General features: G+C 44.9%; 2 long non-coding RNA genes across 2 annotated transcripts; one reads left to right on the plus strand and one right to left on the minus strand.

Moving 5' to 3' along the window:
* Positions 1-40,707: 40,707 nt before the first annotated feature.
* Positions 40,708-42,307, minus strand: LOC307205484. Its single transcript, XR_013834024.1, has 2 exons — positions 42,274-42,307; positions 40,708-41,146 (listed from the first exon to the last, which is right to left on the minus strand). It is a non-coding gene; the product is annotated as an uncharacterized lncRNA (long non-coding RNA).
* Positions 42,308-48,163: 5,856 nt separating this feature from the next.
* LOC307205248 lies at positions 48,164-49,826 on the plus strand. The gene is made up of 2 exons (XR_013833954.1): positions 48,164-48,212; positions 48,827-49,826. It is a non-coding gene; the product is annotated as an uncharacterized lncRNA (long non-coding RNA).
* Positions 49,827-72,089: the final 22,263 nt, after the last annotated feature.

Genomic DNA, 72,089 nt, shown 5'->3' on the forward strand with positions numbered 1-72,089 from the left:
GGGAAGTTTTTTAATTTCTGATGTTTCAGTATGATCTGATATATGCTGTGAGCCACCCAGAGTGGCTGGGGAAACCCAGCCAGATGAGTGGGGTATAAATAATAATAATAATAATAATAATAATAATAATAATAATAGCAATACTCCCCCCCCCCAACAATTTAAAAGGCCATAGATAGCTTAATCAGCCAAAGGCCTTGTTTTGGTCAGCAAAATAACTTCCATCAATAACATGAGGCTGGTGCAGAAAGGGAGGCATTGTGGTGGTAAATTGTTTCTATGATACTGTATCCTTAAAAGGAAGTGAGATGTCGCAGAGAAGATAAGGGGCCAAAAGAAAAAGTGGAAACTGCTGCGGTTGGGGGGCTGTGGTCAAAGCAGGAGGGGCTTAGCCATGCACAGTGGAGCCCATTCCAGCTCTGAAACGGGACAGTGGCAAAGAAGATGGAGTCCCAAACCACTTGGCTAATTCTGTTGCTTTGGGCTATCCAATCTGCAGGTGAGGCAGGACATCTGGCAGGACATCTGCAGCCAAATGGGACCCAGGATGACTCAGGGTCCTCCTTCCATGTGTCCAGAGGCTGATTTCCTTGTTTTGCCTGGGTGATCCTTCCCAGTGTTAACAAGGATACCAATGCCAGATTTTAAGGGTTAAGTGAAGCAAGGGCTGTTTGGGTGAGGAGGCATTTTGTGTGAAAGGGGAACGTAACAACTGAATGCAGAAGACACCGTAGACAAAATTGAATGGGATTTCAAGCTTAAAACTGGTTTGGAACTCTGGTTTGCTGAATCCAGGGGTAGAAAGCTGGAGAGGCCTCATCCAAGATGAGGCTAGAAATGGTCAATGAGACCACACTGAGGATCAAAGATCTGCAGATGGAGGACAGCGGAGCATACAGGGCTCGCGTGAGCTTTGCTACACAACACTTTCAAGATCAAACATTCCTCCTCACTGTGTACGGTAAGTGGTTGTTTTCTCACTTGTGTTTGATGCTTAACCAAGCATGGAAAAGGACCCAGCCCTTCCCACCCCCTGCTGTCTTTTTACTGGGCTGTTATTGACACCTGTCAGTGGCACTGATGGCACAAACTTTCCCTACATTTCCCCACAGAGCCAGTCCCAGAGCCGAAGATTCTCCCCCAAAATGTGTCCAATACTCCATATGGCTGCAATGTGACCTTGCAATGTCAGGTGTCTGGAACGGGAGGATTTAACATCTCCTGGAGAAGAAGGAACCCCCTCAGCAACATAGAAGTTGGATCAGATTGGTTCCAGCTCTCTAACAATGGCAAGGACCTCCACATGTCCTGGTGGCTCAACTCCTCAGAGCCCAATTTTACCTGCCTGGTCACCAGTCCAGACGATCAGAAGAACATCTCCTTCAGTGTGCTCAATATCTGCCAGACTAGGGGTGAGTTGGCTGCAAGCCTGTGAGTGAATCGGAGGGGTTACTGGTTTGTCGTTTTGGTTTAAATATTTACAGTAGTACCTCGGTTTACGAACTTAATCTGTTCCAGAACTCCATTCTTAAACCAAAACTGTTCTTAAACCAAGGTGTGCTTTCCCTAACGAGGCCTCCCGCCACCAGTGCCCTTCCACCGTTCGGATTTGGTTCTTAGACCGAGGTAAAGTTCTCAGACCAAGACACAATTTCCGGTTTTGCGGAGTTTGTAAACCAAATCGTTCTTAAACCGGACTGTTCATAAACCGGCGTACCACTGTGCTTGTGTTTAGGTTTGCCATCTGCCGTGTATAATACAGGATTTCCGTATTTCAGTATAAAATGCTACGTCCTGTATTGATACAGTTTTATCCTGTATTTCAGGTCCTCTCTCTCTCTCTCTCTGCCGAGTTAGGGATCCTCTCCAAATGCATGTGTTTGAAAGGATGTGTGAAAGGTCATGAATTGGTCATGTATTCATGCTCTGGTAGCCAAGCACAGACAGATTTATGAACGTGCGTGTATGTGTGTGACAAATTCCAGAGGGGCCACACTGTTAGGCTGCAATAGATGGTAATGGATTGCTCTGAAGTCATTTCAGCACCAGATGAAAAGAAAAATCGACCCCCAACTGCCCTGCCCCTCCCCAACCCATTCTGTATTTTGTCAGAACAAAGCTGGCAACCCTACTTGTGTTTCATCTTGTGTTTTATTCTGTGAACTGTCCTGAGATATAACAACAACAACAATTTATTATTTATACTCCGCCCATCTGGCTGAGTTTCCCCAGCCATTCTGGGTGGCTCCGAATCGAGTGTTAAAAACAATATTAAAACTTCCCTAAACAAGGCTGCCTTCAGATGTCATTTAAAGAGAAGATATCTCCTGATGAAGGGCGGTATCTAATTTTAATAAATAAAATAATAAATAAACAAACAAATCTCTAACTCAAGTATGTTTTTTAAAGAAGAAAACTGGGCCAGGGAAGTAAAATATTTATTGGGGTTCACCGCCTGCAAATTGCGGAGAGGCATAGCAAAATCTTCTTTTAATGCAGATCTTCCCCCCTGGATTTTCTCTGAGCAGAGTCTCACATTCTGAAATGACAGCCCAGTGCCTGAACATTCACAGGTCTGGGAACTTTGCAAACCAACGAGAGCTCTGCTATCGAAGGTTGCAAGATGTCAGAGCACATTGGGGTCTCTCAGAAGCCACCTGGAGCCCACATTCTCCATCTCAGGACCCTGGAGGAAGGGTGCTTGGCCCCAATGTTTACCACTGGGGTAGCCAGGGTAGGCCCACAATATTAGCCTGACCCAACAGCAGGGCTCTTATATGTTCTTAGGCTCATAGCTTTTTGGAGGAGGTATTGCGAGGCTCTCATCAGGAGTAGGATATCCCCAGATATTTTCTGATGGCTCCCTCCTTCAATGTCTTCTCTTCCCCTACAGGAGAAAATACCCCTATGTCTTGGGTAAGCCTGAGAGTTATCTTCATTCTTCTAGGACTCTTGGTGCAGATCACAATTCTCACCCTGGTGCACATATTTGGAAGAAAAGAATAGCACTGAATCTGCTGAAGTCCTTTGCGGGAGACCCAGGTGAATCCCACAATATTCCCTTTTTAAAATCCATTTGTTTTACATGTTTGATTTGCACTTTTTAGTCCCTACCTGCAGCCTTCAAAATTCTGATGAGAGAACTCTTCTCGTTTCTAAAGGTGTATTTTGGGAATATTTTGTTTGGGAAGGAGGTGGAATAAACAGATTTTGATGGTTTTTCTGCCTTCTGGAGAGACCATCTCATCAGGAGGTCTCTATGGTCCTTTCACGACCTGTTGATGAACTTTTTAGCGAGCCTTTTGAGTGGGGATATTTTTATACCCACCTGAATTTGAAATTGGTTTTATATCTGTTTTTATTGTTGATGTTTCTTATCGTTAAATTGCTTTGGATGTTTCATGGGAAGTGACGCATGAATAAAACAAATCAATAAAATAAAACAGGGTGATCAACTTCACTAAACCAGGGAAGCTAGGAGTTGTAGTCCAACAACAACAGGAGGATGACATTAATAATGCATTTTATTTGGGAAAATTGCTTGCAAAAATGTCAATATTTAAGAAAATTGCATGTCAAGTCATTTTGTTACCAGTTTCAAAACAAAGAACACCACTTACAAAATTTTAAAGCTCAGAACAAAGTAAAAAACAACTGTAAAATCACATATACATGCAAAAAAAAAAAAAGGTAAATTAGAAAAAATGCACTCTAAAATGCTAGTGAATTGTCACAAGGTCTTATAAATAATATAAACTGAAACTGAGAGACTTTATGTGAGAGCCAAGCCAATATTCTTCAGCTTTGAGAAGTAATATCTAAAATGGAAATTCTCGCGCAGCACAAGAGACCAGCAGAAGGTGACAAGATGTGATCAGATATATTTAAAATAAGGCACGAACTTTCTTGGTGTTTCCTGGCCTGCATTTTCACACCTTGTCTCTTTGATGTTCAAAGGAAGATAATTTGGACCCCAGTTGATATTTATAACACAGCTAGATAGACGGCCAACTCCTACTGTTTCTGAGAAGGGGGACAAGAGAGGCACAAAACACTCACCCAGCTCAGTTTCTGACTCGCTCTGCTTTTACGTAGGAGCTTCTTATTTTCCTGAAAGTAGTTACATTCACTGAGAAGTTGAACAAACACTAATAAGGCACAAGGATACAAGGGGACTAAATTCCATTGCAAAGATGCCAAATAAAACCATTGCTTAAGGGTCGCCTTAGGGCATGGGTAGGCAAACTAAGGTCTGGGGTCCGGATCCGGCCCAATTGCCTTCTCAATCTGGCCCGTGGATGGTCCAGGAATCAGTGTGTTTTTACATGAGTAGAATGTGTGCTTTTATTTAAAATGCATCTCTGGGTTATTTTGGGGGCACAGGAATTCGTTCTTCTTCTTTTTTCAAAATATAGTCCAGCTCCCCACAAGGTCTGAGGGATGCTGGACCAGCCCCCCCCCCCCCGCCTTAGGGATTCAAATTTACAAGTAGTGAAGAAACAATTACAGGAAAGAAAGAAAACTAGATACAATTTAAAATTACCTGGATACAATTACAAAAAAAAAAATACTTGGATACAAGTACAAAACTAGAGATAGGGGAAATTCAGGAAATAGGGTAATAGGCAGTGCAGGGAAGAAAGAAAGGGCAAAGGAGACTTTCTCATGCAGAGCTAAGGCCCTTTTTTTTCTTCAGTGGACCATGATAGGGACCCTGAAATGGAGTTTTTAAAAGCGTTGTAGGAAAATGTGTCAAGAAGAAGAAGAAGAAGAAGCGTTTGGATTTGATATCCCGCTTTATCACTACCCTAGGGAGTCTCAAAGCGGCTAACATTCACCTTTCCCTTCTTCCCCCACAACAAACACTCTGTGAGGTGAGTGGGGCTGAGAGAGTTCAGAGAAGTGTGACTGGCCCAAGGTCACCCAGCAGCTGCATGTGGTGGAGCGGGGAAGCGAACCCGGTTCACCAGATTATGAGCCTACTGCTCTTAACCACTACACCACACTGGCTCCACAAGGGGGCACCGCTCTGCTGGAAGGGGGTAAGCATGCTTTTGTGTGTTAGGATCTGCCAGGCCCTCCTAGGCAAGGAAGTAATATTCAAGGACACAATCCAGCCAGGCAAAAACACTCCAGGAAGCGGCAAAGCAGGACCAGTGAGGGGAAGTATCCTTAGTTAATAAATAAATCAGTCACAGAGAGGTATCCAAAGCCCACGCTTCCCAAAAAATTACATTCCATTGCTTTGGGGGAGGGTAGCCAGGCAGATCTCAAGAATATTGCCTATCCTACCTTCCTTCCACTGTTCAAGCAAAGCAAAAACCAGTGTCTTTCCTTCTTTCCAAACCTTTCCAAATGAACAATATTTTCTCCTGCTGCATAAATCAGGGTCTGATCAGGGGACGCCTCTTTGCTTGGCAATTACATCCAGATTCAAAAGTATTCCACTGCTCAGCGTGGTAGCTTGCTGAGGCTGCCCTTGGATCGGGTAATTGACCCAGCGCCCTCACCTTCTCATCTGGGAGGCGGGGATTTCCACCCCCCCCACACACACACACAATAAAAAAGGCATTAATGGATGACCATAGGTTGTGCCCCTTTGATACCCTCAAAGAGTTACAGGGGGCTTGCCCCCACATTTTTGCTGTCTGGGACCCCTCCCTGGCATCTTGGTGTCCGGGAGGTAACATTCCATGTTTGCTGCAAAACAGGAAGTCGCCATCTAGCCATCAGGATAGTGTTGGAGTAACTGGACATGAGAAGGCATTAGTTTCCTTCATGAGCGTAAATCACCCTATGGATTAGCTAATCACAGGTTTAAAGTTAGCCAAGGCGCTGGCAAAACTGACATATAAGCTACAGGACAAGGATAACTGTGACTTTAAGGATGAATGGGAAGCCTTTACAAAGTATCTGAAGATGCAACAAAGCAACTGGACTCCTTGGCTGGTTTTGAATAAACATTCACAAACTTTTTATTGATAAGAATCAGCTAAATAGTTTCAGGATCTATGCAACTTTGTAACATGCAGAAAACAGCATTCTTAGAGAAACCAAAGACTGGAACTGAGGGAAGTCGGGGGGTGGGAGTGGGTGGGTTTTGTGTGGGAGGGTGGGGGGAGGGAGTAAAAATGGGGGGGGGAGAGAAGGATGATACGTTTTTTGGATAATATGTCTTGTTATAATTTTGAATAAAATAAAAATAAACCAATAAATAAAGTCAGCCAAGGCGCTTGCTGTCGTAACAGCCTGGTGCCCCAACTGTATTTGAGATTAATGCATGCCATCTCAGTCGTTTGTCTGTTAGTCTGCAGTTAGTGTTACTTGTCCAGTGCCACATCTTGAATTTCTGGACTTATTTAGAATAATGAAGATGCATTGTGCTTGTCTGTATCTGCATATATCTATATCTGCAAAAGCCTAAAAGTTGTATGCATCTGTGTCCAGAACTGTTTTACTGAGCCTTACTTTCTGAAACAGTAAACCTGTCCCTGCTTCCAGGTGGTGACTGGTACTGGGAGCAACTTCCACTCCTGGGTATCTCACCTGAGATACCTAATACCTACTTGCCCTTGTGCATATGTAGCTAACACATAAACCAATGGTCTGATTCAGCATAAGGAAGTTATCTCTATTCTTCTTTTGCTGGCTCCATCTCTCATCAGCCCCTGTCAGCATAGTCAATGCTCAGAGATGATAGGAATCGTAGCCCAGTAACACCTGGAGGTTGACAGGGTTTTCCAACCCTTCATTAATCTATTTCACAAACTTGGTGGACTCTGTTGGTATTGAATTTTATAACAAGGAAATTAAAAGAGACCAGGAGACAAATATTTCATTGCATAGAGTAGACTTAATTGAGAAACAAGCATGAAGTGAACAGATCAAGACCAATTTTCAAGAAGATACAGTGGTGCCCCGCAAGACGAATGCCTCGCAAGACGGAAAACTCGCTAGACGAAAGAGTTTTCCGTTTTGGAGGTGCTTCGCAAAACGAATTTCCTATGGGCTTGCTTCGCAAGACAAAAATGTCTTGCGACTTCCTGCGGGTTTTTCCCCCTCCCCCCTTTTTCGAAGCCGCTAAGCCGCTTAGCCGCTTATCCGATAAGCCGATAAGCCGCTAAAAGCCACTAAAAGCCGCTAAAAGCCGCTAAACCGCTAATAGCGCTAATCTGCTAAGCCGTCAATGGGCTTGCTTCGCAAGAAGAAAAAACCGCTAGACAAAGAGAATCGCGGGACGGATTCTTTTCGTCTTGCGAGGCACCACTGCACCACGTCAAAAGCAATGAAGAGACATGAGCAGTGGGTGAGCTGAATCTACTATTTGCGCTGGGAATGCAGACATAACTCCTTTGACAGGGAAAACTGACCACAATGTGTCACGCCTCCTTGGCTAAAGAGAGCTATCTTGCAAGCTAGCAAAGGGAATTTTCAAAAACAAAAGAGTGAAAGATCATTGCCGGACTGAGCATGAAAGATGCTGTGCAGACACAGAGCCAACCTCAGCTGGAATTTTGAATGCTCAGCATTTTGGGTACCCAGTACCCAAATCTGAATCTGTACCATAACTATCGATTCCCAACATGATTGGTGTTATGTACTGAGTCAAATAGGATCCAAACTGCAGCAGTCTGATTGGTCCTAGAACAATAGGATCCAAAAGGCAGCAGTCTGATTGGTCCTAGAACAATAGGATTCAGAATGCAGCAGTCTGATTGGTCCTAGAACAATGCAGCAGTATGATTGGTTGGCAGGAACCACCCAGTCATGCTCCAGATTGAAGTGAATCCACAACCTGATTGGCTTACAGTAGAATTCCGGAATTAGCCAATCATGTGCAGCCCATTGTGTAAATAATGTATATAAAGCAGATACTTTGAGGGGACATTCATTCCTCCTCACCACTATGAGCTGAATAAAGAGCATGAAATCACTTTGCAACTCTGAGTATATTTCACTGGCGACGAAGGTGGGATCCCGCTGAGCTGACTGCCACACACAGCACCGCAGCACCGCCACCTGCCGCACCGCTGCCTCGCACCGTGTATCCAGGCTTCAGCTCCGGGACACAAGGAACTCAGAATGGCAACCGACAGCAGCTTCTCGCCGTTCAACCCAGCATCCGGAGACTGGGAAGCGTACGCCTCCCGTTTCACCTTCCTCCTAGAAGCCAAAGGGGTCACCGATGAAGAAGACGCCAAGAAGAGGGCAATATTCTTCAGCGTTTGCGGAGAGGAGACATTTGAAATCGCCCGGGCTCTCCTTGCGCCTGAAGACGTTGCTACTGTTCCATACAAAACAATAATGGAACAGCTGAAGGGGCACTTTTCGCCACAGCCCTCAGTGGTAGCTCGTCGAAATGCCTTCTATGCAAAGCGGCAAGCCCCTGGGGAAACCATAACTGGGTTTGTGACCTCTCTCCGCCAAGCCGCCCGGTTCTGCAACTTCTCAGAGCTGGAGAACATGCTTCGTGACCGCCTCGTCGGTGGCCTGAGGGATGAGAAGCTGCAACGACGCCTCTACGCTAAGAAGAACCTAACGTTCCAGGTCGCTCTGGAGGAGGCCCTGGCAACGGAAGCTGCCGAGAGGTCGACGCAAGAGGCACGGCCGAGCCAGCCATCCCAACCGAGGGTCCACCACGAAGGCCTCACCGACGACTCAGGATCTGACAGGGAGGAGGTGCACCGAGTACAGCAGCGCACTCAAGCAGCCCACATACCACAGCTGCCTCGACGAGAAGGAGGGAACTGCGCAAGCTGTGGAGAAAGTCACGAGAGGAGGACCTGCCGTTTCCGCAACGCAGAGTGCAGGCAGTGCAGAAAAGTGGGACACATCGCCCGGGTGTGTCGGGCTCGGCCCACCCGATGCCAGGCATCAGATGACCAATCCAAGAACCCCAGGTCCCGGGGCCCAACGCACCAAGGCAACTCGACGGAGCTCACGGACTTCCAGGTATACCAGTTGCCCCACCCCAACGTAGAAAAAATTTATGTAGAGGTACAGATAGAGGGGGCCCCATGCCGCATGGAGCTTGACACGGGTTCAACTCTATCCATAATCTCGGCAAGGACCTTAAGGAAACTGTGTCCTACTGGGGGTCCCAAACTCAGGCCGGCCCCATTCACCCTCCGGGACTTCCAGAAACGTAAGGTCCCCACAATGGGGGTGGGGACCTTCAGGGTGCAATACCGAGGGCGGACGCGGCAACTGGACTTACTTGTGGTCAAGGGCCCCTACATTAGCCTACTGGGATTGTCATGGTTTGGACCACTGGGGCTAGCTGTCACCGGGGTGAACCACACTAGCTTACAAGTGGACGTGGACGCCATATGCAAGGAATTTCCGGGGGTTTTCGATGGGAAATTGGGACAGTATACGGGCCCCCCCATTGCTCTACAGCTTGACCCCGCAGTACGACCGGTCAGGCTCAAAGCCCGCCGGGTCCCGTTCGCCCTGAAACCCCGTATAGATGAGGAATTGGACCGGCTCATGGAGCAAGGAGTGCTGGAACCGGTGCCTAATGCCCCCTGGGAAACCCCAATCGTCACACCTGTCAAGCCTAATGGTTCAGTCCGCATCTGCGCAGACTACAAATGTACTATAAACAAGGCCCTCACGGCCCATGCATACCCAGTGCCAGTGGTCAGCCATGTCCTTGCCACCCTGGCTGGGTCGAAAATTTTTGGCAAGCTGGACTTGGCCCAAGCATATCAACAGCTGCCAGTAGATGAGGCCACAGCAGAGGCACAGACGATTGTGACGCACAGAGGAGCATTCAGGGTAAAGCGGCTGCAATTCGGTGTCAGCGTGGCACCAGGCATATTCCAGAATCTAATGGACTCTCTCCTTAAAGGGATTCCTGGCGTCACCCCCTTCTTCGATGATGTGTTGATTGCCGGGCCCACACCAGAGGAGTTTGAGGACCGCCTCCGCACCGTTCTGCACCGTTTCCAGACAGCAGGTCTCAAGGTGAAGCGGGAAAAATGTCTACTAGGAGTGCCCCAGGTGGACTTTCTGGGATTTATGGTGGACGCAGAAGGGGTCCACCCGACTGGGGACAAGGTACGGGCCATTTGTGATGCCCCAGCGCCCAAGAACAAGACTGAACTTCAGGCCTTCTTGGGACTATTGAACTTTTACCATTCCTTCCTTCCCCACAAGGCGGCGGTAGCGGAGCCCCTACACAGACTCCTGGACAAGCGGGCCCCTTGGGTGTGGGGCCAGCGCCAGGAGGCCGCATTCCAGGCAGTCAAGGACTTGCTTGTCTCAAACTCGGTCTTGGCACACTTCGACGAGAGGCTGCCGGTGGTGCTAGCATGCGACGCCTCACCCTATGGCATTGGCGCTGTCCTGGGACACCAACTCCCAGATGGAAGAGAGGTACCGGTGGCATACTTTTCCCAGACACTCAACGCAACTGAGCGGAACTACTCACAAATTGACAAGGAGGGTCTGGCAATCGTGAAGGGAGTTAAAAAATTCCATGATTTCTTGTACGGGCGGCCCTTCACCGTGGTGACTGACCACAAACCGTTGCTTGGCTTGTTTGCCCCCGAAAAGCAGACCCCCCAAGTGCTGTCTCCTCGCGTCCTCAGGTGGTCAATTTTCCTTACCAGCTACCAGTATGCACTGATTCACCGCCCTGGGAAGGCGATGGGCCATGCGGACGCCCTCAGCAGGCTGCCACTACCGGAAACAGGCCCTGACCCAGCACCTGCACAAGAGGTTATGAGCCTGGAGCTGCTTCCTGACCGCCCCATTCAGGCACAAGAAGTTGCACACCATTCCAAGAAAGATAGGGTCATCTCCCGGGTCCTGGACTGGGTGTGGAGGGGATGGCCCAGCAGCAGCCCCGGGCCAGAATTCGCCGGCTACACAACCCGCAAACATGAACTGTCGGCCCACAAGGGGTGCCTGTTATGGGGAAGCAGGGTCGTTGTTCCCCAGCCCCTCCGAAAAAGGGTCCTCACAGCCCTACACGAGACACACCCTGGGGTAGTAAGAATGAAGGCCCTTGCCAGGAGTTATGTGTGGTGGCCGGGGATTGACGGAGAGATAGAGGCCTGGGTCAAACACTGCCAGGCCTGCCAAGAATCCCGTATACTGTCCCAATTTCCCATCGAAAACCCCCGGACCTTCGAGGCCCAGGACCCAGTGTACGCAAAGAATTTTGGGGCAGGCCCTGCATGGGTACCCGCCACAGTCACCAGGGTCACTGGCCCCGTGTCGTACGAGGTGCTAACAGATGGGGGGCAATGCTGGCGCCGCCACTGCGACCAGATACGCCGACGATTCCCGGGAGAAAACCAGGAGGAGGAGGACAGGTCAGAGGAGTCCCAAGGGAACAGTGGGGCAGTGAGGCCCATAGAGCAGCAGGGGCCAGCAGGAGAGGCAGAATCAGTAAATACAGAGAGGACCCGTGAGGCTGAAAGGACACCGGAACCAGAACCACGACTGAGCGAGCCGGTTGCGCCAGACCAAACAGCCCCATCACAGCCAGCATCCTTGGAACACGAGCCAGAACCTGAACCCCGGACCAGGGAACACCCCAGGCCGCAACGCACACGTAGGCCGCCAGCGTACCTTGAGGACTATGAATGCGACCTCCCGGGCAGGACTGGAACTTAGAGGGGAGGGGTGTTATGTACTGAGTCAAATAGGATCCAAACTGCAGCAGTCTGATTGGTCCTAGAACAATAGGATCCAAAAGGCAGCAGTCTGATTGGTCCTAGAACAATAGGATTCAGAATGCAGCAGTCTGATTGGTCCTAGAACAATGCAGCAGTATGATTGGTTGGCAGGAACCACCCAGTCATGCTCCAGATTGAAGTGAATCCACAACCTGATTGGCTTACAGTAGAATTCCGGAATTAGCCAATCATGTGCAGCCCATTGTGTAAATAATGTATATAAAGCAGATACTTTGAGGGGACATTCATTCCTCCTCACCACTATGAGCTGAATAAAGAGCATGAAATCACTTTGCAACTCTGAGTATATTTCAATTGCACACCACCGGAGTGGTTTCTTGGTGTTTTAGCAAGGAGAACGACAGGGATTGCAAATACTAATTGGGATGCAGGAAGGCTGGCAGCTGCTAGCTGGATAGATGGGTCCACAAGGAATGGCACAGGATGGAGAACAGGAAGGCTGGCAGCTGCTAATTGGACAGATGGGCCCACTCGGAATGACACAGGATGGAGAACACGATGGCTGGCAGCTGCTAACTGAATAGATGGGACCACAAGGAATGGTACAGGATGGAGAACAGGAAGGCTGGGCACACAGTGGAGCAATGGGTCCACATGGAATAGAGCAGGTTTGGACAGCAGAGGGTTGGCAGCTGCTAACTGGATAGATGGGACCACAAGGAATGGCACAGGATGGAGAACACGAAGGCTGGCAGCTGCTTACTGGATAGATGGGACCACAAGGAATGGCACAGGATGGAGAACACGACGGCTGGCAGCTGCTTACTGGATAGATGGGACCACAAGGAATGGCACAGGATGGGGAACATGAAGGCTGGCAGCTGCTAATTGGATATATGGGACCACAAGGAATGGTACAGGATGGAGAACACGAAGGCTGGGCACACAGTGGAGCGATGGGTCCACGTGGAAATGAGCAGGTTTGGACAGCAGAGGGTTGGCATCTGCTAACTGGATAGATGGGTCCACATGGAATGGCACATGATGGGAGGCAACAGAACATCATGTTGGAGAAGATGGAGGTTAGCCTGGAACAATATATGAAGAACGAGAATGAATACACAAGTATCTGCAAATAGAACTCTTCCTATATACACATAAAGATCTAGGAGTGTCAACAAACTTTGCAATTCTTTTGGCCACCAGTACCTGGCACTGCAAAGCACAGCATGATGACAACCTTACTGGCCAGGCAGGCAGGCAGGCAGTGGAGACCAACAGATAGGAGAGTGATGGCTGGATAGCTGAGGTCAGTGAGGGAACATCTGGATGGGCAGCAGAATCCAGCAAGGGAGTGTCTGGTGGAGGCCACAGCACCCACTGACAGAGCAGCAGGATGGGCATTGGAGGTCAGCAAGAGAAGGGTGGAACAGGAGACCTCCAATGCCTAACCACTCTCTGAAGGAAAGGAGAAGAAAACTCCCTCAACACCCTTCCAACTTCTTCAAACCTTAGGGGAGAGTGGGTGGTGGGTGAGTTGGAAGGGTGAAAGGGTTTGGATGGGGGTGGTAGGAGCTGTGGGGTATGTGGATCTGCGGGAGGTGGCTGGGGAGGAAAGAGCTGTGGAAGGTTGGGTAGATCTGCGCCTAGTGTGGGATGAAGATGAAGAATACATTGATGGATACACTAACTTTCTGGCCAACTTAAACTCAAGAAGTAGAGATCTATTGGCCAGGGGACCAGTTGTTTTTGTTCTTTTTAAGGAAAAGAAGGGGGGGGGGAATTGACCATGAAAACAAACATAGGGTTGCATCCAAAGTTCATCCTGCTCAGAGTAGACCCATTGAATGTTATGAGCATGATTCATTTTGATGCATTAATTTCAATGATTCTACCCTGAATAGAACTTGATGTGATAGAGTCCATTCTGTTTCAGGAAACAAGAGAACAAGTTGCATATATAAATTCTTTACTAAACATAACTTCACATTAACTAGGTCAGATTCATAAGATCATAGTATTGTAAAGTTCGAAGGGACCATCAGGATCATCTAGTCCAACTTCCTGCAACACAGGTATCACCAAAGGTGTTGTTTCACCCTAGCTCCCATGAGCCCAGTCAACCATGATGACCAATGGTCAGGTCAAGACTGGTAGGAGTCCATCAACAGCATCTGGAGAGCCAGTGTTCATCACATTTACACTCATTCAATCTCCCAGTTTAAATACTTTGGATCAATGTTAATCAAATGTTCTTGCCTACTAACCCCTACTCAGAGAAGATCCATTGAAATAAATAGCCATCATTAACTCAAGACCATGTATTTCAATAGGACTACTCTGAGCAAGACGTAATTGGGTACATGTCTCCTTGGAAGGCAAGTAAGAACAGCTACGAAACCAGCTACGACCTTTTCTAACTACTAAGTTAGACCCAAAACCTGATAGTTTGGGTCAATTGTGGAGGTAGTGGTGGTTGGTTGTCCTCAGAAAATGATGTCCATTTTGAGAAGTGTAAGAGCAAGTAACAAATTTAAATTACTTTACGAACACCATCCCACCAGATTCAACTAAAGTTGAGTTAAATCCAACTTACCTGTGACAGCTGATGAAAAGAAGTCAGGAGGAGGCGACAGAAGCAGTTGGAAGTGTAGGACAATGTTGAGAGCTTTTATACAAGTTCTTTAGGAGCCAGAAGACAGCCACTAACGCTATCATTTGCTGCCTGCCTCAAGTCAAAGGGCTCCGATCACAGGTTTCTTCTGGTTTATTATCACCCACCCCTTCCTAATCCTGGGATTTGGGGTGTGTTCATCCTGTCCTGCTTTCTCCGTTCAATAAAGACTATTACAAGTCTAAGCGGCACACAGCTGGTTAGTTTTCTGGAAGCAGACCACTAATTTTACAGGTCGGTCACAATGGCTATTTTCTTCAGGACAATTTGAGCACCAACTGCACAGTATGCTGACACCTTGTCCTTCAGATTATTGGGGCTTAATTTGGAAGTAGGGATGCAGGAGAAAATTGACCAGGTACACATTTAAAACCAAATCTATCAAATCCACACTTTCTGAAACAATATGAAAACTGAATCACAGCCATTCTTGGAAATTCTGAATTTTGTGATATAGTTCTCCCACCCAAAAGTGTTTATAGCTTTGCATATTTTACGGAAATTAGAAGTTATTGGTGTCCAGACTAGGGATATTACATCAGTAGGATTATTTATGTACTGGCTGTGAGTTGGAATAGAAACCTTTTCAAGTTCTCCCCACCTCTATGAGTTATATCTTACCCAGAGCAGACCCATTGAAATCAATGGGAATGACCATTCCATTGAGTTCACTGAGTCGGCTCTTAGTACAACCCAATGATTCTGAGATCACCGGCCTGCTATCAAAGGAGGGAGGGAGTTTGCCACATGCTTTGGGAAGGTGTATGAGGAGCACACATAGAACCGTGCTCCAGCCTGGGAGAAGGGCTTAGGGAAGCCTGGACAAACATGTCCCTGCAACATCCCTGCCTCTTCATTGGCCCATTTTGCAGCAGTTGTGGCTTTTGACATTGCAGGACCCATTTCAACCCTTCCTCAAAGGCTTCACGAATGGGAATTACATTTCTCCACCTGATCTGTTCTGTTCAAGCCGAGAGTTTTCCACCACATCCGTAAATTACAACATGTAATGGCAGTTAAAGGAGAAAGTGGGGACTTAGTGGTCATATGAGACCACCCACAGTGACTCCCTCAAAGATGTCAGTGATCAGCAATAAGAGTATCATGTTCCCAAGTTTTCAGAAGATCTTGTAAATTAATACAAGAACCTTAAACCTGCCCTAGTGGTGTATGGGCAGGTAGTACAAGCTTTTGACCACCATAATTCTGTGCTGGTAATAGTCTGTCACCACCAACAGTGCAGCCTGAGCCACTACCATCTGGAGCCTCCAGACCAGGCCCAAGAGTGGCCCAAGAGGTAGCATATTGCAATAATCTGGTATTCAAGTTACCAATGGATGGATCACCATTGCCAGACTATCCCTTTGCAAGAAAGGCCATAGGTGACATACCAGATGTAGATGGTAGAAGATACTCCTAGCTGCTGCAGCTACCTGAACCTCCAGCTACAAAGACAGATAGGAAGCACCAGAAACCTTCCCTCTTGCTCAGAGGGGGCTCCTTGCTCTGTTGAAATTAGGCTTGTAAGAAATAGTGTTACTGTACATGCCACCCCCAATCTCTGCCGAGCAGTGACAAGAGAATAATACCAGTGTGAGCCAGTGTGGTGTAGTGGTTAAGAGCGGTAGTCTCATAATCTGGGGAACCGGGTTCGCGTCTCTGCTCCTCCACCTGCAGCTGCTGGGTGACCTTGGGCTAGTCACACTTCTTTGAGGTCTCTCAGATCCACTCACCTCACAGAGTGTTTGTTGTGGGGGAGGAAGGGAAAGGAGAATGTTAGCCACTTTGAGACTCCTTAAAGGGAGTGAAAGGCGGGATATCAAATCCAAACTCTTCTTCTTCTTCTTCTACTAAAAATAATTTATTATTTATACCCCGCCCATCTGGCTGGGTTTCCCCAGCCGCTCTGGGCTTACCTTGCATTTCCTTTTGGACAACTAGATATAGCAGTGTCTTTGTGAAATATGTCTGTTGTCTTTGTCCATGGAGTTTTCTTGGCAGGGATACTGGAGTGGCTTGCCGGTTCCTGCTCCAGGTGGATCACGTTTGGTCAAAACTCTCCACTATGACCTGTCCATCTTGGGTGGCCCTGCATGGCATAGCTCATAGCTTCTCTGTGTTATTCAAGCCCTTTCGACATGGTAAGGTTTATTTGCCTGCACCTAGATGGAGACAGTTCCTGGCATCCACATCATAAAAGAGCCCCTTTTTTGTTCTAAGAGCAGCAAACCTGAATCTACAAACAGAGAAATTAACCATGCTGCCCATGCCTCATTGTTATGGCTTGTCCTCCTCATCATTGATAGCCAGTGTGGTGTAGTGTTTAAGAATCATAGAATCATAGAGTTGGAAGAGACCACAAGGGCCATCAAGTCCAACCCCCTGCCAAGCAGGAAACACCATCAGAGCACTCCTGACATATGGTTGTCAAGCCTCTGCTTAAAGACTTCCAAAGAAGGAGACTCCACCACACTCCTTGGCAGCAAATCCCACTGTCATACAGCTCTTACTGTCAGGAAGTTCTTCCTAATGTTTAGGTGGAATCTTCTTTCTTGTAGTTTGGATCCATTGCTCCGTGTCCGCTTCTCTGGAGCAGCAGAAAACAACCTTTCTCCCTCCTCTGTATGACATCCTTTTATATATTTGAACATGGCTATCATATCACCCCTTAACCTCCTAAAGTGTGGTAGTCTCGTAATCTGGGGAACCGGGTTCGCGTCTCCGCTCCTCCACCTGCAGCTGCTGGGTGACCTTGGGCCAGTCACACTTCTTTGGAGTCTCTCAGCCCCACTCACCTCACAGAGTGTTTGTTGTGGGAGAGGAAGGGAAAGGAGGATGTTAGCCACTTTGAGACTCCTTAAAGGGAGTGAAAGGCAGGATATCAAATCCAAACTCTTCTTCTCTTCTTCATCTTGTATTGAGTAATACTATTGGCTCATCTTGCACAGTATTGTTTTACTCCAAGGGTAACCAGTGAGATGATTTCTAGATATTGTGGGACCGGAACTCCCATCTTCTCCTGCTAGCATGAATAATGGATAGGGATTATGGAACACACCTTCTTGATCATTTTTGGTCTTTATTATTTGGCAGTTGCTTGCTAGGGTTGCCATATTTCAAAAAGTGAAAATTCGGACACATGAGGTGGCTTTTTGGGTGAAATTTGAGCTATTTTAAGGAAATTCGCTTTCATCTACACTGCCAACATGGCTTGACATATGTCCAGATTTGCCCAGATGTTCCAGCAATTCCAGACAGCAGAAACCCAGCTATGTCTTGGAAATTCTGGACATAGGGAAACCCTAGCAGCAGCTCACCAGTGTTTCAACTAGGAGTCTTCTCTCTCTCTCTCTCTCTTTAAATATTTTTTATTAATTTTCCAATATAAAATTATAGAAAGAATAACATCCACTTTATCACCAACATCATCTTTTTTGACTTCCCTCAGCTCGTCTGATAATTCTCCGTCTTATTCACTTCTTTCACATTCCCTAATTTATATTGCACTATAATAATAACTTAACCTTTCTTATTCTTTTTTTTTACAATATTTCTACTATTAATTCTCACAGCGCTTCTTGAAAACTTACAAATGTTGCCTGATCATTACATATACTTTCCATATAATCTGTAAATTTAGTCCAGTCCTCAGTGAATTTCTGGTCTCGTCAGTTCCGGATCCTTCCTGTTAGTTTATCAAGTTCTGCGTAGTCCGTTAATTTCATCCTCCATTCTTCAATCATAGGTAATTCTTCTTGTTTCCATTTTGGGGCCAACTAGGACTCTTTTCTCAGTCCTGCCTGGAGATGCCAGTGGTTGCAAAGGGGACGATTTGCATGCAAAACATGCTATGCCACTGACCTGCAGCCCTTCCTGGGCCTAAAAAGTTGGGTAAGCTCACCATGGCAAAATAATATATATGCTGGCGATTTGATACATGATTTGTGAAGGTAGAATGGGCCTAGCTGGGAAAGGTCACCCAGTCCTGGTCAAAGCCCCAGACAGACATGCCTGAAAGAAGTAGGATTGGTTTGATGCTAAATAGCACCCAACCTATTATTTGGATGTCTGCTGTTGCGAGACCTGAGGCTAGCCAAGGTTGTCAGAGCAAGAGCACCTGCTGTTTTTCATTTAACTTCAGCTTTAATGAGTGATGTGTCCATAAATCTGATAATTTTTTCTCCTTCATTCCTTTTTTTTTAATTGCATGTGGCTACCATCTCATATGAAAGAGATCAAAGCAACTGTTCAAACGACTAAGCAGCTCAGGCAGCTTATGTATAAGCATTTGAATTTAATTCTATGCCTCTATCAAATCAAAGGGAGGGGAGGTGCTAAATAAGGTTCAGTCATATACCAGGCAGTGATGCTTGATCATAGTTGGCTTTGTTTTGTTTTTGTTTTTTTTATAAATATTTATTAAGGATTTTTAGTTACAATATGAGAAAATAAAACACAATAGAACATATCATAAACACATTTTCTTATCATCCTTGGACTTCCTCACGTCTCCCACTCCTGCATTCTTGGTTATAAAGTTTAAATCCAGCAAATTATCACCCTATATCCAATTCTTAATGCCTAATCTCCCAAAATTATATTATACATTTTAAATAAATTTGTTTGATGCTTTAAAATGTTAAATTTAGTCTGAACATTGTCAAGTTAATTTAACTTATTTTCATAATTCTCCTCGTCTGTTTTAATGGTGCCAAAGTTTTTTATAATCTGGCGTCCTGCCTAACATTCATACATTTTACAATATTTTTGCAAATAAATCTTGAATTTCTTCCAGTCTTCTTCCACCGTCTCCTCTTCCAGGTCTCGGATTCTGCCAGTCATTTCGGCCAGTTCCATATAGTCTATCAGTTGCATCTGCCATTCTTCCAGCGTGGGTAAATCTTGGGTTTTCCAATGCTTGGCAACGAGTATCCTTGCTGCTGTTGTTGCATACATAAAAAATGTTCGGTCCTTCTTTAACACCTTCTGGTCGACAATACCCAGGAGGAAGGCCTCTGGTTTCTTAGTGAAGGTATACTTAAATACCTTTTTCAACTCATTATATATCATTTCCCAGAAAGCCTTCACTCTCGGGCATGTCCACCAGAGGTGAAAGAATGTTCCTTCACCTTCTTTACACTTCCAGCATTTGTTATCAGACAAATGGTATATTTTTGCAAGTTTGACTGGGGTCATGTACCATCTATATATCATTTTCATAACATTTTCTTTCAAAGCATTACATGCAGTGAAATTCAACCCAATGGTCCATAACCTTTCCCAGTCCTCAAACATAATATTATACCCAATGTCTTGTGCCCACTTTATCATAGCTGATTTTATCGTTTCATCTTGTGTATTCCATTTTAACAGCAAGTTATACATTCTTGAAAGTATCTTAGTCTTAGGCTCTAACAGTTCCATTTCCAACTTCGATTTTTCCATCTGAAATCCTAGCTTTTTGTCCAGTTTAAAAACTTCTTTAATCTGAGCATAACGTAACCAATCTCGCACTTTATCTTTCATTTTCTCCAAACTCTGCAATTTCCAATTATCTCCATCTTTTTCTAATATTTCCCAATACTTCGGCCATTTGGCCTCCATATTGAGTCTTTTTCGGGCCTTAGCTTCCAATGGTGATATCCACCTTGGAGTTTTGTTTTCCAATAAGTCTTTGTATTTTATCCAGACATTAAACACTGCTTTTCTGACAATATGGTTTTTGAAAGCCTTATGAATTTTGACCTTATCGTACCATAAATATGCATGCCAACCAAAAGCATTGACAAAACCTTCCAAATCCAATACGTCAGTGTTTTCCAGAAGCAGCCAATCCTTTAGCCAGCAGAAAGCTGCTGATTCATAATACAACCTTAAGTCTGGCAGGGCAAAGCCCCCTCTTTCTTTCGCATCAGTTAATATTTTAAACTTAATTCTGGGCTTTTTGCCCTGCCAGACAAATTTGGAAATATCTCCCTGCCACTTCCGGAAACACTCCATTTTGTCCACAATCTGTAATGTTTGAAACAAAAACAGCATTTTTGGCAATACATTCATCTTTATAGCAGCAATACGGCCTAACAAAGAAAGTTTCAATCTTGTCCAGCTTTCTAAGTCTCTCTTAATTTCTGACCAGCATTTCTCATAATTGTCCTTGAATAAACTCAGATTCTTTGCTGTTATGTTTACCCCTAGGTATTTAACTTTTGTAACCACATTTAACTCTGTCTCTTTCTGAAACCGCTCTGACTCTGTAGCTGTCAAATTTTTTCCCAATACCTTGGTTTTCTGCTCGTTTAATTTAAATCCCGCCACCCGACCAAACTCTTGAATCAATTGTAATACTCTTTTCGTACTAGGTTCTGGCTCCTGCAGAATCAAAACTAGGTCATCTGCAAAAGCTTTTAATTTATATTGTTTAGCTCCGACCTGAATTCCTTCAACCAACCGGTCCCCTCTAATCATGTTCAAGAGCACCTCCAGAACCGAAATAAATAACAATGGGGAAATAGGACAGCCTTGTCGTGTTCCTTTTTCAATTTTAAACTCTTCTGTTACCACATTGTTAACTATCAGTTTAGTCTTTTGTTCTGAATAAATTGCATCAATCCCATTTTCAAAACCCCGTCCCACTCCCATCCCTTCTAGATTTTTCTTCATAAATTTCCAAGAAATATTAGCGAAGGCCTTCTCTGCATCTATAAAAATTAACACTGCTTTTGTATTGATATTTGTTTGCAGGAGTTCCAGAATATCAATAATGTTCCTTGTGTTGGCAAACAAATGTCTGCCTGGGAGAAAGCCTGCCTGGTCCTTGTGAATTACCTCATTTAAAACTCTTTTAAATCTGCTTGCCAAAATGTCAGCAAAAATTTTGTAATCCACATTTAAAAGGGAGATGGGGTGGTAGTTCTTCAGTTGTGTCTTTTCAGTTTCCAATTTTGGTATCAATGTGATAAATGCTTCTTTCCACGATTCCGGCGCCTTCTTCCCCTCCAAAATTTCATTGCTGACCTCCATCAGTGGTTGTATCAAATAGTCTTTCAGTATCTTATAATACTTGGAGGTAAGCCCATCTGGCCCCTTCATGGATCACTGCCTTGCCGTGGCGAAGGGGCTTGAAGAACTCAGAGAAGCTATGAACTATGCCGAGCAGGGCACCCAAGATGAACAGGTCATAGTGGAGAGTTTTGACCAAACGTGATCCACCTGGAGGAGGAACCGGCAAGCCACTCCAGTATCCCTGCCAAGAAAACTCCATGGACAAAGACAACAAGCATATAAAAGTTATGACGCTGGAAGATGAGCCCCTCAGGTCAGAAGGCGTCCAACATGCTACTGGGGAAGAGCGGAGGACAAGTACAAGTAGATCCAGAGCTGATGAAGCGGCTGGGCTGAAGCCGAAAGGACGTTCAGTTGCGGATATGCCTGGAAGCGAAAGGAAAGTCCAATGCTGTAAAGAAAAATATTGCATAGGAACCTGGAATGTAAGAACCATGAACCTGGGTAAGTTGGATGTGGTCAAAAATGAGATGGCAAGAATAAATATTGACATCCTGGGCATCAGTGAGCTAAAATGGACGGGAATGGGCGAATTTAGTTCGGATGACCATCATATCTACTACTGTGGGCAAGAAACCCGCAAAAGAAATGGAGTGGCCCTCATAGTCAACAAAAGAGTTGCGAAAGCAGTACTGGGTTGCAATCTCAAAAATGATAGAATGATCTCGATACGAATCCAAGGCAGACCTTTTAACATAACAGTAATCCAAGTTTATGCACCAACTACTGGTGCGGAAGAAACTGAAATTGACCAATTCTATGAAGACTTACAACACCTTATAGAAGTGACACCAAAGAAGGATGTTCTTCTCATTATAGGAGATTGGAATGCTAAAGTAGGGAACCAAGAGATAAAAGGAACAACTGGCAAGTTTGGCCTTGGAGAGCAAAATGAAGCAGGGCAAAGGCTAATAGAGTTCTGTCAAGAGAACAAGCTGGTCATCACAAACACACTTTTCCAACAACACAAGAGACGACTCTACATGTGGACATCACCAGATGGGCAGCATCGAAATCAGATTGATTATATTCTCTGCAGCCAAAGATGGAGAAGCTCGATACAGTCAGCAAAAACAAGACCTGGAGCTGACTGTGGCTCAGATCATCAGCTTCTTATAGCAAAATTCAAGCTTAAACTGAAGAAAGTAGGAAAAACCACTGGGCCGGTAAGATACAATCTAAATCAAATCCCTTATGAATACACAGTGGAAGTGAGGAACAGGTTTAAGGATTTAGATCTGCTGGACAGAGTGCCTGAAGAACTATGGATGGAGGCTCGCAACATTATACAGGAGGCAGCAACGAAAACCATCCCAATGAAAAGGAAATGCAAGAAAGCAAAGTGGCTGTCCAACGAGGCCTTACAAATAGCGGGGGAGAGAAAGCAAGCAAAATGCGAGGGAGATAGAGAAAGATACAGGAAATTGAATGCAGATTTCCAAAAAATAGCAAGGAGAGATAAGAAGGCCTTCTTAAATGAGCAATGCAAAGAAATAGAGGAAAACAACAGAATGGGAAGAACCAGAGATCTGTTCAAGAAAATTGGAGATATGAAAGGAACATTTCATTCAAAGATTACCATAATAAAGGACAAAAGTGGTAAGGACCTAACAGAAGCAGAAGACATCAAGAAGAGGTGGCAAGAATACACAGAGGAATTATACCAGAAAGATATGGATGTCTCGTACACCCCAGGTAGTGGGGTTGCTGACCTTGAGCCAGACATCCTGGAGAGTGAAGTTAAATGGGCCTTAGAAAGCACTGCAAATAACAAGGCCAGTGGAAGTGATGGTATTCCAGCTGAACTATTTAAAATTTTAAAAGATGATGCTGTTAAGGTGCTACACTCAATATGCCAGCAAGTTTGGAAAACTCAGCAGTGGCCAGAGGATTGGAGAAGATCAGTCTACATCCCAATCCCAAAGAAGGGCAGTGCCAAAGAATGCTCCAACTACCGCACAATTTCACTCATTTCACACGCTAGCAAGGTTATGCTTAAAATTCTACAAGGAAGGCTCAAGCAGTATGTGGACCGAGAACTCCCAGAAGTGCAAGCTGGATTTAGAAGAGGCAGAGGAACCAGAGACCAAATTGCAAACATGCGCTGGATTATGGAGAAAGCTAGAGAGTTCCAGAAAGACATCTACTTCTGCTTCATTGACTATGCAAAAGCCTTTGACTGTGTCGACCACAGCAAACTATGGCAAGCTCTTAAAGAAATGGGAGTGCCTGATCACCTCATCTGTCTCCTGAGAAATCTCTATGTGGGACAAGAAGCTACAGTTAGAACTGGATATGGAACAACTGATTGGTTCAAAATTGGGAAAGGAGTACAACAAGGCTGTATATTGTCTCCCTGCTTATTTAACTTATATGCAGAATTCATCATGCGAAAGGCTGGGCTGGATGAATCCGAAGCCGGAATTAAGATTGCCGGAAGAAATATCAACAACCTCAGATATGCAGATGACACAACCTTGATGGCAGAAAGTGAGCAGGAATTAAAGAAGCTTTTATTGAGGGTGAAAGAGGAGAGCGCAAAATATGGTCTGAAGCTCAACATCAAAAAAACGAAGATCATGGCCACTGGTCCCATCACCTCCTGGCAAATAGAAGGAGAAGAAATGGAGGCAGTGAGAGATTTTACTTTCTTGGGCTCCATGATCACTGCAGATGGTGACAGCAGCCACGAAATTAAGAGACACCTGCTTCTTGGGAGGAAAGCAATGACAAACCTAGACAGCATCTTAAAAAGTAGAGACATCACCTTGCCAACAAAGGTCCGTATAGTAAAAGCTATGGTTTTCCCAGTAGTGATGTATGGAAGCGAGAGCTGGACCATAAAGAAGGCAGATCGCCGAAGAATTGATTCCTTTGAATTATGGTGCTGGAGGAGACTCTTGAGAGTCCCATGGACTGCAAGAAGAACAAACCGATCCATTCTGAAGGAAATCAGCCCTGAGTGCTCACTGGAAGGACAGATCGTGAAGCTGAGGCTCCAATACTTTGGCCACCTCATGAGAAGAGAAGACTCCCTGGAAAAGACCCTGATGTTGGGAAAGATGGAGGGCACAAGGAGAAGGGGACGACAGAGGACGAGATGGTTGGATAGTGTCTTCGAAGCTACAAACATGAGTCTGACCAAACTGCGGGAGGCAGTGGAAGACAGGAGGGCCTGGCGTGCTCTGGTCCGTGGGGTCACGAAGAGTCGGACATGACTAAACGACTAAACAACAACAACAACAAGCCCATCTGGCCCTGGAGATTTGCCCAGTTGCATATTCTGAATGGCTTGTTCAATCTCTTGTTGTGTTATTTTACAATTCAGGATTGATCTGTTTTCTTGTGACAATTTTGATAGTCCATTCTTTTTCAAAAATTGTTTTATCTCATCCTCCTTTTGCGGCCCTTGAGTGTATAATTTTTTAAAATATCTCTGGAAGCACTTTTTGATCTCCACAGGAATACTGTGGAATACTGTGCTTGATAGAGTTTAATTTCTCTCAGAATCGGCTGTGATTTTGGGTTTAATCTTAACTTCTTCTCTAATTCTTTAATTTTCTCCAAAATCTTATCTTTCTTCTCATTTTGTATCCTTTTCTTTACAGCATTCTGTTGTATCAAAAACCCCCTCATCACGGCCTTACTTGCATCCCAGATAATTCTTTTTTCCACCATAGTATTCAGATTTATCTCAAAATAATCCTTCAAAGCTTTTTGGGCCTTCTTAATGATCTCCTGATCTCTAAACAAATTGTCATTCATCTTCCATCTAAAGGAGCCGGTTGGTAGTAGTGTCATATCCATCTTTACTGCATTATGGTCGGAGCAAGTCTTTGGGCAGATTTCCACCTTTCTAGTCTTAGGTGCCAGACCTCTAGATATCCATATTTGGTCGATTCTTGTCCATGTCAGTTGGGCTTCAGAAAAGAATGTTCCCTCTCTTCCCAGGGGGTTCTTTGTCCTCCAAATGTCAATCAAATCCATATTGTCAGTCAGTTCAAAGAAAGTCTTAGGTAGTCTGCCGTCTTTTGTCACGCTTTGACTTTGTGACTTATCCATGTTGGTTGATACGACCCCATTCATATCTCCCATCATAATGATGTTGTCATAGTCCAGATAATCCAGCATATTCTCATGCAACTTCTTGTAAAATTCCGATTTTCCCTCATTCGGTGCATAGATTCCTAATATCAAAAACTTCTCTCCTTGGTGTTGTATCTCAATTGCCAAAATTCTTCCTTGCTCATCTTTAAATAAGAGTTTAGGTGACAGGCTCTCCTTTGCATAAATCACCACTCCTCTCTTCTTCACTCTGTCCGAAGAAATAAATTCCTGGCCTAATCTTTTATTTATTAACACTTTTTTGTGGAGCCTAGTCACGTGTGTTTCTTGCGATCATAGTTGGCTTTGAGAATGAGCTTAAAGGTGGGGGAATCACACTTCCCCTGTTGTGTTTAATTAAGTTACTTTAATTTTCTGTGGCATTTTGTTTTTAAAAATTGTTTCCAGCTTCCATGATGATCTGTCTGTATCTACCTATCTTTCTACTCATTACATAAATATATGCAGAGTATCATGCAGAGTATCAAAATAATACAGTGGTACCTCAGTTTTCAAACGTCTCCGTCAATGGACATTTTGGTTTACAAATGCTGTAAACTCAGAAGTAAATGCTTCGGTTTTCAAACACGCCTCGGAAGTCAAACATGCCACACGGCTTCCGCTGAGTGCAAGATCCTGAGAACTAGCTGTTGGCTGTTGAGTCCTCGATTTTTGAATGTTTCAGAACCAAGCTACCACTGTACCAAGAGATTGTGTGATACACTGGTTGGTGTGTTGGGCTAGGGCCCAGGAGATGAAACTTCTGCCATGAAACCTCCTGGGGAACCTGGGCTAATCAACATTCCACAGTCCAGTCAAGTTGCAGGGTTGTTGTGATGATTAAATAAGAGAGGTGGGATCATGTATACCCCACCTTCTGCTCATTGGAAGAGCAAAACAGAGGTAAAAATATTCAAAGAAGTATCGTGTACTGGATAACACAAGATGTTACACAGTATGGGGAGAGACTTGGGGGAATGTATGGATCTATCTGTTTTCAATCTATCTCACTCTAGCACAGTGGTTCTCAACCTTGGGTCCCCAGATGTTTTTGGCCTACAACTCCCATGATCCCTATTTCACAGGACCAGTGGTCAGGGGTGATGGGAGTTGTAGGCCAAAAACATCTGGGGACCCAAGGTTGAGAAAGGCTGCTCTAGCATGTGCTCCTTTCATCCTGGCTTCCCATTAATCTGTGAGCAGTTGATTATTATTATTATTATTATTTTAAAAGAGTCCAAAATAACCTATTTTTTAAAAAGGCATTTTCTCACAAAATAACACATTGGAAGCAGTTCTGAACATAGTGAGAATAGACCACCGACCAGGTAGCTGACACTAGATGGGACACACGTTGGGATACAGCAGACTCTGACAGGATGTGATGTAGCCACAAGACATCTTGGAGGGATGTAGCTGGGTCTGAAAACTCCTTTATAAACTCCTTTATAAAGATGTTGAACATCAACGGGCCCAGGATAGAACCCAGCGGCACCCCACTTGCCCCTTGAGTTGAATTTGGTAGACTTGGTTTAAAGTGAACATCTGTAGGAATTTTAAGGGAAATGAAAAGGGACTTCTGTAAAATAAAGGAAACTGTCGCAGAATGGGAGGGTGGAGTTTACAAACACCTCTAGGATACAGTTCACTGGGAGTTCGCAGCCTTGGCATGTGTATGAAAAGGAGGAAAATAACATTTTTTTAAAGTGCACTAAATAATCACAGGTATTAACAGCTAGATGATGAAAGAGGATTGGCAGTGTACAATTTGAAAATAATAAACACAGGTCAGGTAAGGAAAGGCTACATAAAAGCAGGTTGGATTAATTAGTAGGCACTTTGTTAGGCAGAACACCTGTAGATGTTTTGGGCTTCAAGGGAGGGACTTGCTCTCCTTGCACCATATAAAAGGACCTTTGAGTCGCGATTCTTCCATCAGCTCCTCTCAGCTCCACCTGAATATTTCACTGAGAACTTGGTAAGTGAGAGAATTTCACATCTTTTATTGCCTCTTCCATACGAACTGCATGCTCTTCATCTCCTTCTTTGAACCTAGACCTGCTTCTGCTTTCTGATCATGTTCAGCATCTTGCACTCAACTTTAGAGAGTTAGATTTTGAGGAAGATGTATTTTCCATGGGGTCAAGTTCACAATTGTCTACACCATGGCTAGGGAACAACTTTGGTTCTTCAGGAGCTGCTGGTCTACAGCACCCATCAGCCTTTGCCCTTGGCCCTGCCATCCAGAGCTGATGGATGTTGGAGTTCATCAGCATCTGGAAGGTCTCAGAAGTTACTTCATTCCTGGTCTACACAGACTGGTTGTAGCTCTCCAGGGCTTTGAACAGGGCTCTTTTCCTGACTTACCTTGAGAGACCAAGGAGTGAACCAGGGGAAATGAGGTAGAAAGGAACGTGATCTACTCATTCTTTCTATGTTTCTCAGAGTTAGGTGCTTCCAACAACCATGTAAGTTAGGTGAGTGTCATCATCCCAATATTGTACATTGGCAGCAGTAGTTGTGAGGGAGGGCTAATGGTGAAAAGGGAGAAAAACCAGAAACGTAGCTAAAGTCTAAAAAATAATCACATGCACCCAAGTAATAATTTCAGGATTTCCTGGAACAGATTTCTCAGACACCAAATGCCTGGGCAGACAGGAATGGTTTTAGATCCTTCCTCAAAGTTAATAATAAGGCAGGCAGGCAGAGCTCAGTGGGGCTGGCATTCCAGAAATGGAAGCTGCCCTTCAAGGTCACTTCATTTGCCACCCCAGTGACACCACAACTAAGAAGGATGCCACTGTTCCAGTATTGCTGGTTTGGATTCATTGATGATAAGTTTTTAATTGAATTGCTTATTATGTCTTAATATTTTCATCTTTGCACTATATATCTCCCAGACCCTGCTGGTGTTGGTGATCATTATTTATTGGTTTTTCTTAAAATAAATGATAAACTGTTGATTGTAAGAGGGTGGGGGGGGACTGAAAGAGGTTTACAAAGCAGGTGCTGCTGCTGATACAATTTCTCAAAACTGAATGAATGAATCATGAATGAAGAGGGTGAATGTTTTAACCATCCTCAAAACCTCAACCTATCCTTTCAGACCCAGCTCCATCCCTCCACGATGTCTTGTGGCTTCGTCTCATCCTGCCAGCCCTGCTGCGCCCCATCCTGCGTCAGCTACCCGGTCGGGGGTCTGGGCTCACTGTGCTCCCCCTGCAGTGGTGGCATCTCAGGGGGCTTGGCGTCCTATGGTGGAGGAGTGTCATCGAGTAGCCTTGGCCTGACCTCTGGGGGCAACGTTGGCTGCCTCAATCAGCTGCCACCATCTGAAATACTCATCCAGCCATCTCCCGTTAATGTGATCATCCCAGGAGCAATTCTTGCCGCCTCCGGTCAGCCACTTCGAGTGGGAGGAAGCACTGCCTGTGGTGGGGGGTCCTCTCTTGGTGGAAGTGTCCGCTCTAAATATTGTTGCTATTAATAGGAGAGCCCAGGCAAGGCGCCGCCTCCTTTCATTAAAGCTTAGCTTCAGCATGGAACCAGTTCTCTGTGAGTTTCTGTTGTGTTCCTCCCACACTTCAACACCACCACCCCACATTTCAATTTCCAGCACTAATCGAGACCCCTAAAATGCATAACACCTTTTTTGTGTGTGTATGGGCATGGGAGCAATTTTACTATGCTAAGCTAAATACTAAACAAAGGAAAGTGTCAGGGGTTTTTGTTTAATAATAGTAATAATAATAATAATAATAATAATAATAATAATAATAATAATAATAATTTTTTATTTATACCCTCCCCTGCCCAGCCAAGGTTGGGCTCAGGGCGGCTAACAAGCAGGGGATCTGATCTTCCCTTTTAATACAGAGAGGTTGGAATCCCTAGATGCCCTGAAACATCTTCTCTTTCAGATTTCAGAATGCGTGAACATTCGGTGCCTGTACCATGTGAAACATCAGGTTGATGGCTAGATGGCACCCCAACCTATGGTGGCCTGCATTTTCATTATTTATTTCTTGCTTTAGAGGCAAGATGGAATTGCTGTCACATTCAGGGAGGCCAGCAAAAGGTAGGAGCAGAGTCTGCTTCATGCTGCTGGAAGGACTCTGTGTGGAAGCGTTTGGTTTTGCTTGGTTTAATTGGCAGCTAGTCTGGGAAAGAAGGGACAGGTTAAGAGTGGTGGGTTAATCAAATGAGGCAGCATTGCATTGAGGGCACACTTTGTCGATTATGATGAGATCAAAGACCACTTTCAGAGTTGCTTGCATTATCGACAACTACATGAAACATATAAAGAAGACTGTAAGAAAGGATTTAGTTATACTAGATCTAGGTTTCAAACGGAAGTGATTGAAGGGAAAGTGAAACAACTGAAGGCTGCATATAGCAGACTATTAGAATGGGAGACGAAAGATGAAGAGGTAAAATCAGTTATGATTAAATGGGCACAAGATGGAGGTCACAGCATTATGATGGAGGATTGGGTTAAATTATGGAAAACTGACTTAAAATTTACAGGTTTTTTTTAACTGATAATTATTAGCTAAACAGTTGGAGGATCTATACAACTCTGTAACATGCAGAAAATAGCATTATTGGAGAAACCAAAGACTGGACCTGGGGTGGGGGGGTGGGTTTTGTGGGGGGAGGAAAAATGGGGAGGGAATAAGAATATGTTTTTTGGAAAATATGCTTTGTTATAACTTTGAATATATATATATATATTTTTAAGGGCACTCTTTGTCGCCCTCCTTGGCTTTGCAGGGGTTTTTTGGGGCTGCCCTTTCATCTGGCATGCATATTGGGTTGAATGCTGAGCCAGCAGAGCCACAGGGAATAATAATAATAATAATAATAATAATAATAATAATAATAATAATAATTTTATTTATACCCTGCCCACCTGGCTGGGTTTCCCCAGCCACTCTGGGCGGCTTACAACAAAAGATTAAAAATACATTAAAACATCAGTCATTAAAAACTTCCCTCAACAGGGCTGCCTTCAGATGTCTTCTAAAAGTCTGGTAGTTGTTTATTCCCTTGACATCTGAAGGGAGGGTGTAACACAGGGCAGGTGCCACTGTCGAGAAGGTCCTCTGCCTGGTTCCCTGTAACCTCACTTCTCGCAATGAGGAAACCATCAGAAGGCCCTCAGAACTGGACCTCAGTGTCCGGGCTGAATGATGAGAGACCCTCCCTTCAGGTCTACTGGACCAAGGCCATTTAGGGCTTTAAAGGTCAGCACCAACACTTTGAATTGTGCCCGGAAACATACTGGGAGCCAATGTAGGTCTTTCAGGACCAATGCTATATGGTCTTGGGAGCCTAACTTGTTCTTGCAAATCCTCAAAGTTGTGATATTTCAATAAATAAAGCCTTCCTCCAAAGTTTGCTTCCTGAGCCTTTTTGTAGCATCTGACACTCAAGTGCACACTGATTTGATAGAATCACCTTTATATGCAAGCCAAACTGAATTCACTCCTGAAACATTACCCTATTTGGACAACTTCAGAAATTTAATGGCACGTGAATTTCTGATGGTCTACAATAGGCTTGAACCATTCACAAATACACTTCTCACAATGGTAACCATTGCAGAGTTCTTGTTGTACAATAGGTTGTGCATATTCTAAGCACAATTGAACTGGGACAAGGTACTTGTGAAGAAATATCTCTCCCACACTTTTTAAACAGCTCAAGGGCACAGAATATTATGGTTATGAATCAGCCGAAGATCAGAGGTGCTTTATTTAATCCTTTAGCTTCTAGTCAGTTAATTGATTCATTAAACTATTAAAGGCAGCTGTGTTTTCATATTGCTCAATATAGAAATCTTCTTCATTGTGATACAAGAGGAATAAAGCTTACCTGAGGTGGTAGGTGGCAAAGGGTCTAAAGCAACTGCAGACTGACTGACTGACTGACTGACTGATTATATACTGATTAAATATATCTAAGTGGTGTACAGAAAACTGAAGAAACAACAGACTACTTAAACAAAATATTACAATAACACAGTTTCATAGAAAAATAACACACTAATACAAAGTTATTGATATGTATAAATCAGTTCATTTTCCTTCTGACACATCCTCCCTCTCAGCTTCCAGGTTCTCACCCAGGGCTCAAACAAACTCTCATCTCATCTACAAAAGTCACACAGTGAGAAGAGTTCCTGGAAGCAGCAGCCATTGTCCTAGTCTCTCGCTCCAGACTTGCTTTTAAGGGCAGACCCAAGGTGGATGGTAGTTCCTCAGGCTCTTCACGCCGGCATCAGAATCATGGCTTCACTTGTGCCTCTACCGCCGTTTGCGCCAGCCTCTGAATCATGGGACTCCTACCTCGCTCGGTTCGACTGCTACCTCCAAGTCAACGAGCTGACGCAAGTATCACAGGAGCGTAAGCAGGGCCTATTCCTCAGCCTCTGTGGGCCTGAGGTGTTTGAGACGGCCCAAGCATTGGTTGCGCCTGAAGCAGTCCAGGCAACACCGTGGGACACGATCCAAGAGAAGCTCCGCAACCACTAAGCACCAAAGCCGTCCAAGATTGCTGCCCGCCATGCGTTCTATCACCGGAACCAGACAGAGGGGGAGTCAATCAACAACTACACCACCACCCTGCGACAGGCTGCAATGCACTGCGAGTTCCGAGACTTAGACGATGCCCTGATGGATCGAATCGTCTGTGAGGTCCAGGACATCCGTCTGCAACGGCGTCTCCTCGCCAAGCCAGACCTCACGCTACAGAAAGCCACTGAGGAGGCTGTGGCCTCAGAAGCTGCTGAACGCTCCGCCCAGGAGATCCGCAAGTCCAGCAGCCCGTGTCTTGCTAGGAAGCCAGTTCCGGTGCATCATGAAGAGGCCAGCAGTGATGAGGCATCCTCCAGTGAAGACGATGACGTGCACCAGACAAAGCGGGAGCGCAGGAAGTTCCAACAGAAGTCCAAGGGCCAACCGGAATGTGCCGGCTGCGGAGGCAACCATTCCCGTGCCAAGTGTCGATTCAGAGACGCCTTGGGGCAATATACAGGTACGCCCATCTCCTTTAGCCTTGATCCACAAGTCGCCCCCATCAAGCTAAAGCCACGCTGGGTTCCCTTTGCTCTCAAGGCTAAGGTGGACGAACAACTGGACAAACTGATCGCCCAAGGAGTTTTGGAGCCGGTTGACCACGCCAAGTGGGAAACCCCCATCGTCACACCTGTCAAGCCAGACGGGTCGGTGAGAATCTGCGCTGACTACAAGTGCACAATTAACAAGGCACTTCAGCAGCACGCTTATCCGGTTCCTGTTGTCCAACACCTGCTGCATTCCCTGGGTGAGGGTAAGGTCTTTGTTAAGCTGGACCTTGCCCAAGCCTATCAACAACTGCCCATCAATGATGCCACTGCTGAAGCCCAGACGATTGTCACCCACCAAGGGGCGTTCCGTTGCCACCGGTTGCAGTTCGGGGTGAGTGTGGCTCCTGGCATCTTCCAAAGCCTTATGGAGCGTCTCCTGCAAGGGCTTCCGGGTGTGGTACCATATTTTGATGACATCTTGGTGTCCACAGACTCACACCAGCAGCTGTTTGAGCGCCTCCGTGCCGTGCTGACCAGGTTCCAAGAGGCCGGGCTCAAGATAAAGAGGGAGAAGTGCCAGATCGTCGTTCCACAGGTAGAGTTCCTGGGCTATCTTATCGACGCCTCCGGCCTTCACCCGACCACATCCAAGATCCGCGCTATTCAGCAGGCCCCCACCCCAAAGAACAAGACGGAGTTGCAGGCGTTCCTGGGGCTGCTGAACTTTTATAACATGTTCCTGCCCCACAAAGCCACGGTGGCTGAGCCTCTTCACCGACTCCTCAGCACAAAGACACCTTGGTCCTGGGGGCATCAAGAGACGGCCGCCTTCAACGCGGTCAAGGCTCTCCTTTCATCGGACCGTGTGCTGGTACAGTACAGTGAAGCCAGGCCGCTGGTCCTTGCCTGCAACGCCTCACCTTTTGGCATCGGCGCTGTCCTTAGTCACCGTTTTCCAGATGGAAGAGAAGCACCGCTCGCCTACTTTTCCAGTACGCTATCTCTGACGGAACGGAATTACAGCCAGCTCGACAAGGAGGCACTGGCACTTGTGGCTGGAGTGAAGAGGTTCCATGAATACCTCTATGGCAGGGCTTTTGACCTCATCACTGACCACAAGCCACTCCTGGGCCTCCTCGCCAGTGATCGTCAACTCCACCAGTCCTCTCACCACGCATGCTGCAATGGACTGTTTTCCTGGTTGCCTACCACTACCGGCTCGTCCATCGCCCGGGGAAATCGATGGGCCATGCCGATGCCCTCAGCCGTTGCCCTCTTCTAGCATTTGTGGAAGACCCAGCTCCAGCTTCATCGCTCCTCCTGATTGAGGATCTTCCGGCAGTGCCTGTATCGGCTGCCACTGTGGCCTCCGCATCTGTCCAGGATCGCACCATCAGCCGGGTGCTCAACTGGGTGTGGAGGGGGTGGCCACAAGGGCCTTTTGCATCAGAGTTCCAGCCCTTCGCAACCAGACAACATGAACTCTCGGCTCATCGCAGCTGTCTGCTGTGGGGAGACCGCGTCGTGATTCCCCAGGGACTCCGTCAGCGCGTCCTGGAGGCTCTGCACTTTGGCCACCCGGGAATTGTCAACATGAAGGTGTTGGCTCGGTGTTATGTCTGCCATCACTGCCTGGGTGTCTGCCTGTCAAGCGTGCCAAGAGTCGAGACCTGCACCACCGGCAAGTAAGGGACACACCTGGGAGACGCCAAAGACACCCTGGTCGAGGGTGCACATCGATCTGGCTGGCCCCTTTCACGGCCAGACCTTTATGGTAGTGGTGGACGCCTATTCCAAATGGCTGGAGGTGGCCCTGATGCCCTCCACCACTACCGAGGCTGTCATCCAGGTGCTGCGAGGCCTGTTTGCAACGCATGGGTGTCCTGATGTCCTTGTCTCTGACAACGGACCGCAGTTCACGTCAGGCATGTTTGAGCGGTATATTTTGGGACTGGGCATCCGCCATTCCCTAACGGCACCCTTTCATCCATCCAGCAACGGGCAAGCGGAGAGAATGGTGCGCTCGGCAAAAAAGGCATTGGCGTGCCTGGACCGGGGAGACGGGCACAAGCGGGTCGCCGAATACTTGTTCGTGCAACACATCACCCCTCATGCGGCCACAGGGCGGAGTCCTGCTGAACTGCTTATGGGCCGCCGCCTCAGGTCACCGCTCGACCGGCTGCACCCGGACTTTGCTGTGGCCGAACCCCCAGGCTGTGCCAACGCGCCAAGGTCATTTGTCCCAGGAAACCAGGTCTTTGCCCAGAACTATGTGGGGGACATTCCTTGGATGCCAGCCACAGTTGTGGGAGTCACTGGACCTCGCTCGTACCAGGTGGCACTCGAAGATGGACGCTTGTGGCGCCGGCACATAGACCAGCTTAGGCGCAGGGTTGGGGACTTGGACACTACCGTGGTGCCCCCAACTGCGCTTGTGGCTCCAGAAGAGACACTTACAGATGGCGAGGCTCCACCTACACCTCCCTCGCAAACTGCCAGCGTGGAGCCGAACCAAGCCACTTCAGAGGGTCTGCCAGACTTACCACAGACTCAGACCACTCCACTTGCGGAGGCTCCATCCACAGCAGCGGATGCAGGGGATTTGGTTTCAACGCCACCTAGGGTCGCACCACAGCCTCAGCAAGAACTGTGTGGCCCTCCGGACTTGGCTACCAGTCCCTGGCGGTCTGGCAGAGTTTCCAAGCGCCCAACTTATTTAAAGGACTATGTTGTTGGACATGTATCACTGTTGGTCTAAGTATGGGAAATGTAACTGATATGCTTTTGTGCCTAATTGAACCATTAAGCGTAGTGCTGTATATAAGGAAACCATTACGATTGTAACTAACGCCTTATCTCGGTGGGGAGGGGTGTTATGTAGTGAAGTTTCACCCTGGGCCAGTAGGGGGATACTGTAGATAGTTTTCACTCAGGTCTGTAGATAGTATTCACTCAGGTCCACGTCAGTTATTTTACGCAGGAAACTCTGGGTTGTTGTTGCTACAATGTTGACAGCCGGCTGCCTATAAAAGCAGGCCGGCTGAGCTGTTTGCTGTTGAGTTCTGCCAGCGTACAAATAAAGAGCTGCTCTGGAGAAATTGCTGTGTCGTCTGCTATGTTCGCCCACAACATAACAATAGGGATGGGGATTTTTAGGCCCTGGGGCCAAATGTGACCTTCCAGATCTCTATATTTGGTTCTTGTGACTCTTCGTGAGAGCCAGTGTGGTGTAGTGGTTAGGAGTGGTGGACTCGTAATCTGGTGAACCGGGTTCGCATCTCCGCTCCTCCACATGCAACTGCTGGGTGACCTTGGGCTAGTCACACTTCTTGAAGTCTCTCAGCCCCGCTCACCTCCCAGAGTGTTTATTGTGGGGGAGGAACGGAAAGGAGAATGTTAGCTGCTTTGAGACTCCTTCGGGTAGTGATAAAGCAGGATATCAAATCCAAACTATTCTTCTTCTTCTCTCCAGGCCACATCTTCCTGGATTGCTTTTGCCTGGCCAGAAAATGTACCTCTTGATTGTCTGCAGGCTGCTTGCATAGTGAAACCCATTCCATGTGCCCCAGCTTTTTCTAAACAAAATCTGGGACAACATCCCTCCCATGTCTCCCTGTTGTATGCCAGAAAATAGCTTATCTCTTCAGTTTAAGCCAATAAAACTCAAAAATGTGAGGAGTTAGGAGTCCAGCGTTGTTTATTGCAAAACAGTAGGTTACAGATGGATCATTCCGCAAAACTGCAACCCTGCCCCGTGGTCCAGGCAGTGGTATTTATAAAATTTCAAACAAAGCATTTCAATTTTCACCAATCAGGTACATCATCACCTCATTTCATGTTTAATACACATGCGAAATAAGCATGTGTTTTATAAATTTTAGAGATCTGGAAGGTCACATTTGGCCCCAGGCCCTAAAAATCCCCATCCCTATGCTGGAGGAGGAAGAGGAGAGGATAGAGGGTGGAGAAAGACCTGTGAGTGGAGGAGGCCCCCCTTTTCCATCCGTTGGACCCCCGGGAAACTCAACAAACCTGCTGTAACCTTTCCAGAATGGCTGGCTAAACTCAGCCAAATGGGTAGGGTATAAATATTATTATTAGGTGTGGGGCAGGGCTGCCAACTTGAATAAAACATTGTGGCACCCCAGGTAAGCATAATCAATTGCATGATGCAGTGCACACACACCATTTGAATGGGAATGCCCATCAACTTTGTGGGGGTCCAGACCCCTCAAATGTTTTATTGTGGGGGCCGGAGCCCCCATGGCCCCTAGGAGTTGGCTTCTATGGTGTGGAGGGTGCAGCTGAATGGGACACAGCTGCCAAGAGCCTGAGGAACTACCATCCACCTTGGGTCTGCCCTTAAAAGCAAGTCTGGAGCGAGAGACTAGGACAATGGCTGCTGCTTCCAGGAACTCTTCTCACTGTGTGACTTTTGTAGATGAGATGAGAGTTTGTTTGAGCCCTGGGTGAGAACCTGGAAGCTGAGAGGGAGGATGTGTCAGAAGGAAAATGAACTGATTTATACATATCAATAACTTTGTATTAGTGTGTTATTTTTCTATGAAACTGTGTTATTGTAATATTTTGTTTAAGTAGTCTGTTGTTTCTTCAGTTTTCTGTACACCACTTAGATATATTTAATCAGTATATAATCAGTCAGTCAGTCAGTCAGTCAGTCTGCAGTTGCTTTAGACCCTTTGCCACCTACCACCTCAGGTAAGCTTTATTCCTCTTGTATCACAATGAAGAAGATTTCTATATTGAGCAATATGAAAACACAGCTGCCTTTAATAGTTTAATGAATCAATTAACTGACTAGAAGCTAAAGGATTAAATAAAGCACCTCTGATCTTCGGCTGATTCATAACCATAATATTCTGTGCCCTTGAGCTGTTTAAAAAGTGTGGGAGAGATATTTCTTCACAAGTACCTTGTCCCAGTTCAATTGTGCTTAGAATATGCACAACCTATTGTACAACAAGAACTCTGCAATGATTACCATTGTGAAAAGTGTATTTGTGAATGGTTCAAGCCTATTGTAGACCATCAGAAATTCACGTGCCATTAAATTTCTGAAGTTGTCCAAATAGGGTAATGTTTCAGGAGTGAATTCAGTTTGGCTTGCATATAAAGGTGATTCTATCAAATCAGTGTGCACTTGAGTGTCAGATGCTACAAAAAGGCTCAGGAAGCAAACTTTGGAGGAAGGCTTTATTTATTGAAATATCACAACTTTGAGGATTTGCAAGAACAAGTTAGGCTCCCGAGACCATATAGCATTGGTCCTGAAAGACCTACATTGGCTCCCAGTATGTTTCCGGGCACAATTCAAAGTGTTGGTGCTGACCTTTAAAGCCCTAAATGGCCTTGGTCCAGTAGACCTGAAGGGAGGGTCTCTCATCATTCAGCCCAGACACTGAGGTCCAGTTCTGAGGGCCTTCTGATGGTTTCCTCATTGCGAGAAGTGAGGTTACAGGGAACCAGGCAGAGGACCTTCTCGACAGTAGCACCTGCCCTATGTTACACCCTCCCTTCAGATGTCAAGGGAATAAACAACTACCAGACTTTTAGAAGACATCTGAAGGCAGCCCTGTTGAGGGAAGTTTTTAATGACTGATGTTTTAATGTATTTTTAATCTTTTGTTGTAAGCCGCCCAGAGTGGCTGGGGAAACCCAGCCAGGTGGGCAGGGTATAAATAAATTTATTATTATTATTATTATTATTATTATTATTATTATTATTAGCCTGATTTACCAACTATATCTACATAATCTGGGCATGGAAGCTTCTGAAGGTGGAGGCTTCAATTCCCTTCCTACTCATGGACAAGTTTGCAGGCATCATAGAAAGGGATTGAAAGGAAACCTTTTTCCTTGGCTGCTCTGAGTACCTTCAGTATATGAACTCAGCCAGCCTCATCTTGGAGGTCCCAGGCCACAAGGAGGTCAGGCTGGCCTCAGCCAGAGCCAGGGCTTTTTCGGCTGTGGCTCCGATCTGGTGGAACGCTCTGTCCCAAGAGACTAGGGCCCTGCGGGACTTGACCTCTTTCCACAGGGCCTGCAAGACAGAGCTGTTCCACCAGGCCTTTGGCCAAGGCGCAGCCTGACCCCCTCCTTTGGCAATCCTCACAGAACTCTAGCCCATGGTTGCCGTTAATTTGATTTGAACTGATTTTATAATGAATTGATTTTAGAATGCTGTATTATTTTACTGTTGTTAGCCACTCTGAGCCCAGCTTTGGCTGGGGAGGGGGGATATAAATTATATTATTACTATTATTATTATTATTATTATTATTATTATTATTATTCCCTGTGGCTCTGCTGGCTCAGCATTCAACCCAATGTGCATGCCAGATGAAAGGGCAGCCCCCCAAACCCCCTGCAAAGCCAAGAAGGGCGACAAAGAGTGCCCTTAAAAAAAAAAATCAAAGTTATAACAAAACATATTTTCCAAAAACATATCCTTATTCCCTCCCCCCTCCCCCCACAAAACCCATCCCCCCACCCCACCCCCTGACTTCCCTCAGTTCCAGTCTTTGGTTTCTCCAGTAATGCTATTTTCTGCATGTTACAGAGTTGTATAGATCCTCCAACTGTTTAGCTAATAATTATCAGTAAAAAATAATAATAATTGTGGATGTTTATTCAAAACCCGCCAAGGAGTCCAGTTCGCTTTGTTGCATCTTCAAATACTTTGTGAAAGGTTCCCATTCATCCTTAAAGTCACAGTTATCCTTGTCCTGTAGCTTATGAGTCAATTTTGCCAGTTCTGCATAGTCCATCAATTTTTCTTGCCATAATTCTTTAGTTGGGGTTTCTTCAGTCTTCCATCCTCGTGCTACCAGATCTCTCGCAACCATTGTCGCATACATGAAGATGTTTTTCAACTTTTTTGGCAGGTCTTTCCCCATGATCCCCAACAAAAATGCCTCTGGTTTTTTAACAACTGTTAAATGGAACATTTTCTTCAGTTCATTGTATATCATTTCCCTTTTTTAAAAAAATTACTTTACAATCCCAACACATATGATAAAATGTCCCCTCCTTTTCCTTACACTTCCAACATATGTTTGAACTAGTTTTGTACATTTTCCCTAACTGCACTGGTGTTGTGTACCATCTGTACATCATCTTCATGTAATTCTCCTTCAATAGGCAACAATCTGTAAATTTTAAGTCAGTTTTCCATAATTTAACCCAATCCTCCATCATAATGCTGTGACCTCCATCTTGTGCCCATTTAATCATTACTGATTTTACCTCTTCATCTTTCGTCTCCCATTCTAATAGTCTGCTATATGCGGCCTTCAGTTGTTTCACTTTCCCTTCAATCACTTCCGTTTGAAACCTAGATCTAGTATAACTAAATCCTTTTTTACAGTCTTCTTTATATGTTTCATGTAGTTGTCGATAATGCAAGCAACTCTGAAAGTGGTCTTTGATCTCATCATAATCGACAAAGTGTGCCCTCAATGCAATACTGCCTCATTTGATTAACCCACCACTCTTAACCTGTCCCTTCCTTCCCAGACTAGCTGCCAATTAAACCAAGCAAAACCAAACGCTTCCACACAGAGTCCTTCCAGCAGCATGAAGCAGACTCTGCTCCTACCTATTGCTGGCCTCCCTGAATGTGACAGCAATTCCATCTTGCCTCTAAAGCAAGAAATAAATAAGGAAAATGCAGGCCGCCATAGGTTGGGGTGCCATCTAGCCATCAACCTGATGTTTCACATGGTACAGGCACCGAATGTTCACGCATTCTGAAATCTGAAAGAGAAGATGTTTCAGGGCATCTAGGGATTCCAACCTCTCTGTATTAAAAGGGAAGATCAGATCCCCTGCTTGTTAGCCGCCCTGAGCCCAACCTTGGCTGGGGAGGGTAGGGTATAAATAAAAATTATTATTATTATTATTATTATTATTATTATTATTATTATTATTATTATTATTAAACAAAAACCCCTGACACTTTCCTTTGTTTAGTATTTAGCTTAGCATAGTAAAATTGCTCCCATGCCCATACACACACAAAAAAGGTGTTATGCATTTTAGGGGTCTCGATTAGTGCTGGAAATTGAAATGTGGGGTGGTGGTGTTGAAGTGTGGGAGGAACACAACAGAAACTCACAGAGAACAGGTTCCATGCTGAAGCTAAGCTTTAATGAAAGGAGGCGGCACCTTGCCTGGGCTCTCCTATTAATAGCAACAATATTTAGAGCGGACACTTCCACCAAGAGAGGACCCCCCACCACAGGCAGTGCTTCCTCCCACTCGAAGTGGCTCACAGGCGGCGGCAAGGACTGCTCCTGGGATGACCACAGTACAGGGAGATGGCTGGATGAGTATTTCAGATGGTGGCAGCTGATTGAGGCAGCCAACGTTGCCCCCAGAGGTCAGGCCAAGGCTACTCGATGACACTCCTCCACCATAGGACGCCAAGCCCCCTGAGATGCCACCACCGCAAGGGGAGCACAGTGAGCCCAGACCCCCGACCGGGTAGCTGACGCAGGATGGGGCGCAGCAGGGCTGGCAGGATGAGACGAAGCCACAAGACATCGTGGAGGGATGGAGCTGGGTCTGAAAGGATAGGTTGAGGTTTTGAGGATGGTTAAAACATTCACCCTCTTCATTCATGATTCATTCATTCAGTTTTGAGAAATTGTATCAGCAGCAGCACCTGCTTTGTAAACCTCTTTCAGTCCCCCCCCCCAACCCTCTTACAATCAACAGTTTATCATTTATTTTAAGAAAAACCAATAAATAATGATCACCAACACCAGCAGGGTCTGGGAGATATATAGTGCAAAGATGAAAATATTAAGACATAATAAGCAATTCAATTAAAAACCTATCATCAATGAATCCAAACCAGCAATACTGGAACAGTGGCATCCTTCTTAGTTGTGGTGTCACTGGGGTGGCAAATGAAGTGACCTTGAAGGGCAGCTTCCATTTCTGGAATGCCAGCCCCACTGAGCTCTGCCTGCCTTATTATTAACTTTGAGGAAGGATCTAAAACCATTCCTGTCTGCCCAGGCATTTGGTGTCTGAGAAATCTGTTCCAGGAAATCCTGAAATTATTACTTGGGTGCATGTGATTATTTTTTAGACTTTAGCTACGTTTCTGGTTCTTCTCCCTTTTCACCATTAGCCCTCCCTCACAACTACTGCTGCCAATGTACAATATTGGGATGATGACACTCACCTAACTTACATGGTTGTTGGAAGCACCTAACTCTGAGAAACATAGAAAGAATGAGTAGATCACGTGCCTTTCTACCTCATTTCCCCTGGTTCACTCCTTGGTCTCTCAAGGTAAGTCAGGAAAAGAGCCCTGTTCAAAGCCCTGGAGAGCTACAACCAGTCTGTGTAGACCAGGAATGAAGTAACTTCTGAGACCTTCCAGATGCTGATGAACTCCAACATCCATCAGCTCTGGATGGCAGGGCCAAGGGCAAAGGCTGATGGGTGCTGTAGACCAGCAGCTCCTGAAGAACCAAAGATGTTCCCTACCCATGGCGTAGACAATTGTGAACTTGACCCCATGGAAAATACATCTTCCTCAAAATCTAACTCTCTAAAGTTGAGTGCAAGATGCTGAACATGATCAGAAAGCAGAAGCAGGTCTAGGTTCAAAGAAGGAGATGGAGAGCATGCAGTTCGTATGGAAGAGGCAATAAAAGATGTGAAATTCTCTCACTTACCAAGTTCTCAGTGAAATATTCAGGTGGAGCTGAGAGGAGCTGATGGAAGAATCGCGACTCAAAGGTCCTTTTATACGGTGCAAGGAGAGCAAGTCCCTCCCTTGAAGCCCAAAACGTCTACAGGTGTTCTGCCTAACAAAGTGCCTACTAATTAATCCAACCTGCTTTTATGTAGCCTTTCCTTACCTGACCTGTGTTTATTATTTTCAAATTGTACACTGCCAATCCTCTTTCATCATCTAGCTGTTAATACCTGTGATTATTTAGTGCACTTTAAAAAATTGTTATTTTCCTCCTTTTCATAGACACAGGATTTTTTTCCAGCTGGAATCTGCCAGAACTCAGTTCTGGCAACCCTCTGGTGGACCCCATTGCCAATATAAGGTAAAAGGTAAAGGACCTTTGGATAGTTAAGTACTGTCAAAGGAGACTATGGGATTGTGGCGCTCATCTCGCTTTCAGGCCAAGGGATCCGTCGTTTGTCCGCAGACAGTTTTCTGGGTCATGTGGCCAGCAGGACTACTAAATTGCTACTGGCGCACGGAGGACCATGATGAGTGCCAGAGCGCACAGATACGCCGTTTACCTTCCCGCCGGAGCGGTACCTATTTATCTACTTGCGCTAGTGTGCTTTAGAACTGCTAGGTTGGCAGGAGCTGGGACAGAGCAATGGAAGCTCACCCCGTCATGGGGATTTGAACCACCAACCTTCTGATCAGCAAGCCCAAGAGGCTCAGTGGTTTAGACCACAGTGCCACCCGAGCCCCTTGCCAATATAGGAGAACTTGGGAGGCATTTGTGGTGAGTACCAGCACCTCTTTTTCTGGGAAAATAGCACTGCATACACCTGTCAAGACTGCAAGCCCCCTTCCGCTGCATCCTCAAGATGTTTGTACACTCCATTTTCTCATTCTGGGACAGTTTCCTCTGTTTTACAGAATTCCTTTTAAACTTTCTTCAAAATTCCTACAGATGTCAACATTAAACAACGCCTTCCACATTCAGTTCAAAGGACAAACATGGTGCTGCAGGGTTCTGTCCTGGGCCCATTGTTTTTCAGTGTCTTTGTAAGTGACTGGGATGATGGAATTTGCAGATGACACCAAACTGGGAGGGAAACTAATGCTGCAGAAGATGGAACTGAGATTCAAGATGACTTTAACAGATAGGAGAACCTAGTGGATCACAAGCTTAACACCATGGGTAGGCAAACTAAGGCCTGGGGGCCGCATCCGGCCCAATCGCCTTCTCAATCTGGCCCATGGACTGTCCGGGAATCAGCGTGTTTTTACATGAGTAGAATGTGTCCTTTTATTTGAAATGCATCTCTGGGTTATTTGTGGGGCCTGCCTGGTGTTTTTACATGAGCAGAATGTGTGCTTTTATTTAAAATACTACTCTGGGTTATTTGTGAGGCACAGGAATTCGTTCATATATTTTTTTCCAAAATATAATCCGGCCCCCCACAAGGTCTGAGGGACAGTGGACTGGCCCCCTGCTAAAAAAGTTTGCTGACCCCAGCACACAAATCAGTGGTGTTATACATTAGCAAAAACAGCTATTGCTATCAACTGAAGTATAGTGACCAGATCAAGGGAAATAATAGTCCCAGTCTATTCTGGTCTTGGTTAGACCCTACCTGGAATACAGTGTCCCACAGAATACTGGGTGCCACAATTTAAGAAGGATATTGACAAGCTGGGAAGTGTGCAGAGGAGGGCAAACAAGATGGTCAAGGTCTGGAAACTAAGCCTCATGAGGAATGTTTTGAGGGAGTTGGGTATGTTTATCCTGGAAAACAGACTAAGAGGGACCCCTGACCATTAGCTCCAGTCATCACCGACTCTGAGGTTGCGGCGCTCATCTCACTTTATTGGCCGAGGGGGCCGGCATACAGCTTCCTTCTGATCGGCAAGTCCTAGGCTCTGTGGTTTAGCCCACAGCGCCACCCGCGTCCCTAGTAGATATGGTAGCCATCTTCCAATATCTCGAGGGCTGTCACATGGAAGATGGAGCAAGCTTGTCTTCTCCTGTTCCAGAGGGTGGGGCTTGAACCAATGGGTTCAAGCTCCAAGAAAGGAGATTCCAACCGAACATTAGGAAGAACTTTCTTTATTGAAGATTTTATTGGAAGATCTTTCTGATGGAAAGAGCTGTTCAACTGTGGACCAGTCTCCTTTGGGAGGCTGTAGTCCCCTCTTCCTTGGAGGTTTTTCAGCAGAGCTTAAAAGCATTGTTATAGGTGCTTCAGCTGAGATTCCTGCATCACAAGGGATTGGACCACACGACCTTTGGACCTTCCAATTCTAGGATTCTTCGATTCTAGGATTTATGGTCATGGAAGCTTGCAGCAACTTTTGAAAAGAAAAAGAAAATAACAGGGGAAGAGAGATTCTGCCAAACTCTAGATTCATTCTCTAAATCAACGATGATGAAGGCCTGGAGCATGAATGAAGCTTCTTTAGCACCTCCCCTCTCTTTGATTTGGTGAAGCCATAGAATTAAATCTAAATACTCAGGCATGAGCCATCTGAGTTGCTAAAATGTCCAGTCACTAGTATTTGCTTTCTTTAATATTAGAGGGTTGGAGTGTTCAATTTTGGGAAGAGCTGCTCAGATCTTTATGGCTCCTATTAGATCCTGGCTCCCATGGGAGTCATTAAAGCTGAAGTTATTAAATGAAAAACAGCAGGTGTTCTTACTCAGGCAGCCTCAGGCAGCACCTTTTGGTATAAACACCACAACACACTTCCAAATAATAGTCAGGTTGGGTGCTAATTTGTGTCAAACCAACACTACCACTTTGTGATTTAAGAATATGTTTGTGTAAGGTTTTGATGAGGAATGGGTGGTCTTTCACAAGCCATTTGCAGATCTCCTAGCATATGCATCACAGTGGCAGCTTGGTTCTAAACTTAATCCATTCCGGAAGTCCGTTCCAAAACCAAAGCATTTCAAAACCAAGGTGTGCTTTCCCATAGAAAGCAATTCAAAATGGATTAATGTGTTCCAGACTTTTAAAACAGCAATACAACAAGAATTTTACTATCTAACAAGACTACTGATCCATAAAATGAAAGCAATAATCAATGTAAAAAAATAGGTAAAGAGACCCCCGACCATTAGGTCCAGTCGCAGACGACTCTGGGGTTGCGGTGCTCATTTCACTTTACTGGCTGAGGGAGCCGGCGTTTGTCCGCAGACAGTTTTTCCGGGTCATGTGTTCAGCATGACTAAGCCATTTCTGGCAAGCCATAGCAGTGCACGGAAATGCCATTTACCTTCCCACTGGAGCGATACCTATTTATCTACTTGCACTTGACGTGCTTTCGAACTGCTAGGTTGGCAGGAGCAGGGACTGAGCAACGGGAGCTCACCCTGTCACAGGGATTCGAACCACCGACCTTCTGATTGGCAAGCCCTAGGCTCTGTGGTTTAGACCACAGCGCCACCCGCGTCTCTTAATAATCAATGTACTGTACAATAAAATAAATAAGACAGTATTGTAGATGATAAAAATTAAAATTACTTTTTTTCTTACCTGCACGGATGATACTCATTGTTTGGATGGGGGGTATCCATTTCTGCAGTCACACAATCAATCAATCTATCAGTAGCTGAACTGGGTTCCACACAGTCACAAAAACAAATTAACCAAAAAAGCCTCAAAAACAAAAATACAAAATAAATAGCAAAAGCAACAGCACCAAACCTAATCCGTTCCAGAAGTCCGTTTGACTTCTGAAATGTTGAAAAACCAAGGCTCAGCTTCTGATTGGTGCAGGTACCCCAGAAACAATAGCTGACAACAGCACCAGATGTTTGACTTCTGAAAAACGTTCAAAAACCAGAACAATTCATTCCAGGTTTTCCGCGTTTGAGAACCAAGGCATTTGAGAACCAAGGTACCACTGTATTTTGCCCTTGCGAGGTTCACCAACTTTTTAGATTGGGGGCATATTTGCAAACTGGGGAAACCATCATGGGCATCACAAACACTGCAACCTCACGTGCATCACAACTTACTCTATTGCTTAAAGTTGTGGGTCTGTCACCACTTCCATTTGTTCAGTGCTTTCTTACAATTTACATCAGATCAGTAATTCTTGTCCAAAATTCTTTTCATTCATATCGTGGCACAAAAATGTGAAAAATCGCTTTTTACTGCTGTATAGGAACAAACAAAAAACTTCTTAAAACTGGTTCTCTACCTCACACTAATATTTTCCAGTGCTCTCTCTTTTTGCACTCATAAAGGCATTGGGTTCAAGCGCATATATCTGAGCAAAAGCAGTTTCCCTTTCCAGTGCCAATGTGTGTTGGCTGTGCGAACCCAATGTAAAAGTTGGTAATGAATGGGGAATGTACACCATTAAAATTGCCCCCGCTTCCATGGCTGTTAAGGAGGTTAGGGTCTTGTGCTGCCAGCACAAATCCTCTACATTAGGGACTATGTGGATAGCATTGCTTTAATGTCAGTTAAAGTAAGGCCAGTTTTTCAACTTGCGCTTGTTGGACTCTCTGTTGGGGATTCTGGAGAAACAACAACATGATATTGTGTGCTTGTGCAAAGAAACACAGACCCTCCAAGTGTCTCTAATTTCCAGGGATGTCCCTGATTTAGAGAAACTGTACAGTGGTACCTCTGCATGCGAACAGGATCCGTTCCGGAGCCCCGTTCGCATCCTGAGTAGACCATAACATGCGACTGCGCGACTGCACATGCACAGGTCGCGTTTCGCTGCTTCTGCGCATACGCGTGATGTCATTTTGAGCGTCTGCGAATGCGCGAGCGGTGAAACCTGGAAGTAACGCATTCCACTACTTCCAGGTCACCGCGGAGCGTAACCTGAAAACGCTCAACCTGAAACATGTTTAACCCGAGGTATGACTGTACTGGCTTCTGATTTGATCCTGGAATGTCCCACTTTTACTTAGGCTGTCCCTATTTTGATAAGAGAAATGTTGGAGGGTATGACGTTATTCCACCCTTGAGCTCTCTGAAGGCAATCATTCTTTAGTGGGAGAACTGCACCACAAAATTCAGCTAAGCATACATTTCAAGGGACGTGGGTGGCACTTTGGGTTAAATCACAGAGCCTAGGACTTGCCAAGCAGAAGGTCGGTGGTTCGAATCCCCATGACGGGGTGAGCTCCCGTTGATCGGTCCCTGCTCCTGCCAACCTAGCAGTTCAAAAGCACGTCCAAGTGCAAGTAGATAAACAGGTACCGCTCCAGCGGGAAGGTAAACAGCGTTTCCGTGCACTGCTCTGGTTTCGCCAGAAGCGGCTTAGTCATGCTGGCCACATGACCGGAAGCTGTACATTGGCTCCCTCGGCCAGTAAAGCAAGATGAGCGCCGCAACCCCGGAGCTGGTCACGACTGGACCTAATGGTCAGGCGTTCCTTTACCTTTACCTTTTATACATTTCAAAGAATGGCTAAGTTTCAATTTTCATATTGTTTTGGAAAGTGTAGATTTGTTAGATTCAGTTTTAAATGCATACCAGATCAATTTTCTCCAAACGAAGCCCCAGAAATCTCAAAGACAAGACACAGAAGCCATACTGTTGACCTTGTTGCCCAAATGGTCCTGAAAATAACTATTGTGACCTACCTTTAAAATTAATGGTCTGCTTCCAGGAAACTAACCTGCTATGTGGTGCTTAGACTTGTAATATTCTTCAATGAAAGGAGAAATTAGGGTGGAATAAGCACACCCAAACTTCCAGGATTAAGAAGGGGCAAGTGATCACAAACCAAAACAGGGCTGTTATTGGAGCAGCTTGACTTATGAGGAATACAGTAAATGATAGTCCTTGTGACCAAAGATGCCTTCTGGCTTCTTTGAAAACTGTATAAAAGCTCTCAGCATTGCTCGACACATCCAACAGCTTCTATCGCCTCCTCTTGACTTCTCCTCTTCATCAGCTCTCACCGGTAGGTTGGATTTAACTCAACTTTCTTTACAGCTTGTGGGATGTGAGGTGCTTCTTTGCGGTGGTGTTTGTAAAACAAGTTTACTTGCTCTTGCACTTCTCAAAATGACCATCATTTTATGAGGTCCCTCTACCTTCCATAAATGATCAACACCTGCAGGTTCATGGACCAAGGAAGCACCAGCTCTTGGGTCCAGTTTGTGCTAGGACAATGTCTCAGCTTTTTCCGTAGATGTACAGTGGTACCTCAGGTTACATACGCTTCAGGTTACAGACTCCGCTAACCCAGAAATAGTACCATGGGTTAAGAACTTTGCTTCAGGATGCAGCGGCAGCAGGAGGCCCCATTAGCTAAAGTGGTGCTTCAGGTTAAGAACAGTTTCAGGTTAAGAATGGACCTTCGGAACAAATTAAGTACTTAACCTGAGGTACCACTGTACTTTCCTGTCTTCCAAGGTGGGGATCTGGGACTTCATCCAACTAATCCTACTCAACATAGACCTGTTGAAATGAATGGACTTAAGTTCAATATGGCCCTTGGTTCCAAGGGGTCAATTCTGAGTAAGTCTCACATGCATTGGCGTATTCATTTTTGCTCTTCACATCTCGTTCCAGGCTAACCTTCAACTTCTCCAACATGGTGTCCTGTTGTCGCCCATCCTGCACCATTCCCTGTGGACCCATCTACCCAGTTAGCAGCTGCCAACCCTGCTGTTCTCCATCCTGCGTCATTCCTTGTGGACCCATCTACCCAGTTAGCAGCTGCCATCAACCCTGCCATCAACCCTGCTCCTATCCATGTGGACCCATCGCTCCACTGTGTATCCAACCTTCCTGCCAGTCTTCCTGTTCTCCATCCTGCGTCATTCCCTGTGGACCCATCTACCCAGTTAGCAGCTGCCATCAACCCTGCCATCAACCCTGCTCCTATCCATGTGGACCCATCGCTCCACTGTGTATCCAACCTTCCTGCCAGTCTTCCTGTTCTCCATCCTGCGTCATTCCCTGTGGTCCCATCTACCCAGTTAGCAGCTGCCAGCCTTCCTGTATCTCCTCGTGCCTGCCATCCTGCGTCATTCCAAGTGGGCCTATCTATCCAGCTAGTAGCTGCCATTCTTCCTGCATCCCAATCAGTATCTGCAATCCCTGTGGTTCTCCTTGCTAAAGTGTCAAGGGACAACCCCCCTGCTACACAATCCTGTTGGGAATTGGGAAAAAATATGGTACGGATTCATGGCTAAGCTTATGGGTATACGGTACAGGTGCCGAAAATGCTAAGCTTTCACAGTTCTAGCTGAGGTTGGTTCTGTGCCTGCACAGCATCTTTGAGGCTCAGTCCCTGCATTGATGTTCTTTCACCCTTTATTTTCTGGAAAAAACCCTTTGCTAGCTTTAAAGTTGGCTCTCTTTAACCAGGGAAGTGTGACACATTGTGGTTGGTTTTCCCTGCCAAAGGAGTTCTGTCTGCATTCCCATTGCAAGTAGTAGATTCAGTTCACCCACTGCTCCCGTCTCTTCATTGTTTTCTATGTGGTATCTTCTTGAAAACTGCAAATGGTCTTGGTCTGTTCACTTCATGCTTGTTTCTCAATAAAGTCTACTCTATGCAAGGAAAGATTTGTCTCCTGGACTCTTTTAATTCCTTTGTTAAAAAAACTCAGCAACAACAGAGTCTACCAAGTCTGAGAAATAGTTAATGCAGAGGTGTTACTGTACCACAGTTGCATCATCTCTGACTATTGACCATGATGTCTGGGGCTGATGGGAGATGGAGCCCAGCAATACAGGAATAGAGATAACTGCCTAATGCTGAATCAGACCTTGGTCCATGTGACCATGTGACTTGGTCCATCTGACTGCAGCTCTCCAGAAATTCAGTCTCTCCAAGCTCTGTCTGGAGACCCCAATAATTCAATGTGACATTTTCTGCATACCTGAATAATAATAATAATTAACAACAACAATAATAATAATAATAATACCCTGCCCATCTGCCTGGGTTTCCCAAGCCACTCTGGGCGGTTCCCAACAGAATTAAAAGCACAATAGGACATCAAATATTAAAAACGATACGATATGATATCTTTATTGTCATTGTCCCTTGCAGAACAATGAAATTGAAAAACTACATAAAACTACATAAAAACTACTTAAAACTACCACAAAACTACATAAAACTACATAAAACTACATAAAACATTCAAAACCCCCTAAAAAACTCTAAAACCCCATTTTAAAATACACTATACTACACTATACTACTATACTTCCCTAAACATGCTCTATCATTGAGCTTCCTCAAAAGGAAGCCTCCCATAGAGCTTTATTTACACTCACATTTTTATTTATATATATAAAAGAATTAAAATAAAATAATCTCAATTACACCATCAGGAATAGGTGGACTTTTCCTGCATAAATGGCACATATTTGAAAATGTTGATTTAATATTCTGTTTCCTTTGAAGGCAAGCGTGGTTTCAACCTGCCAGATTGTAGGCAGATACTTTTTCTTTCATTCCACCCACCCCAGAACTGGACCGTGAAGGCACGGTCACGTCTTTTAAAAGGAATGGAGACTGCTTATTTTCAGAATGATTGCAGCAATGGATACAGTAAGGGAACATACTTTGTAGGGTTGAGGTGGGGAAAAGTGTCATGGCTGGAAAACGTCATCCACCAATAACAACCCTGTTTCCCCTAAGGATTCTGGTCCTCTGCATGGCTAAAATGGGAAATCTCCATTCATTTTCATAGGGAATGGTATAGCTGAGGCATGTCCAACTCACAAGAGAATGTGATCTACTCCCAGTATATATATAAAAAAACCTGCCAGTGATCAACCCATTGTCACTGGAGAGAGGAGGAGCGTGTGTTTTTTAGGGGGGAGTGCCCAGAGTTCTTGAGTCATGATCCCGCGATCTACCCACGATCTATGAGGATCACCCCAGTGATTTACCTGTTGATCGCAGCCAACCAGTTGGACAGGTAGATAAATCCCTTTAATTTAATGGGATAAATCCTTCCCCCAAATCCCAGCAGTTTTGTAGGGCCAGGGGGAAATACTCCACGTTGATTAAAAGTCAGACCAGTGCAATATCACCTGCGGGATTTGCAGTCTTTCTACTAGACCCTTGCTAGGCTTAAACGCTCAAAAGCAGAACTCAGCCAGAAAAGTCTCCTGGAGAGGAAGATAGATGAAGGTGCCTCAGCTAAGTGGAGGTCCCAGGTTTGGTCCATGGAAGGCCTAAGTAGGGCTGGCAGAGAACTCCACCTGGAACTCTGGAGAGCCTCCACCAGTTAGCGTAGATTAGTTATTTACGTATTTATTTATCACCTACCTTTCACCATAAGGTCCCAGTGTTGGTTACATCATTAAAAGGCACCATTAGAAACAATTGTTGAATGATACTGAGCTAGAAAAACCAAGATGGACTAAGGATCTGGCTCACTGTAAGGCAGCTGACAGTTTTCCTACCAACTCTTCAGTCTGTATCGATGCTGCACAGAGTACCAAGGCAAACAAAGCTGAAAAATGTGTACTCCCTCCATCTAATAGTAAACATCATCATCATCATCATCATCATCATCATCATCATCATACATTCTTATTTACATCCCACCCATCTGGCTGGGTTTTAGAAACATTCTATATGATGATGATGATGATGATGATGTCAGCACTGTTAACGAAGGGACGCGGGTGGTGCTGTGGTCTAAACCATAGAGCCTAGGACTTGCCGATCAGAAAGTCGGTGGTTCGAATCCCCGTGATGGGGTGAGCTCCCGTTGTTCGGTCTCTGCTCCTGCCAACCTAGCAGTTCGAAAGCACGTCAAAGTGCAAGTAGATAAATAGGTACTGCTGGGGCGGGAAGGTAAACGGCGTTTCCATGCGCTGCTCTGGTTCGCCAGAAGCGGCTTAGTCATGCTGGCTACGTGACCCAGAAAAACTGTCTGCAGACAAACACCGGCTCCCTTGGTCAACAAAGCGAGATGAGCGCCGCAACCCCAGAGTCGTCCACAACTGGACCTAACAGTCAGGGGTCCCTTTACCCTCTACCAACAAAGGCGCATACATCTGTATGTGTATTAGATTTTGTTTAATGAATAAATATGCTAAATATATTAATGGTGTATTTAACTGCATAATTATTTACATACGCACACACACACCATATATATATTAATGCTGTTTATTCAATAACACTAACCTTAATTTACAATATGGAAATTTATTACAGTGTTAAAGGACTACTGTGTCCCACTTGGCCTGTAAAGTGCTGATTCCTGGGGGCTGAACCCCTCTGAGCCCCCCAGTATTTGTTAGTGGGGTCTGTGCCCCCTCAATGCTCATCTGGGCACGATGCCCAGATGTGTTGCTGTTGCGTATGATGCCTGGACACGGCACGATTGTTTGCAACATCTGGTCTTTGCATAGTCGCATGAGCTGGGTATGTGGTGGCTCCTTCTCCTCCCTCTGCTGCTGCTGTGGAGAGGAAGCAGCCCCTGGACCATGGCTGTGGCAGGAGAAGGAGGAGGTGGAGGATCCACCGCCCATGGAAGCCAAGCTGCCACGTGACACCTGGATGTCACGTACGACAGTGTTGCATGACATCGTAACACCACGTGTGATGCCAGGACACAACGTTCTGATGTCAAGATGTCACGCACAACGTCACCCCCCCCCCAGTATCTTTCCGGAGTCAGTGTGTCTGGTTAGACCTCCCTGTCCTAAGTGCTAGAGGTGGTGGTCTGGGCCACATTCCTGGATTGATGGGTGACACCTGGCTTGAGAGCAGTACATGTGAAAAGGATCTAGGAGTCTTGGTTGACCACAAACTTGACATGAGCCAACAGTGTGACGCGGCAGCTAAAAAAGCCAATGCAATTCTGGGCTGCATCAATAGGAGTATAGCATCTAGATCAAGGGAAGTAATAGTGCCACTGTATTCTGCTCTGGTCAGACCTCACCTGGAGTACTGTGTCCAGTTCTGGGCACCACAGTTCAAGAAGGACACTGACAAACTGGAACGTGTCCAGAGGAGGGCAACCAAAATGGTCAAAGGCCTGGAAACGATGCCTTATGAGGAACGGCTAAGGGAGCTGGGCATGTTTAGCCTGGAGAAGAGGAGGTTAAGGGGTGATATGATAGCCATGTTCAAATATATAAAAGGATGTCACATAGAGGAGGGAGAAAGGTTGTTTTCTGCTGCTCCAGAGAAGCAGACACGGAGCAATGGCTCCAAACTACAAGAAAGAAGATTCCACCTAAACATTAGGAAGAACTTCCTGACAGTAAGAGCTGTTTGACAGTGGAATTTGCTGCCAAGGAGTGTGGTGGAGTCTCCTTCTTTGGAGGTCTTTAAGCAGAGGCTTGACAACCATATGTCAGGAGTGCTCTGATGGTGTTTCCTGCTTGGCAGGGGGTTGGACTCGATGGCCCTTGTGGTCTCTCCCCACTCTATGATTCTATGATTCTATGGCCAACCTCCCCAGAAGAGGCATGCTGGAGCCACAGTTGATAAGTGCTCACAAGACAAGGGGGGTGGGTGCAGTAGGTGCAGTCTGCCCCGGGTGTCCCCACTGAAGGGGGTGACAAAATGGTGAGCGGCGCCAACTGCGGGGCCTGCCGTGTGCCCAAACCATGTGTCTCTGGTGCCTGCAGACTCCACACTGTCCGCCCACTGCCTCTCCCCCAACTGTAGGGCAGCTGAAGCCCCATGGCACGCCCTGTCCCTATGGGTGTGATGCGCCCCATCCCGTCCTTATGGGCACTGCCCGTCCCGTTCCTATGGGTGCCATGCACCCTGTCCTGCCTCTATGGGTGGTTTGCCCTGCCCCAGGTGGCCAAGAGGCTTCCTCTGCCACTGCTACTAGTCAGGTTAAATAGAAGGAGGCAACGTTTTGTGGTTCGCCTCAGTTGTCAACATGTCTCAGGCTTTCTAAAATATTTTCTAAAATTGGGACTGAAAACAAAATGGCAACCAATGCAGCAGAGTAGTCAAAATGGTTCCTTTCGGATAACTCCGGAATCAGGGGCATAAGGCCTCTGCATACCAGTTGCTAAAGATCACAAACAGGAGAGTGATTCAGCTTCTGCTTGTGGGTTTCCCAGAGTTGTCTTGTGTGCATGAGAAGGTGGCACCACTGTGGGCTAAACCACTGAGCCTCTTGGGCTTGCTGATCAGAATGTTGGCGGTTCGAATCCCCATGATGGGGTGAACTTTGGTTTCCGTCACAGTGTCCCGTTGCACCAGAAGCGGTTTAGTCCTGCTGGCCACATGACCCAGAAAATTGTCTGTGGACAAATGCCAGCTCCCTTGGCCTGAAAGCAGAGATGAGCGCTGCACCCCATAGTTGAATTTGACTTGACTTAACCATCCAGGGGTCCTTTGCCTTTACCACAATGAGAACAGAATGCTGGACTAGATCAGCTTATGGTCTGATCCTGCAGGGCTCGTCTTATGTGTCTGAGAAAGAGAAACCCCATAACTTGTTTAAGACAGCCACTTGGGTTAGCAGATGTGTGCACATGATTAACATTTTTTTTTTTTTTTTTAGTACAGACCCTCTGTATATTTTTAGGATGTTAAGATCTGCAACACTTTGGATGCTGCCGTGACCATTGTTGAACTCATGCTATCCACCTTTTGCTGGTTTTATGTTGTATTAGCTTTTTAGAACCTGATCTCAGTATTTGGTATGTTATGAGCTGCCCAGAAAACATTCATAATTGGGTGACACAGAAGCCTTGAGAAAGAAGGAGAAGGTGAAATCTGCTATGATTAAATGGGCACAAGATGTTGGACATAACATTATGATGGCTGACTGGGAACAGTTATGGACCACAGGTATGAAGTTTACGGCATGTAATGCCTTAAGAGAGAATATAATGAAAATGATCTACACGTGGTACATGACGCCAATGAAGCTTGCAAAAATTTATCATTTGCCCGATAATAAATGTTGGAAGTGTAAAGAGATTGAAGGTACATTCTTTTACCTTTAGTGGACATGCCCAAGGATTAAGACTTTCTGGGAGATGATTTATAATGAAATGAAAAAGGTATTTAAATATACCTTTCAGAAGAAACCAGAGGCCTTTCTCCTGGGCATGGTCGGCCAATTGGTGTCAAAGAAGGATAGAACTTTCTTTATGTATGCCACAACAGCAACAAGAATACTTATTGCAAAGTACTGGAAGACACAAGATTTACCCACCCGGGAAGAATGGCAGATGAAGGTGATGGACTATATGGAACTGGCGGAAATGACTGGCAGAATCCGAGACCAAGGAGAAGAGTTGGTGGAAGAAGATTGAAAGAAATTTAAAGTTTATCTACAGAAACATTGTAAAATTAAGGAATGTTAGAAGGATGTTGGAATGAAGTAATGTGGTTTTAGCAGAAATGATATAAAGGATTAAGTAAAAATGGATTGTTAACTGGTGAAAGAACAGAATGTAAAATTATAGTATATTAAGATAAATCATTAGGATAAAAATAAAGATGGAAAGGATTTGCTGAAATATCTAATTGAATTAGAATACGAAAAAGGGAGGTGTGAGGAGGTCAAGTAAATAAGCAAAGGAAAGAAAGTTATGTAAAGGATTGATTTGTGTTTTTTTTAATTATCTGCATCTTTTGTGTGTGTTTTTTTCTTTGTTCTTGTATTGTTCTGTATTTTTATTTTTTATTTTTATTTTCTCTGTTTAAATATGTTCTTTATTTTTTTCTTTTTGTAACCTTTAAAATCTCAATAAAAATCTATTGGGGGAAAAAAGAGAAAGAAGGAGAAGAAGGAGGAAGAGAATCAAGGTTCCAACATTTATTCCCAATGGCAGGATTTGGGTATTTTTGTGCAGAAAACAGAAAGTGGCATTCTTTGGTTCAGGGCAGATAAAAGAGAGTGTTCCTTCACGCAGTGTGTGGTTAAACAATGAAACTCTCTCACACAGAAGGCAGTGATGGTCACTAACTTGGATGGCTTTAAGAGAGGCTTGGACAAATTGAAGGAATCTTGCCTGGAGGTTTCCCACTGGCTAATTTTGGCTTAATTTTGGCTTCTTGTTGGCTAATTTGAGAGCGAGTTGCTGGACTGAATGGGCCACTGTCTCTTCTTCTGTCCTTGGATGAATTTAGAAAATAAGCCCAGTAGTCAAATATTTCCATGCAATACAGTAGATTTTATTGAAAGAGAAACATGGAGAAAACAGGTTGGATACACCACCAAGCAGAAAAACGAACAGTTGTTGTTTTGTTTTCAATGAATGCAGAAAATTGTAAAAAGAACATATAACTAAAGTTTACTCAAAGCTAAGGAAAATGAGAATAGAACTGGGGTCCTTGCATTTATTTGTATTCCCCACCCTTAGCTACTAAAGCCAATTATGACATAGATAGTCTTTGTTTGCAGTTAAAATGTCATCGTCAAATTAGTCACTGGTCTGATTTTTCTTTCGGGGGGGGGGTGCACACAAATTTGCAGCTACATCTTAAACCAGATGAATTACTGGACTTACACTATGGGTAGCTTCTGAGTAGATCCATTGGAAATAATGGTCTTAGGTTAATCCTGTCCATTAATTTCAATGGGTCTAAAGATACCAAGGGTAGCCATTAGATGGGTGGAACTATGACATGAAAGGAGCTTTGAAAGGATGAGTAATGTTTCTTATATCTAGAGTTGTGAGAATGTATCTATTGTTCTTTTGAAGGGAGGTTAGGCATTTTAAAAAGTCACCTGGACTCCTGCTGAACAGAATTAGCATCACAGCCAGAAAAGGATTTGTTTCCGGCAAGAAGAAGCAAAATGTTAACACCAGGTATCAAAGGAGTCATAGAAAGTGGAGTAGACCTTAGCTAGAATTGTGAAAACTCAGCACTTTTGATACCCCATGTATCCCTTGATAGTCCCACTCAGAGTGAATTCAATGAAAATAATGGACAGGACTTAGGTCCAATATTTTCAATGAGTCTACTCTGAGTTGAACTTATTTGGATGCAGCCCATATGCTTAGCCATGAATCTATACCATAATATTCAATTTCTGGTGTAATTGTCTACCAGGGAAGCTGCCCCTTGGCATTTTAACAAGGGGGACAGAAAGGAATGCAGGATTGGGCACAGGGCTGGCAGCTGCTAACTGGATAGATGGGTCCACTTGGAATGACACAGGATGGGAGGCAGGATTGATGGCAGATGCTCACTTGATGGACAGGTCCACACGGAACGGAGCAGACTGGGACACTGCAGGGTTGGCAGCTGCTAACTGAATAGGTGGGCCCACATGGAACGGCACAGGACTGGACATGGGAAGGCTGGCAGCTGATGATCTGTTGGACAGGTCCACACGGAACAGAGCAGGATGGCTGGCAGCTGCTAACTGGATAGGTGGGTCCACAAGGGACAACACAGGATGGGACACTGCAAGACTTGACAACACTGGGCTGGACACACTGTGGCTGGCAGCTGCTTACTGGGTAGATGGGCCCACATGGAATGGCACAGGACTGGACATGGGAAGGCTGGCAGCTGATGATCTGATGGACAGGTCCACACGGAATGGAGCAGGATGGCTGGCAGCTGCTAACTGGATAGGTGGGTCCACAAGGGACAACACAGGATGGGACACTGCAAGACTTGACAACACTGGGCTGGACACACTGTGGCTGGCAGCTGCTTGCTGGATAGATGGGCCCGCATGGAACGGCACAGGACTGGACATGAGAAGGCTGGCAGCTGATGATCTGATGGACAGGTCCACACGGAACGGAGCAGGATGGCTGGCAGCTGCTAACTGGATAGGTGGGTCCACAAGGGACAACACAGGATGGGACACTGCAAGACTTGACAACACTGGGCTGGACACACTGTGGCTGACAGCTGCTTACTGGGTAGATGGGCCCACATGGAACGGCACAGGACTGGACATGGGAAGGCTGGCAGCTGATGATCTGATGGACAGGTCCACACGGAACGGAGCAGGATGGCTGGCAGCTGCTAACTGGATAGGTGGGCCCACATGGGGTGGTACAGGATGGGACGCTGCATGACTTGACCCCACAGGGATGGCCACAGAGAGGAACTGCATAGGATGGGGAACAGCAAGACTGACCACAAGGAACAGTGCAGCATGGACCAGAATAACAGGACACCATTTTGGAGAGGATGCAGGTGAGCCTGAAAGAAGACAAGACTGAATAAAACCAATTCTTTTTAAAGACTAGAAATAAAATGATTTCAAGTTTAAAACTACAATCTAAAAGAATGCAAAAATTTCATATAGTGCGCTCACATCTTACACACGTTTAACTTGCACGATTTCAGCCACACGCAGTTGACGGCAGACCAGTTGGAATTGCACGAGTTCAATGTAAGCAAGGTGGAGAGCTTAAAGCTCGTTTTGGGTCAGGCCTGCTTGGGTTACTTGGCCCTAAAAGAGATTTCAAGCTCTCTGCCTCACTTGCAGATCAAGGCCTGCTTGGCAAGATAGCTAAAGGCAAGTCTACTGAATTTGCACTTGTCGGAACAACACACGAACTGGAACACATCCATCTTTCAAAGTTTGCGCTTCTCCAAATTTTGCAGTGCAAAGTAATGTGGACCAAAATGCATATACTGGGATAAAAATGCACATATTCCTGAAAACAACACGCAAATGCATGACATTAAAGGATTGTTTTCATATATTGGGGAAATTTACCATATTTTTCGCCCCATAGGGCGCACCGGCCCATAGGGCACACCTAGTTTTTTGGGGGGAGGTTATTCCCCCCCAGGCGCGGGGCTGGTGTGGGGGAAGCCCAAGCTTCCCCTGACCCCAACCCCCAGAACAGGCTGCTATCTGCAAGCCTTGGGAGCCTGGTGGGAAGTCGCCCCGGGCTCCCAAGGCCTGCGGACAGCTTCCTGAAGCCTGGAGAGCGAGAGGGGTCGGTGCGCACCAACCCCTCTCACTCTCCAGGCTTCAGCAAAAGCCTGCATTCGCCCCATAGGACGCACACACATTTCTCCTTCATTTCTGGAGGGGGAAAAGTGCGTCCTATAGGGCGAAAAATGCGGTACATACAAAAATGTGTGTTTTGGAAGAAATTTGTACTAAAATGCTAACGAATTTTCATGAAGACATTTTTCTTGCATTTAAAGCAAACAGGTGTGGAAATGTGGAGAAGAGAAGGTTGGGGAAATGAGTCAAGAGAAGCCAGTGTAGAAATAGTTCCAGGCCCCTTCCTTTAAATATATAAATCCAACTTACCGGCAATAGCTGATGTTGAGAAGTCAAGAGGAGGTGAGAGAAGCTGCTGGAAAGATCTGAGTAATGCTGAAAGCTTTTATAAAGATCTCACTGGGAGCCTGAGGGATATGAGGTGGCTCGGGACATTCATTATACGTTCCATAAGCCAAATGGCCACATTGGCCAGCCTTTCGTGTTTTGTGATCATACGCCCCTTCCTAATCCCATTGCGGATTCCACCCTTTCATTGGAGAATATTACAAGGATAATTGGGACATTTCATCAGTCAGGGGTCATTAGGTTAGAGATCATTTGTATTAGCTATTTATTTTCAGGGTCATTTTTTTACAGTACACCTAGTAAAATGGCTCCCTGTACTGCAAATTAAGGATGATGATTTGGAGAAGTTGGCAATTTGGGGCTCTTGGATTTCACTAGCGCCTTGTGTGACCCTAACATTTGGCACCCCCTGCCTCTTGCGCTCTGTTCCACAGCATTGATGCTGTTGCCCCTGAAGCATGGCACTCAGTGCCACCACACTGCTTGTTCCACCCCAAAACTGCCTCTGTTTGAAGGTGGAGGATGGGTTTTCCCCCCCATACAACAGCATCAAGCTACTGTGATGGCCTGGGACTCGGGCTCGGACTCGGAACCAGAGGAGACTCAGTCCGCACTGGATCCTTTGCCCCAGGCAGCATCTGAACCTAGTTTGGGGCCTGATTCTGAAGAGCCCCAGTCTGCACAGGTCCCCCTGCAACAAACACCAGCTGGGCCTGAGCCTGCCCTGGCTCCAGATGCGGGGATTCCCTCGTTGCCTTCAGCTGGGCCATCACTTACAGCTGCTCCACTACCGGTTGGGTCAGGGGAGGCGGAGGCGGCCTCTGGGTCTAGTAACCCCCTGACATCTCCCGAGCTGCAGAGACTCAGGTCTGAGAGAAGGAGAGACCTGAGTACTCGCAGGAGGAGTGCTCGCGTTCGGGTGAAACAGGGAGGTGAGTTGCTGGGGGATCAGGACCGGCCGCTACCCCAACAAAGATAAAAGCCTGTCAGACCCCGCCCCAGGTTGTGGGAGCAACATTGCTGTATGCTAGATCTTGCCTGAGATCCTGTACATGTCCTTGTCTGGTTTCCTGCCTCGTGTTCTGCCTTGGCCCTGTGGGACTGACTCCTAGCACAGCCTTCGGATTCTGGACCAGTCCTGGACTGCATTTCATGGGTTACCCCCGGGCCCAGCACAGCTACATACAGTGGTACCTCTGGTTACGAACTTCATTCATTCCAGAGGTCCATTCTTAAGCTGAAACCCTTCTTAACCTGAGACACGCTTTCACTAATGGGGCCTCCTACTGCTGCCGCGCCGCTGCCGCATGACTTTCACTCACATCCCGGGACAAAGTTAGCAACTAGGGGCATCTATTTCCGCTTTAGCGGAGCTTCTTACCCGGATCATTTGTAAGGAGGATGGTACATAACCCGAGGTTCCACTGTAATTCTCTCTGTGTGTTCAGGTATTTGGAGATGGCTATCGTATCACCTCTGAATCATATATACACAAGGTGTGACTGGAAAGTTTGGTGAATGGTCACAGAAATCAGACAGCAAGAAATATTTGAACATACATACCTTACAGGCCTTCAGAGGAAGCCTCCTCTGATACAATGCACCATTGGCAACATTCATAGAACTATTGGAAACTTCTGGAGAAGTCCTCTTTTCGTACTGCTTTCAGTTCCCTCATCACAGCAGCTTGGACGTGTGAAATGTTGGGAAATCTGTGCCCTTTCAGTGTAGATTTCAGTTTTGGAAAAAGAAGGAAACCCCTGGATGGTTAAGTCCCGTCAAAGACCACTATGGGGTTGTGGCGCTCATCTCGCTTTCAGGCCGAGGGAGCCTGCGTTTGTCCACAGACAGCTTTCCAGGTCATGTGGCCAGGAGGACTAAACTGCTTCTGGTGCAACGGGACACCGTGATGGAACCAGAGTGCACAGAAATGCCATTTACCTTCCCACCACAGCGGTACCTGTTTATCTACTTGCACTGGCATGCTTTCAAACTGCTAGGTTGGCAGGAGCTGGGACCGAGCAACAGGAGCTCACCCCGACATGGGGATTTGAACCGTCAACCTTCTGATCGGCAAGCCCAAGAGGCTCAGTGGTTTAGGCCACAGTGCCACTATATTACACTACAGTAATGTCCTCTGCTTTGCGACTTATTGAAACATTTTTTATTATTATTACAGTGGTACCTCAGGTTACAGACGCTTCAGGTTACAGAGTCCACTAACCCAGAAATAGTACCTCGAGTTAAGAACTTGCTTCAGGATGAGAACAGAAATCAAACGCCAGTGGTGCAGCAGCAGCGGGAAGCCCCATTAGCTAAGGTGGTACCTCAGGTTAAGAACAGTTTCAGGTTAAGAACGGACCTCCAGAATGAATTAAGTTCTTAACCCGAGGTACCACTGTATTTCCTTCAAAATCCCATGGATGAACTCATAAATTTATGCCAAAGTGCAACTTTTGTTTTTGTTTGTTATAGTACTTCAGATATGGCCCTTGAAGACAGGAAAGACAAATGTGCAGGTGCCATGAGGACAAACATTTCAGTGTGCTTGAATTGGATTAGTATTTGGATTGGAATAATAGTAATGATAAACATAATAGCAACCTGGAGTTTTGTGCAAAGTAGCTATTCCTTAGAGGTTTTATGTGGTGTCTTCAGGAAAATCTGCCCTCTGGAGCACCCAAGAGCACTTGAGTAAGAACACCTGGCATTTGCCAAGCTATAACTTTGGCCTTAATTACTATTAAGGCAGCCAAGCATTAATCTCAGCAGCACATTCATTGAGACTCAGTGCTTTCCCTCACCTTCCTCCTTACACTGCAACTCTCTCCCTCTAATATTCAGGAAAACAGCCCTCCCGCCATTTAACAGCTCTGGAGAGTTGAAACCACACATTTAAATTTAATTCTATGGCTTCAGCAAACCAGAGAATGAAGACAGGACAGAGAAGGTGTTGACCCCATGTGCGGCAGCTTCGAAAAAATCCAAATTCCCAGCAAGGAATAACGAGGAAAGGAACTGAAAATAAGACTGCCAATATCATACTGCTTTCCTCTGATCTCAATTCCTCTAATAGTAAAACCTAAAGCAAAACTTGCTACTGTAACCAAAATAGTATCCCTGCACAGGGAACTGAAGAGAACTCAAGCAACCTTGAGCTGCTCCATCAAAGGGCAACGAAGTCTTGGTGAAGAATTTGGAAGAGCCGTCTAGGAATTTACCACTGAAAGTGCTACAACTGTCTAATGAAAGATCTGACTTCCCAAGAACAAACCCTCTGAAGACCTATGCAGACGCCCCATCCCCTACAATACATTCAACTCACTCTCATTCTATGGAGGCCTCACTCTCAATGCTGCCCCACATAATAAGGGTTCACAAAATCTTTGAACTTCCAACAACATGGGGAGTTCTGCGAAGGGTTGTGTTTGGGGTAAGTGATAGTACTTATACTCACCCCAGTGGTACAGGACGAGAGGGGGTGTGAGGATACCCACAGCTTACAGAGTTAACAGCTCAAGGGGAATGACGTCCTGTCACTGGCGGGGGGGGGGAGGTGTTCGCATATGGGTATTGTACTTTGTTATGTGAACACTTTTATTTTCTGTTTTGGCTGCGACAGGAGAAGCATCATGTCTTTGCTCCCTCCTGGCTGATTTGTTGTTTTGCTGCTGTACAATAAAGCTTCATAGAATAGAAGAGGTCCATATACTAAAAGCTATGGTTTTCCCAGTAATGATGTATGGAAGTGAGAGCTGGACCATCAAGAAGGCTGATCGCCGAAGAATGGATGCTTTTGAATTATGGTGCTGGAGGAGACTCTGGAGAGTCCCATGGACTGCAAGAAGATCAAACCTCTCCATTCTGAAGGAAATCAGCCCTGAGTGCTCACTGGAAGGACAGATCCTGAAGCTGAGGCTCCAATATTTTGGCCACATGAGAAGAGAAGACTCCCTGGGAAAGACCCTGATGTTGGGAAAGATGGAGGGCACAAGGAGAAGGGGAAGACAGAGGACGAGATGGTTGGACAGTGTTCTCAAAGCTACCAGCATGAGTTTGACCAAATTGCGGGAGGCAGTGGAAGACAGGAGTGCCTGGTGTGCTCTGGTCCAGGGGGTCACAAAGAGTCGGACACGACTAAACGACTAAACAACAACAAGAAGAATAGAAGAAGCTGTTGTACGAGAGTTTCACTGCAAAGCTGAGATTCCTTCCACACAGACACACCGCTGCTCAAAATACTCTGCTGTAGCCAGGAGAAGCGGTTTGGCACAGTGGAAGCGGACTGGACACCACAACATTGTCACTGTTCACAGCCTTGACGGACGCTCGATGGAACAGGAAGATTCAGCACAGACAAAATAAAACGATTCCTACAGCATGTAGCTAAAGCCATGCAATTCAATATGGCAAGAGAAAGTGAGGGCCACCAACTTGGATGACTTTAAAAGAGGATGATAAACGCTCCTGAAGGACCAGGCTATCAATGGCTAGAGCAGACGAATTTTACCAGACATAAAGCAGATCTGCGTTAAAGGGCAGGGAAAGCCATCTTAAACCAAAAATGCATTCAGCAGGCACCTAAACATCACAGTGCTGTCTGATTCCAACTAGGAGATGATTCTATCAGGCTGGAACTACAGAAGGCAGATTTTTCAGTCTTGCCCCACTTTCAGTGAGATTATTAGAAATCTTCTACTGGCATTAACCCCTGGCTTTTAATATTCTGAAATAATAGGCAGTTTTAGAGTGTAATGTGCAAATCCTATTATAAGAGGAGGGGAAGGCAGTAAGTAGATGATCACAAAGCAAGAGTGTGATGAGTCAACATGTGCAATATGTTTCACCCCAAGTCAGCAGCTGACATGACCCATACCCTTACGGCTCCCATAGGAACAGAATAAAAAGGGCTCTCAACTCAGAATACCTCTTACTAACAGCACCCAACCTCTAGCCTTCCTTGAAGAAGAAATTTACTTTTTACCTTTATCTTAAACTGCCTTGGTCCAGTATATCTGAAGGAGAGTCTCCACCCCCATCGTTCTACCCGGACACTGAGGTCCAGCACCGAGGGCCTTCTGGCGGTTCCCTCACTGTGAGAAGTGAGGCTACAGGGAACCAGGCAGAGGGCCTTCTCGGTGGTGGCGCCCACCCTGTGAAATGCCCTCCCACCAGATGTCAAAGAGAACGACAACTACCAGACTTTTAGAAGACATCTGAAGGCAGCCCTGTTTAGGGAAGTTTTTAATGTTTGATATATTATAGTATTTTAATATTTTTTTGGAAGCCACCCAGAGTGGCTGGGGAAGCCCAGCCAGATGGGCAGGGTATAAATAATAAATTTTTTTATTATTATTATTATTATTATTATTATTATTATTATTATTATTATTATATCTTCTGTACACCACATTTTGTTGGTTTTTTATTGCTATGGCTGGTGGCTGATGCAAATGAAGATTCATTCTTTCTTTGAAGTATAGTACATCAAGGAAAGCAATAGTACTGCTCTTTTCTGCCACATTCCAACCTGCTGCTGATTCCACAAAGGAACAAGACCTTCGTTGTGTATAAGGAAATTGTTGGCCAAAAGTCCACCAGACAAGGAAGAGCCCCCAGTGAAGTCACAGCCCAGAAAGGTGTCGAAACTGGCCTTTCCCCATCTTGCCATGGGAGGAGGGGACCCTGACTGACTCCAGCTACAGTAGCTGAGGCTGCTGAACAGAATATTTGGCTGGGGTATTGTTTAGAGGTGGGGGCGTCACACGGGAACAGTTGTGTTGCTGCTGTTAATTTTTTTTTTTTTTTGTATTTTTCTTTTGGATCTTATGATATTGGAAATTGTTCAGTTTGGTTGTGTGCTTCGTGATGCTTTGTTTATTGCTTAGGACTACTTTTGTTATGTTTGTAGCTATGTGATTTTTTTTATATAAGCCACCATGGTTTTAGCTTTGAAAGGCAGCATGCAAATAAAATGATTGATTGATTGAGTCTGCCTCTGTTAGACCCCACCTGGTGTAGATCTCAAAACAGGAAAAAAGCACTATGAATAAGTCAGAAATTAGATTGTTTTAACAAAAGAAAAAAATTATAGTGAGAAATGGTGTTTTGAACAATTCTGGCTCTCTGGCGCTATCTGGTGTTTCATGTTTAAAACACATTCAATGCACAGTTTCTTTACTAACGCAGCTGAGTCTCTGAAGCTCTGAGTCCGGTTCTGGCACCACAGTTTAAAGGAGGATATTGTCAAGTGGGATGGTGTGACAAAGAGGGTGACCAAGATGATGAAGGGTCTGGAAACCAAGCCTTATGAGGAACGGTGGAGGGAGTTGAGTATGTTTAGCCTGGAAAAAGAAGAGATGGAGATGAGATGTTATAAGAATTGCACCCACATAAAATGCACCCCAATGCACTGTACCCCTTAAACGACCCAGCTTTCAAGCTGTCAAAACTATATTTTAAAAATCCCTTAAAATTTGACAGTGCCACCTTCTGTATTTGGCAGGTAACTGTAGTAGAACATTCTGAACTGCAAGTCAAACCCTGTCTTACACTGCAACATCATCAATCTTTATTATGGTCCAGAGACCCAACAAATTGTTACAAAGCAATGCACAATTCATACAGCCTACCTCCAGGTTAAACAAGCATTTTGTTCAGACTTAAAGATAGGGATCATTGGTTCTTGCAACCGCCGATAAAAACTTTGCCACTGCTAGTGTTCTAGCGTTTGTCCGGTCTTCCAATAGGAACCTGACATAGTGAGCCTCTGATTTTCCCGGGAAAGGTACCAGCAAAGGTAATATCAGTTCAGGCCTGGCTTGCTCATACTTCGCACAGTGCAGCAAAATATGCTGCCAGCGCTGAATGGCGGCTCTTTCCCCGATCTCCGGAGAGAGAGCTGCTTCACGAGTTTGGGTCTGACCGCTACGGTGAAGTGGAGACCCCTAAAATCACAGGCGCGGAAGCCTGTGAACAAGGAGACTCGGTGGGCACCTTTTGCGCCCCCCTTTACTGCAAAAGAGCCTTTTTAAAGGCTCCGGAGGAGCATCGGGAGTCGCTACCCAGCCCGTGAAGTGAAGCCGCGTCGCCATAAGCGGAGAGCGCCGATTCCTTCCTGAAATCTGGACTGAAATTGAAATACCCGTAAGTAGGATTGGGAAACCTACTGGGATTACAAAAAAAAGCTTGAAATTTGGCTGAAAATGGGGTTGGTAAATAAAGGAAGTCTGCCTCCCCCGGTTTGCATGGCTTTTAAAGCAACGGAATTGGAGAGCTGCAATTGAAGGAAAGGTAACTTTGAACTTTTGAATCACCTAACTTTGGCATTGAACCTTAACTACCCCTCCAGCAAGCAGGAGCAGGGGGGGGAAGAAAAGGAAATTTGGCTAACCTGCGAGAGAGGAAATTTAAGTGATTAATTTCTGCTGTCTCTGACTCTGGGAACGGACTGCCTGGGTGAAGCGCTTTGACAGGAACTGTCTGATAGAACCTGCTGCAAAGCGGAGAGCTTAAACAGATACAATTTTTGGGACTTTACAGATACAATTTGTGGGACTTTACAGAAATAAATACTGTTGCAATTAGAAGATTGAAAGTTCCTTTTCTAAGGACTTTTGGTTTCTTTGGTTTTTTTTCTGCTTATTGGATATAATGTACTGCTCCCTCTAGAGGGTGGAAAGGTTACAATTTGTAACATAGACTGTCAAATAAAAACAAGTCACTGGATTTTTCCACTTAAGAGCTGTTCCTGTGGGAACGACCTTGGGACATGAGTGGTTCCGCAGAAGACATAACAACTAGATCTAAGGCTAAAGCTGCACAAAAGAAAAGAGGCTCAATATCAGGCTTAGTTGGACAGGAGAAAGGAACAAACGTATTCATGAAATCAGTGACTCAAGCATTACTCAAAATAAATGAATCTTTAGAAAACTTGACCAAGCAGAGCACGGAAAATACCAAACAATTGACAGAACTTACAACAAAATTGGACTTGAATACGAAAAGTATTACATCTAACACAGAAACCATAAATAAATTGGTTCAAGAAAACGCTACAATTCAAAAAATTGCAGAAGAGGCTAAAGCTACGGCTGAAAATACACAGGAAAGATTACTACCAGTTTGCAAGAAGTTGGACCAACATGAGGCGGCCCTGTCTTTGTGGGAGATGCAGAGGAAAGAGAGGAATTTGAAATTTAGGCTGGTCCCTGAAAGTGAAGGGGACAACCTAGTGGACTTTCTCACAAAAGAGTTATCAGAATTTTGGCAGGTAAATTCAGAGGGAGATGATTTCAAGATAACAACCGCCTTCAGATTGGGCAGAAGGGAAGGCAGGAAGATTCCAAGGGATTGTCTGATAACTCTGAGATCCAAAGAGGAAAGAGATAAAATTTTAAACTTACATTACCAGAGAACTCTTCAGATTGGAAATGCTTCTGTTCAAATTTACAAGGATATCCCAAAATACATTCTGGAGGTAAGAACTTATTTTAAGAATCTGGTTGACCTGCTGAAGAAGAACAACATACCTTTCAGGTGGGAATTTCCACAAGGCTTGTCTTTTAATCACAAAGGAAAAAAAGTCAAAATAAGAACAGTGCAAGATAAAGAACGATTCCTAGACAGAAACGAGGAGGACCTTGTGAAAGGAGCCCTTGACTTGACCTCTGATGCAGACCTTGGAAACTTGACATTTGGACTGAAATCACCTTTGGAGGAAGACCAGCTGCAGGGTGCAGCTGGAGGCAACTAACCAATAATGTCTCTGCAATTTTTAACCTGGAACTGTAATGGGCTCAACCTTCCCAGAAAAAGGCGTGAGGTTTTTCATATTTTGAAAAGAGAACAATTGGATTTGATATGTTTACAAGAAACTCACATAACAAGGGCACATAGAAGATTACTTATAAATAAAAGATTAGGACAGCAATTTATTTCATCAGATAAAGTCAAGAGGAGTGGTGATCTATGCAAAGGAAAAATTGGCCCCAAAATTGATCTTTAAAGATGAACATGGAAGAATTTTGGCAATTGAGATACAAATCCAAGGAGAAAAAATCTTGATAGTTGGCATCTATGCACCTAATGAAGGGAAGGCAGAATTTTACAAGAAACTGCATGAGACATTAACGGATTATTTGGATCATAAGGTGATTTTACTAGGAGATATGAATGGCGTGGTCTCGACAAACATGGATAAAGCACAAAGACAGGTGGTCTCTAAGGATGGGAGACTACCTAAGACCTTCTTTGAAATGACTGAAAACATGGACCTGATTGATATCTGGAGAACAAGAAACCCTCTTGAGAGAGAGGGAACATTCTTTTCAGAGGCACAAATGACATGGACAAGAATAGATCAAATATGGACTACTAGTGGAATGGCTCCAAGGATAAAAAAGGTGGAAATCTGCCCAAAGACATGCTCCGACCATAATGCAGTGAAGATGGAAATGAAACTAACGACAGCTGGATCCTTCAGATGGAAAATGAATGACACCCTATTCAGAGATGTGGAGATCTACAAAAAGGCCCAAAAAACCTTGAAGGACTACTTTGAGATAAATCTGAGGACAGATGTTGAGAAAAGAGTGATCTGGGACGCAAGTAAGGCCGTGATGCGAGGTTTTCTGATACAACAGAACTCTTTAAAGAGAAAGAAACAAAATGAAAGGTTCCAGGTGGAGAAATCGAAGTTGGAAACAGAATTGTTAGAACCAAAGACTAAGGTATTATCAAGAATGTATAACTTGCTGCTAAAATGGAATACACAAGACGAAATGGTTAAATCGGTTATGATAAAGTGGGCTCAGGACATTGGGCATAATATTATGTTTGAGGACTGGGAAAGGTTGTGGACCACTGGGCTGAACTTCACTGCATGTAATGCTCTGAAGGAAAATGTAATGAAAATGATATATAGATGGTACATGACCCCAGTTAAATTTGCCAAAATATACCATTTGTCTGATAATAAATGTTGGAAATGTAAAGAACATGAAGGAACATTCTTTCACCTCTGGTGGACCTGCCCTAAAGTGAAGGCCTTCTGGGAAATGATATATAATGAGCTGAAGAAGGTATTTAAGTATACCTTTACTAAGAAACCAGAGGCCTTCCTTCTGGGTATTGTCAGCCAGAAGGTGTTAAAGAAGGACCGAACATTTTTTATGTATGCAACAACGGCAGCAAGGATACTCATCGCTAAGAATTGGAAAACTCAAGATCTACCCACACTGGAAGAGTGGCAGATGCAGCTGATGGACTATATGCAACTGGCCGAAATGACTGGTAGAATCCGAGATCTGGGAGAAGAGAGGGTTGAGGAGGACTGGAGGAAATTCAAGATTTATTTACAAAAATATTGTAATTTGGTTGAATGCTAAGAAGGATGCTAGATCATAAATAACTGCCTACCATTGAATTAGATCTGATTTTGACGATAAGTGAGAATAAGGAAAATATAAATTTTTTGGAGAATTGTTAGATTTTATTTAAATGAGCAGAGATAATATTGTAAACAAGTGGGTAATTTGCTTGGAAAAAAATTTCTTGTAACGATGTAAGTGGGAGCGGGAGATGTGAAGGAGTCCAAAGAAGTGACGAAACTATGTTATGATATAAGTAATGTTGTTTATTATTCATGCATTTGTATTCAAAAAACATTAATAAATATGTATTAAAAAAAAGAAACAAAATGAAAGGAAGGATAAGATTTTGGAAAAAATAAAAGAAGGAGAAAAGAAACTGAGATCAAAACCAAAGTCTCATGAGATTCTGAGAGAAATTAAGTTTTATCAGATGCAATATATGGAATTGATGAACCAGGAGATAGAATGGAAAATTAAGCAAATGAGACAGAGGACATTTGAATCAGCGGATAAATGTGGGTAACTTCTAGCATGGCAACTGAAGAAGAGACAGAAATTAAATACAGTCACAAGTTTGGAGGTGGATGGAAAGAACATTTTTAAACTAAATGAGATTAGTAATTGCTTTCAGAGTTATTTCAGGAGATTATATTCACAAGGGCCGGAAAATGAAGGAGACATGGAAGATTTTCTTAAGAAATATGGATTACAAAAAAATTCGCAACAAAGTAGGTTGATTTTAAATGAGAAAATAACAGACCAAGAAGTGGAGGGTGCCATTCAAAACATGCAACTAGGGAAATCTCCAGGACCAGACGGACTAACCTCCAGATATTATAAAGCATTGAAAGAATGGTTAATACAGACGCTTAAGGAGGTTTGTAATGAAATATTAGAGGGGAAAAAGGCACCTGAATCGTGGAAAGAAGCTTTTATCACACTTATACCAAAGACTGCAACTGAAAAAAACCAGATCAAGAACTACCGCCCTATATCATTACTTAATGTGGATTACAAAATATTTGCTGACATTTTAGCAAAAAGACTGAAGAGGGTGTTAATGGAGGAGATTCATAAGGACCAGGCAGGCTTTCTCCCAGGAAGACACTTATCGGATAATGTAAGGAACATAGTTGATATTATGGAACTGCTAACTGTAAATATTAACACGAAGGCAGTCCTGATTTTTGTGGATGCGGAGAAAGCTTTTGATAATATTTCTTGGAAGTTCATGAAGAAGAATCTCCATGGGATGGGGGTAGGCCAAAGGTTTGAAAATGGTATAAGTGCAATATATTCTGAACAAAAGGCTAAGTTAATTGTAAATAATGTGGTTACTGATGAACTATCCATAGAAAAAGGGATACGGCAGGGGTGCCCGATATCCCCATTACTTTTTATATCAGTCCTGGAGGTTTTGTTGAACATGATCAGGGGGGACCAGCTGATAAAAGGAGTTCAGGTCGGAGCTAAACATTATAAATTGAAGGCATTTGCAGATGACCTAGTATTGACGTTACAAGAGCCAGACACTAGTACAAAAAGAGTTTTAGAGTTAATTCAATTCTTTGGCCAGGTGGCAGGATTCAAGCTGAATAAACAAAAAACTAAAGTTCTGGAAAAAAACTTAACAAATGTTGAAAGAGAGAGATTCCAAAATGAAACTGGGTTAATGGTGGCAAAGAAAGTAAAATATTTGGGGATTAACATGACATCTAAAAATGTGAATTTATTTAAGGATAATTATGACAAATGTTGGACAGAGGTAAAGAAAGATCTAGAAATATGGTCGAATTTGAAGCTTTCCTTGTTAGGCCGAATTGCAGTGATTAAAATGAATGTATTGCCTAGAATGTTATTTTTGTTTCAGACATTACAAATTGTGGATAAACTGGATTGCTTCAAGAAGTGGCAGAAAGATATATCTAAATTTATCTGGCAGGGCAAAAAGCCCAGAATAAAATTTAAGATAGTCCCTGACACTTACTGACGTTAAAGAAAGAGGGGGGTTTGCCCTGCCGGATTTGAGACGGTACTATGAATCGGCAGCTTTCTGCTGGTTGAAAGATTGGCTACTTCTTGAGAATGCAGATATTCTGGATTTGGAAGGATTTGATAATAGGTTTCGTTGGCATGCATATTTATGGTACGACAAGGTTAAAGTTCATAAGGGTTTTAAAAACCATATTGTTAGGAAAGCATTATATAATGTTT

The sequence above is a fragment of the Podarcis cretensis genome, assembly GCF_951804945.1.
Source record: "Podarcis cretensis genome assembly, chromosome: 16".
NCBI classification, from domain to species: domain Eukaryota; kingdom Metazoa; phylum Chordata; class Lepidosauria; order Squamata; family Lacertidae; genus Podarcis; species Podarcis cretensis.